The 72,089-nt window shown below is 43.3% G+C and overlaps 1 protein-coding gene across 1 annotated transcript; it reads left to right on the plus strand.

Moving 5' to 3' along the window:
• The first annotated feature begins 8,862 nt into the window (after window positions 1-8,862).
• Window positions 8,863-53,283, plus strand: LOC143964143 (aminopeptidase N-like). The gene is made up of 20 exons (XM_077473838.1): window positions 8,863-9,654; window positions 10,492-10,634; window positions 11,666-11,790; window positions 13,244-13,373; window positions 15,273-15,427; window positions 15,813-15,926; window positions 19,330-19,473; window positions 22,185-22,250; window positions 23,656-23,721; window positions 26,264-26,439; window positions 29,107-29,183; window positions 34,687-34,820; window positions 40,080-40,135; window positions 41,507-41,654; window positions 43,130-43,221; window positions 44,595-44,702; window positions 46,407-46,574; window positions 49,053-49,190; window positions 50,645-50,726; window positions 52,987-53,283. Exons 1-20 carry the CDS (start codon window positions 9,017-9,019, stop codon window positions 53,140-53,142), a joined length of 2,916 nt encoding a protein of 971 aa, XP_077329964.1. The 5' UTR covers window positions 8,863-9,016; the 3' UTR covers window positions 53,143-53,283.
• Window positions 53,284-72,089: the final 18,806 nt, after the last annotated feature.

Here is a 72,089-nt window from a genome sequence, read left to right on the forward strand (position 1 = left end):
TCATAAGCAGTTCATTCTCGGGTCTGGGTGTCTCAGGCTTCAGGCTCAATTCAATCTTTCAGGGGATGTTCAGTTGGGTTCAGGGGAGTTTCTATAGGGGGTTCCTTCTCATCACCAAGTCAGGAGTCGGTGTGTTCTTTTGTCACAGCGGATACTTTCCGGTTACTTGCTGGATACTTACTGTTGCTGTCTGGGAGCACGCCATTGTCCGTGATGGTTCATTACCTTCCCTTCTTCACCTAAATTTGTGTCTTTTTGCCCTCTTTTCAGGCATACTAACCAGCTAGGCCAAGGCACGCCTCAGGCCTTGGTTCTTAGGAGTATCGCATTTCCCGCTTGAAGACTCTGACTACAAGTTGAAAGGCTGTATTTGTAGGAGGAGCCTGAGAGGACTATTTAAACCTCCTCCTTTGTCAGGGCCTGTGTTGTCAGGATTTCTGGGTGCCCACCCACCCGCTCCCCCAGTTTTTTCATACATTCTCATAGTATTTTGTTTTTATTCTTACATTCAGTGTATGCCCTCTTTTCAGGCATACTGACCAGCTAGGCCAAGGCACACCTCAGGCCTTGGTTCTTAGGAGTATCACATTTCCCGCTTGAAGACTCTGACTACAAATATTGTAAAGCTCTGCGTAAACTGTTGGCGCTATATAAATCCTGTATAATAATATAATAATAATAAATTGTACATATAGTCACATCAGTCCCCTTAGGTTACAAATCGAAGGCCCCTATCTTACACGCACGAATACATATACTAGATTTATTTGAGAAAGGAACCAATGATCCTATGTGCATGTATTTGAAATGCAGGAAGAAACCCAGACGAGCCACAGAAAGAAAAACGCTGAAATGCTGAGCCCTGAAGAAGTCAGGGAGAAGATGTTGGCACCAGTAAGAGAGCTTGTGGACATTGCATCGCTGGAGAAGAATTGAGTTTTGCTTGGTCTTGTTCTGCTTTAAATTGTTATCTGTATATCTTTTTTATTCTATTATAAATAATGGTTGGAACTTAGTAAGGGACAGTTTATAAATGAGACATCTTACCTCTTGGCCTGTGAACATATCACAACAATACTAAATAGTACATACTGTTACATGCCAGGCATCTCTTCATCCATGGAGACACAGGTGGGAAAATCAACTAAAGCCTGATTTCAGGACTGTTTGCCTAGACTCTTTATAAACTCAAAGCCAGTTTCTTTTTTTATGTTCTTGGCAAGTTGGTAAAGCACTGATGGATGAAGATGTAAGGATTTAGGGCAATACACTATAAACCAGATTGAATTACATGAACGTTTATCCCTGTTACTCTACCCTTCAGGAGTTAAGACTGTAATATCTTAATTCATCCAGAATTTCAACAGGATAAATTGTATTAGTTACACAGATACTTAACAGGTATATGTTCATCTATGATGCCATGTGAATATTGTATAGCAAAACTTGGTGATGGGTTATCTATGAATTGGAGCAAATAAACATTTTTAAGGGCTTTATTAACTGTAGATGATCTCTTGAGAAGCCACTGGTGCAACGGGTCCTCAGAGGTTAGTCTTGATGGTTTTAAGACCCTGAGAGCTGGGCAGCATTAGTAGCAGCACTTCACACTGAGATATCGGGACACAGCACAGGACTAAAACTTCAAGGGACAAGGGTATTTAAACCGGGATAGTTGGCAAGTATGAGGTAGCTGCTTTGGGCCCCACAAAAATGACAGGGTATGTCTTCTCTGATCCTCCCCTTCTTCCACAGTCCCGATCCATCTTGTGATAGTACAGAGCCTTGGAGGATTAATAAGATCAGGCTGGTCAGTGAGCAGCGAACCAACAGAGACAGGCTGGCCATCAGGTAGAGAACCATCAGAGGCAGGCTGGTCATCGGGCAGCACACAATCAGAGGCAGGCTGGGCTGTCAGGCTGGACATCAGCCACATGATCATCAGGCAGTAGACCATCCTGCTGGACATCGGGCACAGGACCATCAGGCTGGACATCTGGCACAGGACCATCAAGCTGGACATCTGACACAGGACCATCAGGCTGGACATCTGGCACAGGACCATCAGGCTGGGCGTCAGGAACAGGACCATCAATACAAAGAACCATTAGGCTGGGCATTGGGCACAGGACCACCAAGTTGGATGTCAGGCACAAAGCCATCAGGCTGGGCATTGGGCACAGGGCCAGACTGGGCAATGGTCAGAGGGTCAGCAAGGTAAGGTTGATTAGCAGGCAGAGGATCTATGGAGCCAAACTGGACCCACTTGGCCAAACAAGGAAGTCTATCCAAAGGGGGGGTGGAACTTCTTAGAGAGGTTTGAGCAGATGTAATTGCAGCAGGGTGAGGCCAGATTACTGAAAGTCCTGAATATGAAAAAGCAGGAGGCTCAGTTGGCATGTGCTGGACCAGAATAACTGGCCTGGAGGAAGACTGGATAATGTCAGCAAATGTAGAGTCAGACTGGACTGAATTGGCAGGTATAGAGTCAGACTGGACCGCATAGACAGGTGCAGAGGCAGACTGGACCACATCAGCAGGCATGAAGGTAGGAGTGGGCAATGGCAAAAACTTCTGTTTCTTTTTAGGTTTAGCTGCTGATGTTCTGCATGTGATTGTAGGGCTGTGAGTAGGGGGCACAGTGGATGGAAGAGTAGAGCTGAAGGAAGATGAAAAAGAGGGAGCAATTGCTAAAGAGGATTTCTGAGGGGTTGCCAGGGGAAACCAAGAAGCAGAGGGAATCTTCAGTGAGTTAAAGGCAGGAAAAGTGCTTCTAGTGGAAACAGGATACTGACATATAGTTGGAAGGTGGGTATACTGGGCATCAACTAGGGTTGCTATGGGTGACAGAGAGGGAGAAACTTGAGAAAGTTGGTGTCCAGCAGCAGGAATTGGTTGGTGCAAGCTGACTGAGGCAATATACCTGACCAGGCTTGTAGTAATGGTTGAACAAAACTCAGTTTACACTTGAATCTTTATTACCTGTCCCATCAAAGATCAGGGATTAATTGTTTATCAGTCTTTTGGAATTTCTAGTGCCCCCATTGCGTGTGTTGACTGTATGTCAATTTTTAATATATTTCTATATTATGGGAAATATGGTTGTCTATTTTCTCTCTAGATTTTTTATGCTTTTTTCTATCTTTCCTTGTTACATTGTAAGTATATGCATATGTAAAACGCTTTAAATGCTTTAGCTGTGCCACCTAGTGGTTATTTTGAGCTACATTCAAATTCCTTTTAAGCGAATCCAGGTCTTATGCCCTGTACACATGGTCGGACATTCCGACAACAAAATCCGTTGGATTTTTTCTGACGGATTTTGGCCCAAGCTTGTCTTGCATACAAACGGTCACACAAAGTTGTCGGAAAATCCGATCGTTCAGAACGCGGTGACAACATGTACGACGGAACTATAAAGAGGCCAGTAGCCAATAACTTTTGTCTTGTAATTTATTCTGAGCATGCGTGGCACTTTGTCTGTCGGAATTGTCTACACACGATTGGATTTTAAATGATCGAATTTTGTTTTTGGAAAATTTTAGATCCTGCTCCAAACTTTGTGTGTCGGAAATTCAGACGAAAAAAGTCAGATGGAGCCCACACAAGATCCGATCACACATTTTCCACCGGAAAATCCGACCATGTGTACAGGGCCTTATTATTAAATGTTAATGTAAAGCTGAACTGCAGGGAGAGTAAAAAGCCTCCCTTGAAGTGGGACTACCCCCCAAGCTGCAAACTGCAAGGGCTAAAGCTGCAGTTTAGGTATGGATATGTTTGCATCATCACATTGGTCAAACTTAGGCCAAAATAAATATGTGCCATACCTGTGGGGTCCCTGTGGATGCTGAAAATCACTGTAGTATGCACCAATTCTATCATGAGCACCGTTAGGTTCCAAGTCAAGTGCCAAGTGCCAAGGAGGCCGCTGGCTTGGTATTTAGAGAACACTTGCCATTTTCTCAGTGAATGCAAAGTGTCATCTAATCAGAGAATGCTTTGCATTCATTAAGTAAATGTAAAGTGTTCTCTAAATGGTGCAGCTTGGCACGAGACTCAGGGGACAGCAGAAATCACTATAGTAATGATGTCTTCTACGGAGATTTCCAGCTTCCACGGTATGGTACATAAATAATTACACAGGTCCAAGCTGGACCAGCATAACTATATAAAATTATCCATACCTGGTATTTAGCTTTAAATGCTCATTTACATCTAGAGGGCTGGAAAAAACAGTTTTGCTTACCCGATCCTCTGCTTCTGCGGGCTTCTGCAGCTGCAAAACAGATTCCCACAGGTGCTTCCCCCTATACTTTGGTGGTTGGATGTCCCTGACATCATAAAGATCAATGCAGGGAGCAGAGCCCTGCACCGGGCATGGAGATGCCAAGGAACAGTCTACTGCCAGAACATAGGGGAGCGTCATCTGTCAGGGGAGAAGTGCATCTGGTATGTAAAATTGCTTTTCCCATTCCCTTGACCTATACAAGCATTTAACCCTAGAAAATTGGGGCAGCCCCCCTGTGAGGAAGGACTTCTACTTTTCCTGGAGTTGGGTTTAATGTGTAGTAACTTATAACAGCAAATTAGAATTCATCCACTCTGGTCTGGCTTCAGAAATAGAATTTCTAGTTGATTGGTAAGGGCTTTATTTATTTAGGGATTAACACCTAGGATCTCCGACTTGAATGTTGCCACAGTATTTATGTTTTTACTTGTTAAGGCCCATTTCACACTGGGCAGACTCCATCAAGCAGATCCGCCTGCTCAGAGGAGGGATCTCTCCACTGATCCCTGCTGAGCAGGCAGATGAGAGGTCCATATCTGCTCCACTATACAAAGCAGATAGGGACACAGCTTGCTGTTCTCTATGAGGCAGTCGGATAGAAATGGACCCCCTGTCTGTTTCCATCCAACTGTCATCCGATCCACCAGATGGACGGGGAACGGATCCCCATCCATCTGTTTTTGGCGGCCTAAATCGGATCGGATGCAGGCAGTTGTAAACAGACACATGTCCGTTTACATCCACCTATCATAGACAACAATGGGTGGTCAGATCGAGTCCTCCTGTCCGGTGGTCAGATCGATCTGCTGGTGTGAAAGGGGCCTAACGGTTTCTTCTGATGTCTAGAAACTACCATTGAAAACATTCTTAATTGTAAGCACTTACAGAAACATCCCCCATCATCATTGGCATTATAGACAGGGCAGGTGCTACCACTAGGAAAACTAGGCAGCTGCCTAGGGCACCCTGCTGCATAGGGCACCCCGGCCACTGGTGTTCCTACTCTCTTCAGCAAGCAACTAAGTCTCAGCATCAGCAGGCAGCCGTTCGCACATAGTGTCAGAGGTGCAGCGGCGACAGGGGACTGTGTCTGTATCCCATCTCTCGAATAAATGGAAGCAAGCAAAGATTCATTGATGGCCGCTGGTGAGGCTGCATTGATGGGTGCTGGTGAGGCTGCATTTGATGGGTGTTTCATTAAAAAAATGGGGATTACATGGGCAGGGGAAAGGGGGTGGAGTCAGGGGTGGAGTCGGGGATGTCAAAAATCCTTTCACCAACCCTGATTATAATATAACTAAAGAAAAAACTTTTTTTTTTTTTACATGGTGGTTGTGGGAGGGCAGAGGAGCAGTTTTTTATTGCTGTCTGTGTCTCTGTTGGGGCTTGTTTACCTTGCTGCTCCTCTGAAAAGCGATGCACCTCAGCATTTGATGTGTCACCCCAGTACTCCCATTTCAACACTCGAAAAGGCTGCAGCACCACGCCGCAATCTCATGTATTACAAGCAGTTGGAGGGTAATTGCACAATTGTCCTATTCACTTGAACAGGTCTTGTTTGGATAACTACAGTCTATAGTCCATAGTTTGTTTTGGGGGGGGGGGGGGGGGCTGATCAAGAGAGGGTGGCTACGTTATTACATACAGTGGGACCATGGAGAATGAACGTAGCCACCCTCTAACAGGAAGTCAGACTCTGCAAACCACTTTTTTTTTTCTTGCTACATTGATTTGGAGAGTTGGGGGAGAATGAGAACAACTGAGGGTACTTTTTGACTTAACCGAATGACGGCCACAGAGCGGACCTCAATTTCTGGGAGGCCGTCATAGGACATCCTCCCCTGTGCACGCGTCCCGTATTTTTTTTTTAACAAAAAATAAAAAACGCAGAGGTGATCAAATACCACCAAAAGAAAGCTCTATTTGTGGGAAAAAAATGATAAAAATTTAATTTGGGTACAGTGTTGTATGACCGCGCAATTGTCATTCATAATGCAACAGTGCTGAAAGCTGAAAATTGGTCTGGACAGGAGGGGGGTTTAAGGGCCCAGTAAGCAAGTGGTTAAGAACGCAGCAAAATACCCGATACCAAAACATGGGCAAGCATCAGAAAGCCCAACATTAAAAGAATGGATTGGAAGGGTAGATTTTATATATAATTTAGAAGAATTATAGCATTGGGAAGAAGATAGAAAAGGGACGATTGTAAAGGCATGGAAAAGTTGGATGGAATTGAAGAGTACAAGGAAATATTCCAGGATAGTGAAGGCGTGAGAATGAGGAGAAGAGAAGATGAAGGAAGGGAATGGAAGTAGAAAGGCAGGATACAAGTAAAGGAGAGAGGGGAAGAGAGGGGGAGGGGAACGGGAATTGGAATTTTATGAATGAGATTATTAGTAAAGTATGAATATTTTTTATAATGTTAAACGTAAGAAGAAAAAAAAACACATTCTTAAATAAAATATATTTTTTTTAAATAAGAGTTTAGTGTTGTGGTAACATATTACATGAAATAAATAAAAGACAATGAAATAGTGACAGTTGTGCTATTAAAAATACCTTGAGTATGGACTATGCCCTTAAAGTGCTAAGAGACCTATAGTGAACTGGGGTACCTTTGCTGCACCTAATTCTAAGGAAACACAGCTAGATTCTAAAGAGTCCTGTGAGAATTTTTCTCATAAATTTAAGCCAAACAGTATTCTGTCCCAATCAGTGTATATTAATTGGTTTGCATGAAAATGTTAGCATCTATAAGAATACTGAATACCTAGTAATGGTGGGGATCAGTGACTTATAGCGGGACTGTGATAGTGACACTAACTGACACTGGTTGTGAACTGACATCTCCAGCGACACTAATACAGTGATCAGTGCTAATAAAATGCACTGTCACTGTACTAATGACACTGGGCAGAAAGAGGTTAACCTCTAGGGGTTAACTGTGTAGCTAGGGAGTGTTATTGTTGTGTACTATGTAATGTTTTACTAAGCGATGTGCCGGTTTTTATACCCTGCTTAGCAGGTAGACAAAACCAGCACATCCCTGCTGTCAGGAGAGAGATCTGTGTTGTTTACATACACAGATCTCTCTCCTGTCACTCGCTCCACTGATCAATGGGCCCCGGCCATAAATCACTGGCAATGACAGCGCAGCCGGGTGCGTGCCCCCTACTCAGAAAGCAGCAGGTGGGGGGCACAGGTATACATGATTCTGCACAACCGGCCCTCACTGTAGCAGTAAAGCTACAGTGCACAGGCAGCAAGTGGATACTGGGCCCCTGCTACATATCTATAGATAAAATATATTTGACAAACAATATAAATATCGGACACCATAAAAATTTATTCAATCTGCACAGTGAAGGAACCAACATCCATATATATATATATATATGCAGCACCCTCCTAGAATACATTGCTAAAGTAAATTTTTTATTTTTTTGGCTCCCCTGTAAATGATGGAGCAGTGTGTGATTATTTTTGGCTGCTCTGGGTTTCACTGGCTCCAGGCTCAACTACTTCTCACTGCCTTCTAGTGATTTCTAGAATGTAGTGGGCTGAAAGAGGCAGACCTTGGGCCTCAATTTTTATGTGGTCTCAGCCAATCCCTGGGGGAGAGTGCCCAATAGATGGCTGAAAAGGGCCTAAATAGTTTGAGGCATGGAGCAGCAGGTTCTTGTCCAGTGGAGAAGATCCCAGTCTGAAGGACTGTTGCCAATCTGGGCAGAATAATTGAGGCTAACAGGTGTTCATTGAGGTCCCAGCTCAGTCTGAGCTGTGGAGGGGGGAGGGTGGTTCAGGGGGCCTTTGTCAGGAGTTTTCCCAGGTCTCAGCTCAGTGAGAGCTTGGGGGGGGGGCCTATTTTGTGGAAACAGATGGAGCCAAATAAAGGGGGCTTACCGAAGATCGGGCCTGGAGATTTACAGGAGAAATGTCTAGCCGATACTGGACAAGAGGTATTCAAGTATCTGGGGACACCGTGAGTAGAGGCCTGGAAATAGGATTCTAGTAACTGCTGTTTAACCCCTTGTGTGAACAGGTCAGAGTTGCTGAATTGGGACTTGCCATGCTGGGAGCCCCGGGTTTGCTTGTGTTTCTAGTGTCTGCCAAAAAGGAGATTTCCCTTAAGAGAGTAGATGGAAGAGAGTGTCCTCTGGTTACCTTTGACACTAAATTTGGAGTATCCCAAAGCTTCCCTACAATCCAACCAAGTTCAACAAGCCTTAAAAAACATAAAGGCAGACCTTCTCTGGTGATTGAGTAATGAGATTGTCCGAGTAGTCGTAGTCCCTGCTCACCTGAATGGAAAGAGGACAAGTCAGGGAGATCTGTCGGGTCTGCTATAGTTTAGCAAGCCCCTCATAGATATGTGTAGAAAAATGATATTTAATAAACTATAAAAAACACACAGTATGGAAAAATGCATAGCTTTATTTCTTAATTTCACAAAAAAAAAAAACAATAGAGTAATAAAGTGTATGTAATCTTGCCTTTTTCTCTTTTAGGTGTACTTTTCACATTAGCTTTATTTTGACGGTTTGCAATGCATACAGCAAAAGCTGAACATTAGGAACGACAATAAGGTTGCTCTGCTTTCAGCCTTTGCCCCAAGAAGTTAATGTTTCACCAAGTAACTGTACTGCAGTAAAAACTCTTGGCTTGTCAGAGTATATAAGGGATACATCTCCATCTCCTGTTCTTGTGGCATCTCCTACCGACACCATGGGAAAAGGCTTCTATATTAGTAAGCTTGTTGCCTTTGTTACCATCTTTTTTGCCATAGCTGCAGTGGCTACCATCATTGCACTGGCGGTAGTTTACTCTAATGAACTATCCAATAATAAAGTAGAAAATGGAGGACCCACAAGCGCAGGCCCCCAAGGCACCTCCTCCACTACCAGTACTGGTGCCGGTGCTGGTACCAGTACTACCACTACTCTGAAACCTACCACACCTGCATCAAATGAACCTTGGGACAAATACCGGCTTCCAACAAGTCTGATACCTGATCACTATGATGTTGACCTCAGACCTGTCCTGGAGAAGAATGCACAAGAACTCTTTGTCTTTCATGGAAAAAGTGTCGCCCACTTCAGATGTGTTGAGTCCACCAATCTTGTTATTATCCACAGCAACAAACTTAACTACAGTAGTAATCCTGTGCTCAAGGATGATGCGGGTAACGATATCACCATAACTAAACATGAGATAGTGGTGAGGACCAATTACCTGGTGTTGCATCTTGCTGCGAATCTGCAAATTGGCAAAACATATCAGCTTCACACAGAGTTTATTGGAGAACTGGCAGATGATCTGGCAGGATTTTACCGCAGTGAATATGTGGAAGATGGTGTAACCAAGTAAGTAGTTATATAAAATATTATATGATTGCTGTGGAATAAGAACAAAGCTTTCTAAACGGCATAATTTTATGAGCATAGCTTTAAATATAACTATCAATCTGCATAATGTTATCTTTGGTAATGCTGTAAGTTCGATGATTAGTTTTCCTACTATTCTCACAACTATTACTGCTACCCAATAATATATATATAGCTAAGTCTAGGCTAAACATAGATTTGGTTTTAGTGAAATAAGTTATGTTGCAGAATCATTCTTGAATCCCTGTTCACACTATCATGTTGTGGAAATGCAAGCATTCCCTTGCGCATTACTAAAGTGTGAGGCGCTGCACCCTGCTTGTGATGGTGCGATGTGGTGTAGTTCATTCTGAAAGGTCCTCCAAAAGCACCATGCCAGCAGAGGTGTGGTGCACTAACATGCATGGGTAATAAAAAAAGTGTAGGTTTTGATTTCTGGACTGATGAGGTCCCTACCAGCCCATTCATTTTGAATGGGCTGCCTAACACAGAGCATATTAATGTGTACAAAAACATGCTTTACCGTGCTGCACCTCAAAAGTAAGGTGTAACCAAGTAAAGGTACAGGTGTGCAATCTGCATGTCATAACCTGCAACATAGTCCCACTCAATTTTTAGGAATTTCTGATCATTAACATAGAATATTTCAGACTGACTGGGTGCCAGAAACTCTCAGATACTTATGTTTCTAACACAGAAACTGGTTGAGCACTAATCATTTTGTGTGACTGTAAAGATATATACTGAATATAAGTGAAATTGAGAACTAGCAGTACAGTAGATGGTTTGCCAGCTAATGTCTTTTTTTGTTACCAGATTCATCGCCACCACCCAAATGCAAGCTCCTGACGCAAGGAAGGCATTCCCATGCTTTGATGAGCCAGCAATGAAAGCAACTTTCAGCATCACCCTCAGATACAAGCCCAGCTATGTGGCACTCTCCAATATGAATAACATTAGTAAGTCACAGAGTATTTTACCATTCTATGCACTAGCATACAGATATGCAATAGACAAAAAACAGTAGGTCCACTAAGCTTCATACAAAGGAGGGAGTGTGTGGTGTAGAGTATTATGACACACATGCTATACTCGCTGTTTAAAGTTGTCAAGTGAATTTTAGCTCACTCTATCCATTTGTTCAAGAATGTCTATAGCAGCCATTCTCAACCTTCTTTTTAACATGCAGTAACCCTTGAAAAAACTTTTCGGTCTCAGGGAACCCCTGCTAACAACTATCTTCAGCTCATGGTACATGAATTAATTGCATTGCAAAAGTGTAAAGAATTCCCCCTTCCAGATAGCTAAAAGATCATCGATGACAGTGGTTACGTATCCGAGGTACAGAAATTGTTCTTTGCTGAAAGAAACCTCTAACAACCTCCAGAGGAGCCACAGGGTTTTAATGGAACCCTGGCCGATAAAATCTGGTCTATAGAAATCTATGGATCCAGTACAGGCAGAAGAAGCTACAGGAACCCATGGTATAGACATAATTGGTGCGTAACTTTAAATCAGTAGATAGGTAGGCAGAAGGTAAATCTACATTCTCCTTTAGCTAAGTGCAAATTCCTTTGCAAAGTCAACAGTCTATTTGCTTTAGTATATTGACCCCCAACGAGTTCAGAGATTAGTAGAGATTTTATATCATTTTGGTTTAGTGTACCCAAAGATGCAACATTTAAGCAGATACTGTGTACTTCCATTAACTATGTGGGAACAATAACAGGGAGCAGCTTAAGGCTGACTATGCAACATCCACAGGTAATGCAGGTAATACTACAATGACTTGTGATAGCCATAGTAGGTGGAGTAGTACTTGGGAACACTGGTCCTAAAGAAGGTGCTCAACATTAGTCCAAGAATAATATTGTGATTTATTCTTTTATATAATTCTTCTAGTAGATTGAAACGTACATGTATATCATGATTTCTTCCAATGTCTTAGGGTTAGAGTTGCCTGTTTTCTAATGCAATTATTATCTTCTAGGTACAACCACTGAATCATGGAATAATACACAATGGTCGGTCACAGTATTTGATAAAACTCCAAAGATGTCCACATACCTGGTGGCCTTCATAGTCTCAGAATTCAAGTCGGTTGGTAATGATAAGGTGAGTGCTCTTCAATTTTGGCACCTATGAGTAACAAGTTTCAAACTGGACAATCTGTAGTCTGGGAACTACATGAAATCCTCAATGCAAATTATAAAACCATTTATACATGAAGATCGTTTTAGAGCAGATCAAGGATGTTAATGAAATTGAAATTTCCACTGCTGTCCTGTCATCCTGAAAATGCTAGTTATCTAGCTGTCTTATGGAATCAAAGTTTTCAGTATTTTCAGAAGGAAACAAACTTAAGTCAATGGCTTTCTTGATCTGTTTGCATACTGTGGGTCAGTTTCTTAAAAAAAAATACTGACATTAAACTCATCTGTTACAAGGTGACAGTGATAGAGAGGGGGGAGAGAGAGAGGAGGGAGAGAGAGAGAAGGGGGGAGAGAGAGAGGGGGAGAGTTAGAAGGGGGAGAGTTAGAGGGGGGAGAAAGAGAGGGGGGAGAGAGAGAGGGGGGAGAGAGAGGGGGGAGAGAGAGGGGAGCGAGAGAGAGAGAGAGGGAGAGAGAGAGAGGGAGAGGGAGAGGGAGAGAGAGAGAGAGAGAGGGAGGGGGGAGAGAGGGAGGAGGGAGAGAGAGAGGGGGGAGAGAGAGGGGGGAAGAGAGAGGAGGGGGGAGAGAGAGGGGGGAAGAGAGAGGAGGGGGGAGAGAGGGGGGAGAGAGAGGGGAGAGTTAGAAGGGGGAGAGTTAGAGGGGGGAGAAAGAGAAAAAGTTAGAGAAAGACAGAGAGAGGGAGAGAGAGAGAAGGAATGAGAAAGAGAGTGAGCAAGAGTGAGAGAGAGCTAGAGAGAGAGAGTTAGAGGGGGGAATAGAGAAAGACAGAGAGAGGGAGTGAGAGAGAGAGTGAGCGAAAGCTGGAGAAAGATCGAGAGAGAGAGTGAGCGAGAGACAGAGTGTGAGCGAAAAAGAGAGAGTGAGTGAGAGGGAGAGAGAGAGAGAATGAGAGAGAGTGAGAGAGAGAGAGCGCGAGAGAGAAAGAGAGAGCGAGAGCAAGAGAGAGAGAGAGTGAGAGAGAGATAAAGTGAGCGAGAGAGAGAGAGAGTGAGCAAGAGAGAGAGAGAGTGAGCGAGAGAGAGTGAGAGTGAGCGAAAGAGATAGAGAGAGAGGGTTAGAGGAGGAGGTAGAGAGAGAGTTTGAGAAAGACAGAGAGAGGGAGTTAGAGAGAGAGCGGGACCCTTTCCTCACTCAGTCAGCTGTGTATATCAAACTGCAGGCTATTGCAGATTAGTATTAAAATTCCTGTTACCTGAGTAATAAAAAGTTGAAGCAATATTTGATTAGTAATTTTTAGTACTGGACATACAAAATAAAGAAAACATACCACAATACTGTAGATTCCCTTTACATTAATTTTCATGACAGCTCACTTGCAATATCATATGCAATGACATATGAAAAATTACCAATCTTCTGTGGTTGTCCATGATATTTACATTTAACATTGTTTTTAGGTAAAAATTTGGGGACGTCCAAAGGCCATTGTAGATGAGAAGCAAGCAGAATATGCACTGAATGTCACAGAGCCAATTTTGGAATTTTTTGAAAAATATTATAATGTTTCCTACCCTCTGCCAAAATCAGGTGAGTGGTTAATGACCTACCTGTGTACTTTGTTCTGTTATAGATTGAAGCAATCTACCCGTCTTTCTATCTATGTATCTATCCTGCTCAGCTGAACACAAAATATAACACATGCACTTCATAATAAAATGATGATCATTATTTCAATGTACACGCAGTATTCTTGTTGTGCTGTCTGCTTCGTAGGCTTCTGTCCACCTTGATAGCTTGAAACTGACAGGGCCCTTGATGACAGCTTTTAAAGGAAAACGTACATGGATATATTTGCAAGCTTGCTTCTTTTACCTGGATATATATATAAAAAAAATATCATATTCTTTGAATATGCATTAAATTAGTATACAATTATTTTTAATTTTGATAGAGTAAGGAAGGGTTATACCCCTGTCAGTTTTTTTTGCCATCTGGGTCAAATATAGAAGATTTTCATGCCTGAAAGTAACAACGAATAGTGAGAGCAAAATCCTGTAATGCCGCATACACACGATCTGAATTCTTGTTCGAAAAAGCTCTGATGGTTTTCCCGATGGAATTCCGACTGGATTTCGCTCAAGCTGTCTTGCATACAAATGGTCACACCAAATTCAGACCGTCAAAAACGCTGTGGCATACAAACCGTACGACGGGACTAGAAAAAGGAAGTTCAATAGTCAGTAGCCAATAGCTTCCATCTCGTAGTTGAATCTGTGCATGCGTGAGTTTTTGCGTGTCGGAATTGCATACACATGATCGGAATTTCCAATAGAAAGCTTTTCCATCAGGAAAATTGAGAACATGCTATCAATTTTTTGCTGGCGGAAATTCGGACAGCTAAATTTAGATGGAGCATACACACGGTAGCATTTTCCGATGAAAAGCTCTCATCGGTCTTTTGCTGGCCGAAATTCCAATCGTGTGTAAGCAGCATAAGGGTTCTTTCACATGGGCAGACTTGGGTCCGCCTGTCAGTTTTTTAGGTTGATCTGATTGGACCTTCCAGTCTCCTATATGGAGCAGCGGGTGCTAACGGACATTTATCTGTTGACACCCACCAACATCAGATACGATCCTATCCACTAAAAGCAGATAGATAGGTATCTGTTCTCCATCCTTCTGGCAAATAGCAGTCAGTAAACAGACAGGCAGTCCATTTACATCCGACCTTCCATAGAAGAGAGTAGGCTGTGTCTGTGTCCACTCTGCATAAGAGGAGTAGACATGGACCAGCCATCTGCCTGCTCAGAGGGGATCAGTGGATAGATTCCCTGCTGAGCAGGTGGATTCCAACGGTACCTGCCCTGTGTCTAGGGGGCCTAAAGTGAGAGAATCCCTGATTGTCACCAGGGTCACCAGATATTGTGTCCCCGCTGGAAAAATGTTGGCTTTATTACTATTCTGGGGACAACCCAAAATTTGGGATCGTCTTTAGTTATACATTAAAGCAGAACTATACTCACTTTAGCTCCTGCGATTTGATGTCCTGGAGATCCCTGCCGGCCGCTGACATTTTCAAGTGGCCAGCTTCCGGGTATTGAGCACTGGCCATTTTCATTGGCCGTACTTTCATATGACTTCACTTCTGCACATGCACAGGAGTTCAGTCCGCGTTGGCATTGCTGAATCTCTACAGTGAGCTGTGCATGTTCAACTCACTGTACAGGGGTGAACAGGCAGGTAGGTAAGTTTAATGCAGAAGAAACAAAGCATGTCTCTTCTGCATTAAAAATTCTGCCTGTTCGCTCATTTCTATAATTGACATAAAGTTCCACTTTAATTAATGAAAGATTAATTAACCACATGATCACAGCTTTATTACAATATTGTCTCACTCTGCAATAGTAAACTGTCCAAATACATCTAGAGTGCAACAAAATATTTTTTAGTCCATTTTTACTTTTTTTTTTTTCATCTATCCTGCAGACCAGGTCGCTTTGCCTGACTTCAGTGCTGGAGCCATGGAGAACTGGGGGCTGGTGACATACAGAGAAAATGCTCTTCTCTGGGATCAAAGACAATCTTCCATCAGCAACAAGGAGAGAGTTGTCACAATTATTGCTCATGAACTTGCTCATCAGGTGCTTCCTTTATATATTTCTTAATAACAAGCATTTAATATGCAACAACAGCTATTTGCTATCAATTAGAATTAAATATATAAACAAATTAAATACAAATTTGGTCTTAACTGAGGAATTTTCATAGCTTCTAGCAGCAGACCCATTCCAAATATAGCCATATTCGGTGTCTGGGTTCTTGAATTTGGAATGGCTTACATAAAAATTACCTCAATTAAACCTTGAAAATAATTTGTTGACTTTCCATTTTGCTTTAGGAACAGAGATGTTTGGTGTTTCTGTTTGTCCCATGTGGGAAAAGTACTTCTGTATTCTAAGGTTGTAATGGCAAGAAAAATAAAATTTGTTATTACCTGCTAATGTTGGTAATTTGCTTCCATTTTAGTGGTTTGGAAACCTTGTAACAATTCGATGGTGGAATGATCTTTGGCTAAATGAAGGATTTGCATCTTACGTGGAATATCTGGGAGCAGATTATGCAGAGCCCACCTGGAATATAGTATGTAGAACATTTTTGCCTTTTTTTCTCATTGTGTTGAAATAAATGATGATTTAATCCCCATACACACTATCAGATTTTCTGCAGATTTTTTCCTTCAGATTTACCAAAACCATATAATATGAGGTCAAAACTTAGGAGTTTCAATTTGTATGCAATCAGGCAGGCCCTTGCACTACATGGTTTTTGTAAATCTGAAGACAAAAATCAGCAGAAAATCTAAATGTTTGGGGCTTTAGTGGCAGAGATGAAAAGAGAGGCCAATTTTGCTAGAAACTAGTCATGGGCCAAATCCTTCTTTTCTATCTCCTCATTGCAGAAATAAAATATGGTATTATTTTTATCATTGCTTTTTTCTCACACTGATCAGATCATTTGTTCTTTTTAACTGCTCCTAGAAAAGGGACTATGCTCTAATAAAATAATAACTTTGTTCATTGATTTGTAGCACTGTTCCCATAGGGCTTGCTGAGTGTTGACTTCTTAGGCCTCCATCTGGTTACCTGCAGCTGGTTGCTAAGGGTTACCACTTGGTTGCTAGAGGTTTCCACTTATCCCACCCTTACTCCCGTTTGCTCGTTACTCAATGACCAGTCCAGAGTATTTGTGTTTTTTGTAATTTTGAAACTTGGATGGGAGAAGGGAATAGTGGGATATTCCAACTTGAACTATTCACAGTGGATAAGGACAACTCTCACCTGGCATCACTGGATTTATTAGCAGAAGCAGTCACTCTGCTTAACCATTCTGCCACAGGTATGGAGGAATTAAGTCTTCTTGCTCTCACTAGCAGCAGACTTGATGCACCACATTATCTTCAGGACACTCTCTAGCTCCCCTTTACTGACACCCGTCCACTGACTCTTCTAGCTGAGGGGGGCGGTCCTCACTTGACAGGCCCCAAAGACACAGATCTGTACTCACAGTAGGCAGAATCAGAGCCTTCCTGGTGTCTCCCTTCCAGTCAGCTCTGCAGGACCTCTGGGTTCATCTTTTCTCTGACTCTCCTGGCTCCTTGAGCCAACCACCCAAGGCCGCATGACTACCTCCGTGGAGGAGAGGGCAGCCGCCCCCTCCCTCATGGACTCTACTCCCTGACACATGTGCCCTGGGCTATTATACAGTATCCCAGCATGCAATGCAGCTCTTTTCCTCTGGCCAATTACCAGGACTGTAACAAAGCATGTGCACTCACTTGTCAGGTCCCCTCCCACTGTCCAATATGTCTCCCTATTGGACCATTGGGGGACAGTGAGAACAAGTGAGTGAGAGCTGCACCTGAGCACAATAAGCAGACCTAACCAATAGATCCTGCTCCCTGGTAGGCAGAGAGCCATCACAATAAACTCTGACGTTCTTTTTTACGGAGTTCTGACGGAGTTCCACTGAATCTGACTTGCCTACACACGATCACACCAAAATCCGATAGTTTAGAACGCAATGACGTATGATGGGACTAGAAAAAGGAACTTCAATAGCCAGTAGCCAATAGCTTCCCTTGCGTTGTTTTTGGTCCGTTGGAACAGCATACAGACAAACGGTTTTCCCGTTAGGAATTGATTCCGTTGGAAAGATTTAAAACATGTTCAATTTCTAGTTCCGTCAGAATTTTCGAAAGAAAAAGTCTGATGAAGCCCACACACGATCGGAATATCCAATAAAATGATTCTGTCTGACCTTGTTTTACCTGGACATCTTCCTGGTAAGCACAAAAAACAAAAAAAAACGATACTTTCTTCTAGCACCTACCTAGGAGGGTGCTACAGATTTAATTTAAGATCTAGCTTACATAATATATTACAGTATAATAAGATGGAAAGGTAAAATTAGAGCTAATCTACACACAAAGTCCGCAGCAAGCAGACTCATTCCAAAACATGGCTGGCTGTTATATGTAAAACATTAATTTCTTATAGCCTGTAATTGTGAAGAGTAAGGATGAGCTCCGGCGTGTTCGCACAGCCCATGTGCAGAGCCCACCAGGAAGTCGGCACGGTGCTGCGCTAATCACAGGCAGTGAGACATTGTCCCTATGCGTGGCTGCAGAGATAGGGAAATGTCTCTGTGATTAGCGCAGCGCAGTGCCGACTTCCTGGCGGGCTCTGCACGTGGGCTGTGGTGAACACGCCGGAGCTTATCCTTAGTGAAGAGTAATAAAAGAGCCACTCTTCTGATCTGGCTTATAACCATGACTTGTTGTAGCTGACCCTCTTTGGGCGATCTAAGAATGAAAATACTGTATACAGTACATATTAAGATATACCGTAAGTATTTCAGCATACTATATTAGTATTCAGCGAGCAGTTAGCTTGCTGCATTGTGAACATTTTCACAATGCAAAATTTGCTGAGAGCTGTGCATTTTACTAATGAAAATGATTATTTGTGGGTATTGTGACTCGAAAAAGACTTAAGAAATAATTCTGAAAATTGGAGTAAATTGGAGTTGATGTTTAGTCAAATGCAGGAAAGGCCTTCTAAAAAAAGGGCTCACCTGGTAAATCCATTATCTATTCTAACTGGATGAGATGGGAATTATATCTCAGCTAATAACTTTCCATGACTATGGTGAAGCAGATGCAAACTGCATATTACCTAAAATACCATACCCCTGCATACCATCTTAAATAAGCAGACGACACCCATTTTGGCGTAAATTGGCCGCAACGGCCATTTTATTAACATAATAACATAATTTTTATTTAAAACAATACTTTCCCAGATACACCTTAACTATGTTGAGGATCATCGAAGGCACTGAGCAAATTTTCTATGTATCAGCGTGTCCACACCAGATCCCCAGTCGCAGCTCGCCGACTCGAGGACAATACCACTGTGCACCTTCCAACGTTGATACCCATCTCTCCGATGCCAATTAAAACTTGGTTAACTGGCATCAACCGAGGATCCCATACCATGATGGTTACCCACATATGCCGTCTTGTTTTTACTTTTTAATGCCTCCAAAGACCCCCCACCGCTACAACTTATCCCCAAACATATCATATAATAAACATTATAACACAAATAATAGGGCTGGAGGGTGGGAGTTACCTTTTATCTGGTGATCAGAGACTGGACACCGGCCCCTGGCCCCTCCTTCCCCAGGAATGAACTACTAGGATCACCCCTAGCACGTCCATTTCACTCTTTACCTTTTAACCCTATCAATGCTGGTTTTCCCTGCCTAGTCATGTCAGCCCTGCACCTAGCCTGCATCTTACTCCAGGCTTTTCTTTCCAGAAATATAGACGTAGTTTGATTGACTGATTGATGCAATAATTACAATATTCATGTTTCAATAGAATACGTCTTTTGTTTTTTTTTATAATTGGTATACATTTATTTTACATGCATTTATGTCATAACTTTGCTTTATCTGTGTTCTCATCCATCTTTTACAGACAGACCTGTTAGTACTGTACGATACACACAGAGTGATGGCAGTTGATGCCTTGGCCTCGTCCCATCCTCTTACATCACCTGAAGAGGAAGTGCAAACCCCATCAGACATAAGCGGACTATTTGATTCCATTGCTTACAGCAAGGTGAGTGTTGTAGCCTCTGCCACTCCACAATGCCTTATGCGGTACAACAGGTTTACCCTGTTTCCCCGAAAATAAGGCCTAGTGTGATTGTCGATTATGGCTGCAATATAAGCCCTACCCCCCAAATAAGCCCTAGTTAAACTCCTTGTAGGTCTTATTTTCAGGGTAAGGCTTATTTTTGGGGAAACAGGGTAGGGCTTATTTGGGGGGTAGGACTTATATTGCAGCCATCACCGACAATCACGCTAGGTCTTATTTTTGTGGAAACAGGGTAGTACACTCTAATGACTTGCAAAAAATATTAAGGCACATATTAAGCATTAGCTATTTTAATCCTTCCATTGGGGTAACAGCATGAGTACAGATGTGCTTGTGTGATCGTCAAAAATACAGGTTAAAGGAGAAGTACAGCCAAAGCTTGTTTGACTATACTTCTCTTATGGATCACAGGATTGCAATTCGTTCTGCACTCCTGTGACCGGTTTTCAGCTGACAGTGGCCTAAAGGCTGCTGTTGGCTGACGTCACAGAGCAGGTCCAATCTGAAAAGATCCCGACCATATGGCTGGGATCCACCCAGAAGCCTGGATCAACACCTGGCTCAGACTCTCAGTGATCTGATGAGAGCCTGAGCCCAGCCTTACCTGCCCTCTGCACAGCCCAGCGCTACAGTGAGCACTGGAGGGGAGAGCAGAAACTGACATTCCCGGCTTTCTGCTCAGACCAGAGGGGGAGAACTGAGCGATCGCAGTGTTTGATCTCTCAGTTTTCACAGCAGAGGCAGCAGGGGATTGATGCTGCATCACCTAGGTGAGTATAATGTTTTTGTTGTTTTTTTTTCACAAAGCCCATACTTTTAAAATGAAACATTAGTCAGAAAATTAAGTCTTGTGAAATCACTTCATTCTGGCCCCTTTTTGCAGGTATAGTGATATAAGACATTAAAAAAAGAAGTGCCTATAATGTTTAAATGTATGATGTATAAGGACGCAGAGTCATGGTGACATCAGAGCCTGTAGTTATTGTTACCAAGATCAGGACAGAATTTTAGTGGTTGATATAATAAGAATGGACTTCTCATTTAGAACCAATGCTTCAGTTTTCTGTGGTTGTTGGAAAACCAGGTCACATTCTAGCTTTTTTATTTATTAGAAACTCCAGTAAAAATATTTCTTCATCCAAATTCCCTGATTCACCCGGATGTCAAGGCAACAAAAAAGCATTCCTCTCCTCCTATGGATTTCCCTTAATGCAGAATAAAAAAGAAAGATGGATGTTCCTCCCCCCCCCTTGATAATATCCTTGTGAGAAGGGATGGAGAAAAAAAACGACTTTACAGTAGTGTCACTACTGTAATCCCCAATAGAAAGTGATTAGACCCACCATTGTCCGCATAACATAGAAATATTTGTTTTGGATGGAGTTGGGCTTTAACCCCTTTGTGATGGCCATAAGCATAAATACGGTCTTACGGAAGCGGCTCTTTATCTGTGTTTGTGCTGAGAGCATGCTGCATAGAGCACTGCCAGCACAGGGACCGAGCTCTCACTGAGAGCCCCAGGTCCCCCATTAATGATATTTATCAGTTCCCGATCACACTAATTGTTGTGGAAGCCTCTGATTTGCTATCACAGTGATCAGTCACTATACAGTCCACCCCTGTTGATTTCTCCTCTTGAATGGAGAAAGGGGCATGTTTTATTGTTTTTCTCCTTACTAAAGGAGAAAAACAATGGCTAGATCTGGGTTTGATCTAGGTGAGTGTCAGGATTAAAGTTAGGGGCAAAGTCAGGGTCAAAGGTCAGTGTCAGGGTCAGCATGTTTAGGTAGGATTAAAAAATATTTTTAAATTTAGTGTCAGTATCAGTGTGATTAGGAAGAATAATAAAAGCAAGATGCACACTATTGTTTCTGGGCCAACACAACAAATAACATACAGGAAAACCTTGGATTGCGAGCATAATTCGTTCCTGGAAACATGCTTGTAATACAAAGCACTTGTATATCAAAGTAAATTTCCCCATAAGAAATAATGGAAACTCAAATGATTTGTTCCGCAACCATTTATTCATAGGTTCTTCAGTTTGTAGTCCATATAAAAAGATTATAGCAATGTAATAGTTTGTGTAACTATAAAATGTCCATCCACAATCGGCAGCTTCACAAGGGGATTAGAAGCAAAATCCATCAGGCGCTACAGAGTATAAAATAGAAGAGAGGCGCCTCTAAAACTTTTTTGCGGAAGGGAGTTTAACAAGACACGTGGCCAAAAAAATCAGGAGATATACATTACCATTTATCACCAAATCAGAGCCCAATTTATCCTGAAAAAACAAGGTGTAACCATCTAGATACAATAAGGAGTTGCGATGATGTGTACAGTTTTACTAACAAATGTTAAAGTTGCAAAACTGTGTTCAGACTTTAAGATTTGTTTAGGCCTATGCGAATTGGATGCGGGTCTCCGAGGCGGCTGTGGAGCGCACTGCACAGAAATGCTGTGTGTCTTTGCCTCCGTTTCTGCCATGATTCATCCCTGAAACGGAGATCAGGGACAGACGGCGTTGCTTACCCTGCATCATGAAGGGGTTAATATAATAACCACATGATACACATAATAAAAATAGGGGCAGCAGCAATAATAACAATTAAAATATAATGTTGCATGTTTTCTAATTAACACTCATACATCTTATATTCTGTGTTGTGCAGGGTGCAGCAGTTATTAGAATGTTGTCCTCATTTCTCACTGAAGAGCTTTTTGTTGAAGGGCTGCAAGTAAGTATCTCCTATCTATGATAAATATGTTAAAACATTCATAATCTGTGCTTTTCTAAGGGCTCATGCACACTGCAGCTCAAAGAAGCTCAAGGAAACGGCTTTTGAGTCTTTTAAAGCTCTCATTTTATTCTGTTTGTAAACTCTCCTCCATGTTAGCCAATGGGGGTTATTTACGAAAGGCAAATCCACTTTGCACTGCAAGTGCACTTGGAAGTGCAGTCGCTCTAAATCTAAGGGGTAGATCTGAAATTAGTGGAAGCTCTGCTGATTTTATCATTCAATGACGTGCAAGCTAAAATGCTGTTTTTTATTTTCCTTGCATGTCCCCCTCGGATCTACAGCGACTTTATTTCTAAGCGCACTTTCAAGTGCACTTGCAGTACAAAGTGGATTTTCCTTTAGTAAATAACCCCCAATGCTTCCATGCACACTAGGGCTTTTTCAGGAGTTTACAGGCAGAAAAATCCCCCCCACTAAACTCGTGTTTTTGAGAGGAACTTTTCGAACAGAAAAGTTCCCAAAAAAAGTTACCCAAAAATGCGCAAACACACACAAAAAAGGAAAAATTAGCTGAGGGGAGGGTTTGTAAAAAAAAAAAAAAGTTTAACCTCCCTAGCGGTATGATAAAATCCGACGGATTTTGTGGTCAGGATGTCCGACCGTGTGCACAAGGGCTAATGGTTGCTGGCCATGTAATGATCTGATCATACAATTCTTCCTAGAATCGGACAATGTGATCAGATCTATGAATTATCAAAACACGGGTTGATTTACTAAAGGCAAATCCACTTTGCACGTGAAAGTGCACTTGGAAGTGCAGTCTCTGTAGATCTGAGGGGTAGATCTGAGATGAGGGGAAGCTCTGCTGATTTTATCATCCAATCATGTGCAAGCTAAAATGCTGGTTTTTATTTTCCTTTTCCTTTTTATTTTATTTTCCTTTTCCTTTTCAATCTACACATTTCTTGGACTGGAAAGATGTTTGGAGGATAACTACATTTCTAAAGGGCCATAGAAAACTTTGGCTATGAGAAAAAGCTGAACTAATTTGTCTAACCTTTGTAAAAAGATATTTAAAGCATATCTAAACTGAATAACAAACGTCTCCCAGAGAATTGGTTCTAGCATATTCAGCTTCAAAAATTGGTTGTTTGCATTTCCAAAGGCATAAAGTATGAAAAAAAACTACTAATAATATAAAGATTTGTCATCACTTTGGAGATGCAGGAATGACATTTCAAATCAATGGGTTGCCCTAATATGATGCATATCCAAGGGTGTTAATGCATGTACAGTTACCGCACGGTAGCAGACTGGTGTGAATGGGCTCTATCAATTTTCAAAGTCTTTTCATGCCATCCACCTATACCTATACTAATACTGACTTTGTTTTATTTTTTAGACCTACCTGAAAGCTTTTGCATATGACAATACGATATACACTGATCTATGGAGTCATCTACAGGAGGTAATTTAACCTTCTTTATTGTTGCGCTTATAAGAATTGAAGAACTCATTGTGAATATTCTATATGAAACACATAGGGGGGGATTTACTAACACAGCAGAGTGTAAAATCTGCTACAGCTCTGCGTGGAAACCAATCAGCTTCCAGGTTTTATTACCAAAGCTTAATTGAACAAGCTGAAGTTAGAAGCTGATTGGCTATCATACACAGGTGCACCAAATTTTGCACTCTCCAGTTTTAGTAAATAAACCCCATACACTATACACTATATTTCCAAAAGTATTGGGATGCTGCCTTTTCACTAACATGAACTTTAGTGGCATCCCAGTCTTAGTCCGTAGGGTTCAATATTGAGTTGGCCCACCCTTTGCAGCTATAACAGCTTCAACTCTTATAGGAAGGCTGTCCACAAGGTTTAGGAGTGTGTCTATGGGAATGTTTTACCATTCTTTCAGAATCACATTTGTGAGGTCAGGCACTGATGTTGGATGCGAAGATCTGGCTCACAGTTTCGGCTCTAATTCATCTCAAAGGTGTTCTATCGGGTTGAGGTCAGGATTCTGTGCAGACCAGTCAAGTTCCTCCACCCCAAACTCGCTCATCCATGACTTTATGGACCTTGCTTTGTGCACAAGTGTGCAGTCATGTTGGAACAGAAAGGGGCCACCCCCAAAGTTTTCCCACAAATTTGGCAGCATGAAATTGTCCAAAATGTCTTGGTATGCTGACATCTTAAGAGCTCCTTTCACTGGAACTAAGGGGCCATGCCCAACCCCTGAAAAACAACCCCACACATAATCCCCCCTCCACCAAACCTAGACACATCCATCCGATTGTCAGACAGAGAAATGTGATTCATCACTCCAGAGAACACGTCTCCCCTGCTCTAGAGTCCAGTGAAGGCATGCTTTACACCACTGCATTTGGTGCTTTGCATTGCACTTGGTGATGTAAGGCTTGGATGCAGCTGCTCGGCCATGGAAACCAATTCCATGAAGCTCTCTACCTGCTGTTGTGCTAATTTGAAGACCGCACAAAGTTTGAAGGACTGTAGCTATTTATGCCTTCTGCCCCACTGTGCACTTCAGCATGTGCTGACCCCGCTCTATCATTTTACGTGGCCTACCACTTCATGGCTGAATTGCTGTTGTTCCCAGTTGCTTCCACTTTGTTTTATTACCACTAACAGTTGACTGAGGAATATTTAGTAGCAAGGAAATTTCACGGATGTACGTATTACACAGATGGCAATCTATCATGGTACCACACGTGAGTGAAATAATCACTGCACTTATGTTTCATTGATAATTAAGAGTCTGTCTCCCGCATTGCCAGGTTTGAGATGTAGTTCATTCACAGATCTTTGTGAATAAATTACATGGCTGTATGGGCGAAGCCGTGCACAGTCACACAAAATTCAAAACTGACAGCTGCCGATGGGGAGAAGAACCCCTGCATGCTGTCAAAAGAGGGGTTGTTTTGTAGGTGAGGGAGGGTCGGCTTGGCCCCATGTTACATGGTATACCCTAAATATGGTTGTTTCATGTAAACATGCTTCAAAATGTGGCCTTTAATTTTCTCTGTATCAATAGGAGCTGATAGCAGAACATAATTGCACGCTTAGCATAACCATGTACTGTTTCAGGCTCTAGAACAGGGATATACAATTAGCAGACCTCCAGCTGTTGCAAAACTACAAGTCCCATCATACCTCTGCCTCTGGTGCTATGCCTCATGGGACATATAGTTTTGTAACAGCTGGAGGTCGTCTCATTGCATATCCCTGCTCTAGAACATGTACTAGGAAAGGGTGTTGTCTCCCAAAGTCTGTCTTTAAAATGCTGAACTATTTGATGCCTTGCAGTGCACACTCATAACAAGCAAAGTGACATAACATTTGCTACTTAGACCCTTTTAACACTGGGGCGCTTGGCAGTCACTTTTCAGGCACTTTGCAGGCATTTTGCAGGCGCTTCCCATTGATTTCAATGGGAAGGGACGATTTAGGAGAGGTGTATTCACCGCTCCAAAAGCGCTGCAAAGAAGCTGCTTACAGGACTTTTTTTGACGCCCTGCCAGCCCAGCGCCTCAGTGTGAAAGCACTTGGGCTTTCACATTGGGATTGCAGTTGCGGCTTCTTTCAGGCACTTTACAGGCGCTTATTTTAACGCTAAAGCGCCTGAAAAACGCCATAGTGTGAAAGGGGTCTCAGTGTGAAAGCACTGGGGCTTTCACATTGGGATTGCAGACGAGGCTTCTTTCAGGCGCTTTACAGGTGCAAAAGCGCTCAGTGTTTTTACTGGCAGTTTAGAAGCGCCTCAGTGTGAAAGTGGCCTTATTGATATAAATGGAAGGCTTGCCCATTTGTCTTTGGACCAAACCAAATATGCCTAAACCAAAACTGCAACTGGGATGAATTCCCTCTGATTGTTCCATTACCTGTCTCATTTTCCATGTTTGTTGCTTTTTCTTTTGTGTGATGGAAAGCCAACTCATTACATTGTGCAGTATCAGTAACAGAGCTTTATTTCATTTATTTTTAGGCTGTAGATAAACAAGACAAGGTAATACTTAACAATAAAGTTAGCGACATCATGGACACCTGGGTCTTGCAAATGGGTTTCCCAGTGGTAACAGTAGATACAACTCTGGGTGTTTTAAGCCAGAGGCACTTCCTTCTAGATCCAGATTCAGTCGTGACTCGCCCATCACCATTTGAGTAAGTTGGTGCATTTTTAAATAATAGACTAATGTATGAGTAATTATGTTTTAGAATAATAGATGATAGAAATGTTCAGAGGAAGAAAAAGGAGAAAAAAAAAGGAGTTTCACATGAGAATCCCCCCACACACACCAAAACCTTTTCTACCTTCTGATCTTCATCACAACATGGCAGTGGGCAGAAAGTGGAGCAGGTCTAAACAGACCTGAGGCAGACTTTTATCCCCTTCTGAATGCTGGTGCCGCCCTGAATGCCACCTGCCCTGGATTAGTATAATGTGTTTCCATGGAGCTTATGGCCAGTCTGCTTGTGATGCTGTGCAAAAATACTGGACCCAGCTCGGCACCCCTGGCAACCCTAAACAGAACATCAGGGTGCCACTGGTTGATATACACTGCTGTAGATGTATGGTCAGTGACTGGTTTATTTGGTGGTGTGTTCCTTCACAGTGATCTTTACAATTATGTTCATGGCATTTTTGCTAGTGTATGTGCAGGATAGAACTAGCTCACTAAATGGCTGATATTTTAGGCTTTCTAATCCCAAAAACAAATTTTACTTTATATAAGGGACCTTTATATTTCAACCACTATTCTTTTAATCTCGTTTTGTTTTTGTATCATCATATAAATTCCCTGAGTACATTATGCTAAATCAAGCTTATCTTGAAAACTACAACCTCTGCATATGCAATGCTGATATATTATATTATTATTAATATATATTATCTTTTTTTCTGTATGTGCTAAAATTTATTAAAATAAAGAATTGAAAAAATAGATATTCTTTATTCTGGTGTCAGTGTCTCTACTATATCCACAGGGATATATGAAGTATATGATGACCATCTGAAAATTTGACTCATAGCCTGTTATGACCATAAGGGTGGCTGGTCTTATAGCCACTAGGGTCCCACATAGCAGGAAAACTCAATTGATATTTAAAGGAAATCTATGGTTGCATCATACACTTTTTTGAAAATAAAATCAGCATTGTAATAGCAATGATAATTCAATATAAGCTTACATGAAAATGCTCCTTTCCTGTTGTGAGTCCTGCCTGTCTGCTGGCCATCTCTTTCCACAACTTCCTGGATTCCCTGCATGCTTGTTTTCCTTCAATTTATAAATACTACATGTCCCATGGTACCTTGCTGCTTACAGTAATTCCTGTACTGATTCCACATCATGAAACTTCTCATATTAGCACCTATGTAGTCCAGGGGGCAGGCTCTATGTGGCAAAGCAGCGCAAAGCAGCGTCTACCCACAGGGCACAATGAATACGTGTCATAGAAAGGTAACGTGTGTGATCTTCACAAAGTAAGTGTACAAACTTCAAGATTATTCAGAATAATAGAGGTAGGCTAGAAATAATTAAAAATCAGTGTGCAAATGAATTGATGATTGTAAATTGTAACCAGTATTAGGTGATTGCTTTAAAAGGGATTACCAAACAGATAATCACTGGCTAAATCTTGCCATCTCAAACTCTGCAACATTTCCAGAATTCACCCCTTCCTAACGACACCATAAAACAACTTATCCATGGCTTGGTTATATCCCACCTTGACTATGACAACTCCCTGCTCACTGGCATACCTTCACACAGGCTATCCCCCCTTAGTCTATTATGAATGATACTGCTAGACTTATACACTTTACTAATCAATCCTTGACTGCTGCCCCTCTGTTCCAATCCATTACTGGCTTCCACAGGCCCAACGTATAAAATTCAAAATACTAACCACAACGTACAAAGCCATCCTCAACATCACTCTTCCAAAGACCTCTTGTCCTCTAGCTCCCTCATCACCTCTTTCCATGCTCACCTCCAGGACTTCTCCCAAATCTCTCCCATTCTCTGAAACTCCCTACCCCTATGCCCGGTCAGCTCCAACCCTGTCCGCCTTTAGGCGGTCCTTGAAAACTCATTTATTCGGGGATGCCTATCCCACCTCCACCTAAAAACTGTGCTTGAGTTAACTCTACCAAATGATCCCCTGTAGCCATCACCTATTGTATGAGCTCCCCCTCCCTTAATGCCCTGTACACACGGTTGGAAATTCCAATGGAAAAAGTCTGATCGGATTATGAAGTTGGAAAATCCGATCGTGTGTGGGCTCTCTGACTTTTTCTGTCAGAATTTCTGACGCACAAAGTTTGAGAGCAGGATCTAAAATTTTCCGACAAAAAAAATACGATCGCACAAATTCCGATCTGGTGTACACAATTCTGACGGATAAAGTGCCACGCATGCTCAGAATAAACTAAGAGATGAAAGTTATTGGCTACTGGCCCGTTTATAGTCCCGATGTATGTGTTTGACGTTACCTGTTTCAGATTTTCCGACAACTTTGTGCGACCGTGTGTATGCAACACAAGTTTTGGACAAAATCTGTCAGAAAAAATCAGACAGATTTTGTGGTCGGAATGTCCAACCATGTGTACAGGGCATTAGATTGTAAGTTCCATGAGCAGGGCCCTCTTATTCCCTCCCTATTGAACTGTATTGTAAGTGTGCTTCCCCCATTTATATTGTAAAGGCTGCACAAACTGTTGGTGCTATATAAATCCTGTATAATAATAATATGTTTGATATTCCCATATACAAACCAGGTTGTAGTTTACTAAGGTTTAACTGAAATGTATTAAATCTATTTCAGATACATCTGGAAGGTGCCTATTTCGTATCTTAAGAATAATGGACAAACTGGAACTTTCTGGCTTAACCAGGCCCTTGGTATGTAACTAACTATCAGGTGTAATTCAGGCAAGCATTACCGACACATGCAGAAACTTCAGGTAGTTCTTACAACTGTACTTTAAGAATCTGTTCCTATGGCGGTGATAAATTCTTAAAGAATTACTGCCAGTTTTCAGTTTAGGAAACTGGCGGTATTTAACCACCTCGTTTTTAGATTTGTTGTTTGCAAGTAAAACATTTTTTTTGCTAGAAAATTACTTAGAACCCCCAAACATTATATATATATATATTCAGACACCTTAGAGAATAAAATGGTGGTCATTGCAATACTTTATGTCACACCGTATTTGCACAGTGGTCTTACAAGAGCAATTCTTTTGGAAAAAATACACTTTTGTGAGCTAAAAAATAAGACAAGACTTTTTATTTTTTATTTTTACACCGTCCTTTTAAAAAAAAAAAAAATGTTGGGTCTCTTTTATTCCTATTACAAGGAATGTAAACATCCCTTGTAGTAGAAAACAAAACATGACAGGACCTCTTTTCTGGGGTCAAAAGGACTTCAGCTCTACAATTACACTTAAATGCAATGCAATGCAATGCAAAAAAAAAAAAAATGAAATTTCATTAAAAAAATAAATAAATGAAATAATTTCCCCTTTTAAGAGCATTGGTCAAACGTCACTTCGGCCATCTAATAATAGTAATTTAATAATAATAATATGGAGTCGAGCGGCGGCCATATTTTCCTCACTCGGCATCCAGGCTCAGAGGGGGAACGACAGGAATGTCTCCGCCACTACAGGCGGCTCTGGTAAGCGGTGGAGATGACTGGAGCGCAGTGGGAGGGGGGGCCTCTCCCGCCAGGGAGGGGGGGCCTCTCTCTCCAACGATAAAAGTGTTCTTGCGGCAAATCCACCACAGAGACCACTTTTATCTTAAAGAGAAATGCATTTATTCTTGAAAATACCGGGGTTATGGCAGCTTGCTGTTGCCATAACCCCGGTATTTAATGTCAAAGTACCGACGTACGGGTACGTTAATTTGCGTAGAAGGGGTTAAGACTATTTCTGAGCTGGCGTACAGTACCAGGTCATGCCTGTGCTTGGGAAGGTGGCCATGTCATATATGTGACCACACAGTGCTGTGTCCCTGGCCCCATTCCAGCTGTTGGATGGAGATTCCCTGGCTGAAAGCTCATTATAAATGGGACTACAGGTGATGTCATCACCCAAATATGGACAATGTGCAAGGAAGTGGGGGAAATTCGAAAGCTGTTATAGGGCTGCTGTCAATTATAAGTAAAGCAGACCTGGTGGGGAATTAGTCTCTCAGTTCCCCATCAGGATCCACCCACCCCAGCGCAAAACTCATCGGCCAGGTGTCTGTCAATGTGATGGGTGCAGTGGCTGGGGAGACAGGGCTCTGCGGATGGAGAACCCAGTGTGTCTTGGGGCAGACATGGACAGATTGATGTACTTGTTTCTGACAACTTGAAGGAATTCTAAAGGGGGTCTACAACACTCTTTTTGCATTCCTCCATATTTGTCATTAACGCATATTCAAAGTACAATTACAACTGTGTCAAAAAGCACATAAACACCCAACATGTGGCCGGCCATAGATGGAGCAAATTTCTTTCCTGCAAACACGTGTCTTAGCCATTGCATTCTCCCGCTGTGGGGGCAGAGGAAGCTGCCAGGAGAGCACAGCAATAATTGCTAGTGGCTATTACAGCCACTTGAAATAATCACATGTAAAATCTGGCAGGCTGGTTGTACCCAAGTTGATTGATCGACCAACTTGGGTACATTCAGCCTGCACATATATGGTTTGAATCTCAACTGGTTCAGCAGGAGATTTGAACTGTCTATGGCAGGCTTAAGTGCAACATGTTAGAGTGAATGGGCTCCATTAAAAACAATGTATTTTCCAATGTTTACATACCTCCCAAATTTTTGAGATGGGAATGAGGGACACCTATCAGCAAAAGTATGCAGGCATAGGACACACCCCTTGCCACGCTCCCTTAACCTCCCTGGCGGTATGATTCAGTCTGGAATAAGGTGCTGAAAGCGGTACAATTATTTTGCATGGAAATTTGTCTTTTATTTTGTAGTCCTGTAATTCTTAGGAATAACGCTCTGAAATCTCTTCAAACCAGAGTCTAGCGGACATCCCGGGTATGATAAAGTTTATAATATAATAAAGAATAATAAAAATTATTTAATAATGTAATCAAATCCCAAAAAAACTGAAAAAGGGACATGTTTTGGTTGCTATGGACAATCTCCAAATTCCAGGCATAAAAAACAGTATTTATTATATAAAAGTGCATGCAGGGCATTGCACAGACCACTAGGGACAAAGGGGGTGTGTATTTTTTAATAGAGCACTGTAATCTGTAAGATTACAGTGCTGTGTGTGTTTTGTGTGTTTTTATTTTTTTGAATTTGCCGCCGTTCTCCGCTCCCGTGCGCCGTAACGTCGCAGGGAACGGAGCTCGGCGGCATTCGGCACTGTGAATCGAGCGGAGGACAGCTCGATCACACAGCGCGGCGGACATCGCTGGATCCAGGGGACAAGGTGAGTAACTCTCCCCATGTCCTCCCCTGCATCGAGCGATGCGATCCCGAGTCTGGCTCGGGGTTACCACTCCTGTAATGAAAATCCCAACCCGAGCCAGACTCGGGATTACCGCTAGGAAGGTTAAAGGAGAATTGTACAAAAAAACAAGATTGGTTAAACCCACGAGTGCTTTTTCATCACTACTATTCCTTTATATTGGCTTTTGGAATTTACAAATGCAGCAACTTAGAAATCAGATTAAAGGTTTAGCACTGGTAAACACTTTTTAATAGATAAAATGTGCATTTTATATACAACTATATAGATCAGACCAAAATGAGGGACAAATGAGGAGGAATGAGGGACAGAGGGACATTGTTCCAAATCAGGGACAGTCCCTCGAAATCAGGGACAGTTGGGAGCTATGTTTATACATTTTGCCTTTGACAGAAAATTTTGTATTGAGAAATGTACAACGTTGGTAAACCAAAGCAACTGCTGCACTATAATTGTAATTGCTGCAGCCAGGGCCGCTGATAGAAATCACGGGGCCCCGTACAGCCTACCTGACGGGGCCCCCCTTCAGCTCCACCCTGGCCGCGCCCCTAGTCCCTCCTCCAGCCCCACCCCTGGCCCCACCCATTGCCCCTCCCCAGACCATACATAGTGAAATGTAATGTTAGTTCAACATCTTTAGGCTGGGTTCACACTGCTGCGGCTACGAGAACCGGATGTGATTCGCACCGCACTGCAGTGCAAATCACATGCGATCTCTGTTCGATGCGAGTTCAGCCATACAGATAGTATACAGATAGTATGGCTGAATTTGCATCGCATCCCGGCCCAAACTCGCACGGGACCCTTTTTTTGGTCCACAGCAGAATCGGATCGCATGGGGGTTCACACCATGCGATCCGATTCCTGTCCGAGTTTGCAGGGTCCTGTGCGAGTTTGGGGCCGGGTGCGATGCAAATTCAGCCACACTATCTGTATGGCTGAACTCGCATCGCACAGAGATCGCATGTGATTTGCACTGCAGCCGCTCCAGTGTGAACCCAGCCTAAAAAAAAATGGGTATTCTTTTGTGTTTACATGTGCTAGAATTCATTAAAGTGCAATTATTAAAATTATGTTTCAAAAGTACAAAATTGCTTACGATTTTTAAAATGTAATCATTAAGTATGACACAAAAGCAGGTCAGTCCAGTTTTGTGTCATCTTTTATGCCTCAAGATCAAGAATACACGCCTGCAGCAGCTCAAACTTCCTTTGTTCCCATGACACTCCATTTGGTGCTGGAAGCAAAAGAAGAATGCCTGCTAATTCCAGATACAGGGGAGCATGTGATTCCACCCCCCTCTTATGTGCCAGCTCTGTTGCTTGCCAATTGGCCACTCAGGTACCAGCACCATCACATGAGGATGGGTACATTTCTGTGTAAGTTCTGATTAGGATTGCCGTGAAGCTTACACAGGGCTATTTCTCCTCGCTCCTGTCCCATGAACAGAATGTGGACGAGCAAGGAGAAGGTTAGCATAAACTACTTTACATGCTTTAAAGCAGGGATATGCAATCAGCAGACCTCCAGTTGTTTAAAGTGTAACTGTTGCTTTGTACTGCTTGGGCAAAAGTACAAGTTCCCTTTCAAGCTGAAGTTTTGTATACATTGTTTGGGGGGGATACAGTATCATACATATTAATAATGTGTAATGGCGTAATGTGGTGATGTACTAAATGCAAATAGACTGTGCACTTTGCAAAGTGCATTTGCATTCTGCAAGTGCAGTTGCTCCAGAGCTTAGTAAATGAGGTAAAGTTTCACTTTGCATAGAATACCTGAGAACTACAAGCTATCATCCGCTATATGTGATGGTACTTTTAGCCTACTCATTCACAGAAACTGTGAATAAATTACGTGTCCAGATCCCTGCATGGCCGTGCTGTTTTCAAATTGAGACAGTAGGTGCGGGGAGAACATTCCCCACTGTCACAGGAAAGGGATGGATCGGGTGAGAGGGGGTGGAAATATGAGTTTGATATGTAGCATTTTCAGAAAGGTGAACTTCACCTTTAAAACAAGCCCTCACCAACCAATGTAGCTGCAAGAGTGTAGAGTAATTCATTCTCAAAAATCACAACAGAAGCGTTTAAATCAGAATTCAGTGTGTTTCTAACATAAGGTGACCAGATTTTTTAAATGAAATCAGGGGACATTTTTTTTCTACTGGTAATGGCACCAATCAGCGACTCTCTGCCCATCGCTGCCGCCTCCGCGCGGCTCACAGCATGTCAAGTCTTACTCTCCAGGCCCCAGCTACTACTGGGTGGGGAGCAGAGGAAGATCAGAGGGAAGGCAAGGAGATAAGCAGGCAGGCAGTTGGCCGGAACTTGAGCCAAGGCAGAAGAACATGCCAGCAGAGCTGAATGGGCATGTGCCCGAAACTGCAGAAATATTCCCTCCGCTCTGACCAGCACATTATCATCAGAAAGGGGCACAGATAAAAGGTATACCCCCCCCCCCCCCCCCCCCCCCATAAGCTAGTAGGAGTGGTGGAGCGGAGGTGTGTAATTCTGATTTTTTTTTTTTATTATGCACACTGACTGTCTTTAAATTGCCTCAGTCCCTGCTTAAATCCAATCCGGGGACAAAGCTGGGGACAGACTTAGTCTGGTGTCCTCAATTCGGGGACTGTCCCCGGAAAGCAGGGATGTCTGTTCACCCTATTCTAACAGTCTACTGCACTTGCTCAATAGAAGGCTGTCAGGCTGCCATATCCTTGCTACCAGAAAAGAAAAAAAAAAGGGTAGAGGAGCTCTGATTGCAATGTTTTTGTTGAAGTCAGTGATCACTGGTTTCAAAGCTTGAAAAATACAATACTTAAAAATACAATAGGATCACTTAAAAGGTATAATATGATTTACTTTAAATTCCTTCATAAAAATATCTAATTTGTGTTTCTTCTACATTCTAGACCGTGATGGTGTATTTAATATAACTCAAAATGAGTGGATTCTGGTCAACATTGATGTCACTGGATACTACAGGGTTAACTATGATGACAGGAATTGGGACAACCTACTGAACCAGCTAGACACTGACCGTTTTGTAAGTAGACAGTATCCTAATGAAGTAGTACTACATCTGAATATACTTAGTAGGGTTGATTCACTAAGCCCCAGGTTAACACTAGAATGCTTTGTGGGAAAACCTACAATTCCGCTCAGGTTTCCCACACAGCATTCAAACCGCACTCCCTTTGTGATCTGCAGTGGGTGTCACTGCAATGCTAATGACACCCCAAACACAAGTCACAAACGCAGTGCTGATCACATGGCACAAAACAACAATGCAATTCGGTTGCAGTGCATTTCTAAAATTGGTGCATGCACTACTTTGGTGTGATGCGGTTTGAGCCCATTCAAAATGATGCCCAGATGCATACGCCCCGTGTGAATATGACATAATTGTCACATAGCAGGGTGGGTCAGATAGCAGGAAATGTCAGATATTGATTATATTTTTCTCTTAACCCCGTCTTTCTGCTCCTGTTTGGCATTACATGAAACCATAGATAAATGTACCCATATACAGTATGTTGTGAACTCACTGACTCCAGGCTCACCCTCCAGGGACCAGAAGGGTTTTTCCTCAGTCCAGGCTTTAGGTCCTTTCCTCCTGAATTCAGCAGTGCCTCCATCCCCTAGTCTGATGCCTCCAGACAACCCCTCACCTAGTCCAGAGCCTCCAAGCTCCCCCTCTCTTAGTCCAGGACCTTTATGTGATGAAATAAAACAATACAAATTATTATAATGACCTTTATAGAAATGAGTCTACATCCATACAATTGTTAGAGTTGAGTCACTAAAAGCAGTGTTTCTCAACCTTTTTTCAGTCAAGGCACCCTTTAAAAATGATAGACAATTTTGAGGCACCAGGGCTCGAATCCTGCAGAGAACTTGTGGGAACGACGTTTCCTGTACTTTTTCATAGCAGGAACGTCGTTCCCATTAGCAGCCATGCTCTGCTGGACTCGAGCTATGGCAAGCAGTGTGGGTATATGGGAAGGGAGGGCATCCATAAGTCCGCCCTGGGTGCCACACATTTGGGAGGGGGAGGGGTGTCATCCCAGCGTGCCTGTCCTCCTCTCCCTCCTTGGTCCTCCTCCTCCAGTGGCCCCTGTAACAAGGTCCCGCCTCCTAGAGTCCAGGTGGAATGTGATAGGAGGAACAATGCCAGTGTCACCGGCGTGTATTATAGGAGGCAGACCTTGTTACAGGGGCCGCCGGAGGAGAAGGAAGAGGACCGAGGGAGGGGAGGACGGGCGCACTGATCAGGCTGCACTGATGGAGGCACTGATCAGGCTGCACTGATGGGGATACTGAGCTGCACTGATGGGGTACTGATCAGGCTACACTAATGGGGGCACTGAGCTGCACTGATGGGGCACTGATCAGACTGCACTGATGGGGCACTGATCAGACTGCACTGATGGGGACACTGATCAGGCTGCACCGATGGGGTCAATGATCAGGCTGCACTGATGGGAGCACTGATCAGGATGCACTGATAGGGACACTGATCTACACTGATGGGGGCACTGATCAGGATGCACTGATAGGGGCACTGAGCTGCACTGATGGGGGCACTGATGGGGACACGGATCAGGCTGCACTGATGGGGGCACTGATCAGGCTGCACTGATGGGGACACTGATCAGGCTGCACTGATGGGGCATTGATCAGGCTGCACTGATAGGCATTGGGCAGGCTGCACTGATGGGGCATTGATCAGGCTGCACTGATGGGAGCACTGATCAGGCTGCACTGATGGGGCATTGACCAGGCTGCACTAATGGGGCACTGATCAGGCTGCACTGATGGGGCATTGATCAGGCTGCACTGATGGGCATTGATTAGGCTGCACTGATGGGGCATTGATCAGACTGCACTGATGGGGACACTGATCAGGCTGCAGGGATGGGGACACTGATCAGGCTGCACTGATGAAGACACTGATCCACAAGTCCAAGTAGGACACCCAATGTTAGAGGTGATTTATTCCTCCAAAGCAAATATACTTTTGCAAACTGGTACGGACTAGTATTCCAATGTTTCTCTTCTCCCTCAGTTTTTCTCCATCACTCAGCTAATGTGACCCCCAACTCTGATGGAGAGGGGCAGGGGAGTATCAAACAAGGATGCTATGCAGGGGACTGACATCCTCCTCACCAGGGCCAGATTAAGAGCATCATGGGCCTGGTGCTAAGGATTTTGGTGGGCATTTTTATGAAAATAAATAAAATGAAAATGCAAACAATTTTTTGTTAAATAAAATTAAAGAGAGGGGGGGGGGGGGTGTGATACCGAGATAGGGGGCTGATGGATGGGAAGAGAGAGATAAAGGAGGTGAGAGAGAGGGGACAAGAGAGAGGGGGAAAGAAAAGGGGGAATAGAGAGAGGGTGGTGGGAAAGAGGGGGTTGAAGGGGGCAAGAGAGAGAATGGGGGATGAAGGTGGAGAGAGAGAACAGGGTGAAAGAGAGGGGGTAAGTGGGTAAAAGAGAGAAAGAGGGGGGTGAGAGTGAGGGGGAGAGTCTGTGGGGGGGAGGGGAAGCACAGCATAGTACATTACACGGGGGGGGGGGGGGGTAGCCCAGTACATTACATGGTTGGCACAACATATTACATGGTGGATACATGGATACAGTACATTTAATGGTGGGCAAAGCATAGCAAATTACATAGTGGGCACAGCACATTACATGGTTGGCACAGCACATGACATGGTTGGTACTGCACAACACAGAACATTCCATGGTGGACACAACACAGCACATGCACAAGGTGAGCATAGGACCTTATATGGTGGGCACAGCACATGACATGGCGGGCACAGCTGAGCACATTACATAGTGAGCCCTGCACAGCACATTATATGGTGGGCACAGCATATTATATGTTGGGTACTGCACATGGCATAGTGGGCACTGCACAGCACAAAACAAGGTGGGCACTGAATGACACCACATGACATGGTGGGCACTGCACGACACAGCACAGCACATTAAATGGTGGACACCGCACATGACATGGTGAGCCTTGCACATCACATTCCATTGGGCACATTGGTGCACGACACAGCACAGGCAATTACATTGTGAGAACAGCACATAAAATAGTGGACACCGCAGATGATATGGTGAGCCCCCACATTCCATTGTGGGTACTGCACGACACATGCCATGGTGGACAATGTACAGCACATTACATGGTGGGTACAGCACATTACATGGTAGGCATTGCAATGGCACAGCACATGACATAGTGGGCACAACACATCACATGACATGGGCACTGCACAGCAATTTACATGGTGGGCACTGTATGACACATCACATTACATGGTGGGCACTGCCTGGCACAACACATTACATGGTGGGCACTGCATAGCATAGCACATTTCATGGTGGGCAATGCAACTGCACATTACATGTTAGGAACGGCATATTAAATGGTGGGCACTGCTGAACAGCACAGCACATTTCACAGTGGGCACAACACATTACATGCTGAGCACAGCACATGGCATGGTGGGAACTGCACATGACATGGTGGGCACTGCATGGAACAGCACATTACATGTTGGGCACTGCACATTACATGGTGGGATCACTGCATGGCACAGCACATGACATGGTGGGCATTGCACATGACATGGTGGGCACTGGGAGGTACATAACATAACATGGTGGGCACTGCACATTACATGGTCGGCACTGCACATTACATGGTCGGCACTGCACATTACATGGTGGGAACAGCACATTACATGCTGGGAACAGCACATTACATGGTGGGAACAGCACATGACATTGTGGGCACTGCACATTACATAGTGGGTACTGCAAAGCACAGCATGACATAGTGGGCACTGCACATCACATGAAGAGCAATGCAATGTACAGCACATGACATGGTGGGCACTGCACGTTACATAGTGAACCCTTGCAATGTACAGCAAATGACATACTGGACACAGCACATTACATGGGGGCACTGCAATGCACATGACATGACATGGTGGGCACTGCAGGACATAGTGGGCACTGCACATTACATAGTGGGCACTGCATTGCACATGACATGGTGGGCACTGGGCACGAGAGCACATGACATGGTGGGCACAAGAGCACATTACATGGGTTCACTGGGCACAAGAGCACATTACATGGTGGGCACTGGGCACAAGAGCACATTACATGGGGGACACTGGGCACAAGAGCACATTACATGGTGGGCACTGGGCACAAGGGAGCACATGACATGGTGGGCACTGGGCACAAGAGCACATGACATGGGGGGCACTGGGCACAAGAGAGCACATTACATGTGGGGCACTGGGTACAAGAGAGCACATTCCATGGGGGGCACTGTGCACAAGAGAGCACATTGCATGGGGGGCACTGTGCACAAGAGAGCACATTGCATGGGGGGCACTGTGCACAAGAAAGCACATTGCATGGGGGGCACTGTGCACAAGAGAGCACATTGCATGGGGGGCACTGTGCACAAGAGAGCACATTGCATGGGGGCACTGAGCACAAGAGAGCACATTACATGGGGGGCACTGGGCACAAAAGCACATTACATGGGGGGCACTGGGCACATTACATGGGGGGCACTGGGCACAAGAGAGCACATTACATGGGGGGAAGCAGCAGTGTGTCCCCTAGCACAATAATTACACAACACCTCCCTAACAAATTTACTAACCTCATGTCAACAGAATGGGAGATGTCCTTCCTCCCGGGCTCCTGCTGCATAGGACAACATCAGCGCCCCTCCCCCAGACAGCTCCCAGACACAGAGGATCTGTGTGAGTGGAACAGATCCTATGATAGGAGTCAGACATCTGCAGAGACAAGACTTGGCTGCAGTGACTACACTTGTCTCCTCCTTCCTTCCAGAAGGCTACAGATAGTGATAAGCCACTGGCATGGGCCTATATTGAGGGAGGGGCCTGGAGCTGCAGCTCCACAAGCCCCTGTGTTAATCCGGCCCTGCTCCTCACCAATTGATGCTGCCATTGGTTGTTAGGATGCCGGCAGCTAGAATGTTGTAATGGTGCACAATGAAAACCTGTGATTTAGTGTAACTAAAAAGGTAGCCTTCATCCATACGCCGGCTTGTATACAATTTTTTTTTTAAAATTTTTATGCATTTTTCCAAGGCACCCCTTAAGAAACCTCAAGGCACCCCAGGGTGCCAGGGCATCCAGGTTGAAAAAAGGCTGCACTAAAGGAATAAAGTTTACTTAAGGAATTGTTTCTGAGCGTGTATAAAATGTTATCTAATTTTTCTTTGCAGAAAATTCCTCTTATCAACCGTGCTCAGATCATTGATGATGCCTTTAATTTAGCCAGGTCAGTCATAAAGTTTAAATATTTTTGAAATAAATATTTTCTTTGACAATCCACTGCTGTCTCATACGTCACAAAATAAGGTTCCTTTCCTAAAAACTTTCTGATTTACTATTAAAGAAGATAGGGATCGATAGATTTACAAAACATTTGAACATTTTGTAAATCTATTCACACAGAATACAGTGAATTGGAAAAATACCACATTACAACCACAAGACGGAGCTGATGATCATAGGTAATAAATACTTGTTTGCTTTGATCATCACCTCCATCTAGTGGTATAATGTGGTATTTTCTGAATTGGATGTTTCTAGGTTATTTTCTTGCAAGAAAATAACCTAGAAACATTCAAATTTGCCCCCTATCCACATAGGACAATTGTACATCCAGTTTTACAATATGAATAGGTCTGTATCTATACTGTACTGTATTGATACCCCTAAGGCACTGTGTTGAAGAAGGTGTGCAGTCATGTTGGAACAAGAAGAGGTCAACCCCAAACCGTTTCCACAAAGTTGGGAGCATAAAATTGTCCAAAATGTCTTGGTATGCTGACACCTTAAGAGTTCCCTTCACTGGAACTAAGGGGCCAAGCCCAACCCCTGAAAAACTACCCCACACCATAATCCCCCCTCTACCAAATCATTTGGACCAGTGCAAAAAGCAAGCTTCCGAGGAGTGCAGAACTATATGTATTCCTGTGATTCCCAGGAAATGTATAACCAAAAAAGCTTTGGTCATACCTCTCCTTTAACAAGGTGAGCACAATAAAATAAACATTCTCCCAGTAAACTATTTATTACAATTCTTAATCCAGCACTCTCAGTGCTGCTTCCCTCAACTTCCAGTCATCACTGAAAAGAGTTAACAGTGGACAGAGCAGTCTTGAGCCAATCTGTTAATTTGAAGAAGGGAGGAGGAGGGAGGAGCAAGGGAGGTCCTTGACATCCTAGGTCATAGGGCTGTGTGTTTCTATTGGTGCATACAGTATAAGGAGACAAAACTCTAGTCTCTGTGTGCAAAGGTGGCTCCATAGGATGCTGCAAGAGAAAGGAGCCACCCTGAAACAGGAGACCTGGGGCAGAGGTCATGGCACCAGCTGAAGCTGGAACATAAGCAAGAATTATAATATAAAGAGAATGCATACCCAGTAAGTGATTAAATCAGTTGCTAAAAGTTCTAAAACAAAACTGAGGGTTTAATATCACTTTAATTGTTGAAGGGCCTTCACTTTTACTGCCCCTGGTGGGACCCTGACACCCCAGTCTGACAGAATTGGTGTGACGCAGAATAAATGTAATGCTTTTGTTAGATTTGCCGTTTTCACAGAATGTAATGTACATAGTGTGATTGTGTTGTACTGTATTTTAGAGCTAAAGATATAGCCACGACAAGAGCCCTTGACACCACCAAATTCCTATCCAAGGAGTTCGAGTACATGCCTTGGCAGGCAGCCCTGGGAAGTCTCAGCTACTTTGTACAGATGTTTGATCGTACCGAGGTGTATGGGCCAATGAAGGTAACCAGCCAGCTACTAATATGAACACTTACTTTAGCTTGGTACACACTATTAGTTTTCTGTTTTTTTACGAAAAAAAACCTGACAGCCCTAGTTGGAGCCGCTGCACTTTGATGTTAGTACAGTGATCTCCTCTGCTGAACTATTGTGTTCCCCCACCAGAACACTCTGAATAGCGCTCTCTGCCATTGGCCTGGAGCTCCAAAACCGGGCCATACACACGGGCCAAATGTCGTCCGTTTTTTATTGAACCGGCCGATTTCGCCCAACATTCGGCCCGTGTGTACGGGGCTTTAGGAACCATCTGAACTGAACCTTTTTCTCCTTACTTCTAGCAGAAAGGTTTAGTGTACTTTTCATTTATTCCATGCAAATATATTATTTTTTTTATCTTTATAAAGAAGGATTATGACCAAATTATGGTAAAAAAAATGCTTAAAATATTTTCCATTTAAGAGAACTGAGTAGTTTTTTCTGTGAGTATCTTCAACATAGGCTATGTACATCTATTCAGCATGGAATGCATTATGGAAAAAAGACCAGGCCCAAAACCTCTACATTCTATCCTCCCAACTTGTATGCAGTTAAACCTCATAATTATCAGATTATATTATTATTATTATTATTATTTTATTATCATTCTTACTTTACAATTATTATATTATATTGTATATAATAATTTTATATTATATTATGCCTAATATATATATATATATATATATATATATATATATATATATATATATATATGTGTGTAATTTATTATTATTACTATACTACCAGCCAATAATACAGAGTATATGTGCAGCAATAATAAAGTATTAAACCAGTGCTGCGGTGCCAGTATTTTGAACAAATAGTCCTCACTACCTCACCATATGCTTATGCATCATTTAACAAATGTACTGTAATATCGATAAACAATATCAATAACAATTATAATGCAAATTTATAACACAGTCTCCTTACATATATCCTATGTGCAAAAATCATAACCCTAATATTAGCAACATGTTATGGTTTAATACTTTATACCAGCGTTTCTCAAACCTTTTACTCCAGAACAACCCTTGAAATAATGTTCAGGTCTCAAGAATCCTCTGGTAAGGTAAGGTTAGTCCATTGGTGGTCCTTTGGAAAATGCCCCTTACATTGGTGGTGCTAACTGGGAAGAATGCCCTCTTACAGAGGTGGCCAGAATGACACTCTTGCAGTCATGCCACTAGATCTACCAAATGGAGTTGGAGCTGGAAGCATGCAGGCACCATTGGATGGAAGGTCAGTTAGTTACAGTTCAAGGAACCCCTGGCCACCCCTGGAGGAACATTAGAATTCCATGGAACCCTAGTTAAGAATGTCTGCTTTATACATTTGTTAATAAAAGTGTCAACTGGCTAAAAAATAAATATAATGGATAAGGTAGCAGGGGAGCACAACATTTATTTATAAATCAATAATATAACGTTTCTTTACAGAGCTACATGGTAAAGCAAGTTGAACCATTGTTTCAGCACTTTAAGAACAAGACCAATAACTGGAGCCGAAGGCCAGATGCTCTAATGGAGCAGTAAGTACAATGGATTAGTTATCAGTGGCTAAATGGTTAGCACTTCTGCCTTGCAGAATTGGGGGTCCTCTGCTCATAATCCTCTGCATGGAGTTTGCATGCTCTCCCGGTGCTTGCATTGGTTTCCTCACACACTCCAAAGACATGCTGGTAGGGTAATTGGCTCCTGTCTAAACTGGCCCTAGTATATGTGTATATGTGGGATAGTGATCTTAGATTGTAAGCTCCTCAAGGACGGGGACTGGTGTGAATGTATGATCTATAAGTAGACCCTGTGCTCTGCCCCGGCCCCCTCCGTATCCCACGGCTGCTGCAAGGGATGCTGTCAGGATGGAGAGCAGGGAAGGTCCGGTAAATGTGTAACTTACCGATTTACTGGCCCCTACCTTGTCTGATCCGTACCTATCACTGATTCAAAGCTTCATAGCTGAATGATAGAAAACTGTGTTTACTATGTTTCAGTTTGCGAATGAATGGGAAGCTCTGTACAGAGTTATTTCTGTCCATTTATTCTGTATAGCTGAAGCTGTAAAGAAGGAGATTGAGAGCTGTGTCCTCAATCTCCTTTTGCTGTCTCAATGGTGAAACATCAGAGGTCCGTTTAGACCCCTGGTATCACACTAAAGCCTCCCAACAGGGCTACTACAAAAATAGTAAAAAAAAAAAATATAAAATAAAAACATAAAAAAATAAAAAATTAAAATGAAAAAAAACAAGGACTGACACCAGTGGTGGAACAACAAGGGTCACAAAGGTCGCAAATGCGACCAGTCCTTGACATTCTGCCACAGGGCTCAGAGGGAAGGACCCCGGCTGGGAATCAAGGGGGCCCTTTATCATTTCTTGCATCGGGGGCCCTGAAGGTTCTAGTTACATCTCTGTCCCTACATAATTGGTGCTAAAAGTGTCCCTCTGTGCCATCTGAGGAAGTTGGAAGCTATGGGAATATCACGTAGAATAATAAGCTTCTCAAGGCGAGCCACAGTGGAATTTTCACTCTGGAAAATGAAACAAGGGTATGATAGCTATGGGAAGCACATTTATTTTTCTATTTACCAATTCTAATATTGAGGCCACTGTGATCAGGCCTCATTCATATGGGGCCCCAATGCGAGGGCTGTGTTTCTGCATCCAATCAGATGTCAGATTGGGAGCAGTGACTTTGTCTGTGCAGCTACTGCATCCCGATTGCCAGCTATAGGACTGCCTCCACGGGGATGCAGGGACACCTGTGCATTTCCATGCCGCTATTCACGGCCCTCACATGGGGCATCAATACATAAGCAAAAGTTCTCAGATATGACTCATAAATGAAACATAAATGAAATAACTCTTCACAATGACTTACTATTTTTGTATATTTTCTTCCACAGATATAATGAAGTTAATGCAGTCAGCACGGCCTGCACCTATGGTTTAACAGAATGTGAAGAGCTAGCACTTGCACAATTCAATGACTGGCGTGCCAGTGGCGTAAATAAGTACGTATTACCAAATACAAAGAAATGGTGCCTTTTATAAACAGCCTATTACTCTATACCCTGCAGTTTTAAAATACATCATTCTTTTTCATTTATAATCTTGGTGAACTTAGAAGTAAATTAACAATAAAGGAGCCAGTAATTTCCACTGGCACGTGGGCAGGGCATGCATGTGGCTATGGTGCAGAGGGATTGGACAGCAGTGGATTTGCTGTCTGACTACCGAATAGTCAGTTGGCAGTCAAAAATGAACATTATAATAAATGTCCAAATGGGTGTCACAGGCAAGGCATGCCTTCAGCAATACAGAATACCACAATTCCTGTATGCAGTGTGCTGACTGCTGAAGGCTTGTGTTCACACTATTGCGAATTGGATGAGGGTTTTTCTCCGCATCCAATTCAAATGACAGGAGATGGTGGCTATCTCTCTGTGGAGCTCACACATCTCTGGAGCAGCTCCGGTGGGAATTGAACAGAAGTCCTGTGTGTCTTCTGATCCTTTTCAGATCCGAACAAAAGTTCAGACTGGAATTGGTGAACAGGGTGCACCGAACCGTGCTGCGGTGTGAACCCAGCCTAAAGGCATACACTCACCAAAAAACAGCCTATGCAGATAAGGGGTCTCTGTAGATAAAACAAACTGTGCAGCTTTGACTAAAGTTGAATAATGCCCTTTGCTATAGGTGTAGGCCATTTATGTACCCCATGAAGAAAGCCTGACTGAAAAACTCTCAGAGATCAGATCTTTCCATCCTGCCTTGTTGCTAGGCTGCTAGGATGTTGCTAAGACACTCCCAGCTATTACTGTTCACCTCCACCCTTAGCAAAAATACCAGTGCTGTGGACCTTAAGATCATTGAAGAAATGGCTTGCGTGAGGACGGTTTTGGATTTTGGTTACAGTATTTGTAGCTACTGACTTTATATATTTTGGTGGAGATTGAAACTCCTTTTTAACTGTCTCTGACAAGACAAGTTCCTCTCTCTACCTACTCCCACAGTGCCGTTGCCCCCCAAGTGGCCTCACCAGGGTACATAGATATATATTAAGTAAGTTATAGCAATCACCAGTAGCAGCCCGTAATGCAGGGTTAAGGGGCGCCACCCCCCTATCCAGGCGTCTGACCCCCTGATCTACATGCGGGCGCCAGACAAATGGATTCCAACTTTTTTTTATTTTTTTGAAGAACGTGATTAGAGCCAGAGGTTCTAATAGGCTTAAAAAATGGCTGAGCCCACTCAGTTGTGTTTCAAAAGAGAATGAATATTTGCTGTTGCCACACTGATTCTCCTCCCAGGCCAATAAGGAAGCAGGTCGTGAGAAATTACAGTAAGGCTTTGTTTACAATTATTTTTATACAATTATTTGCCCTCTGAAGAGCAACCGCATATACTGCATACAGTTGCAGGACACTCCCACTCACTTGACAGGACTCCCTGCCGAATCTGAAAGCAGTTATATAATTTGTGCCCTGCATTGCGATCATGACATATGTTAGTAAATCCTCCCTCCGTTGCCTTTGCAGCTTAAGTAGGAGCAGTTGGAGGGCAGTAAAAATGTGTCTCAACCGCATATTTTTAGGCCCCTCCAGTCCTAGTATAAATGACACCTAAAGGTATAATGCCAATGACTTTACCTGAATATTATTCTAGTAATGATGCAGTTCTGCTATAGATGAATATAATTTTGTGTGTATCCACAGTATTCATCCAAACCTGAGAACCACCATCTACTGCAATGCAATAGCAAAAGGAGGAATTGATGAGTGGAACTTTTTATGGCACCAGTTCACATTGTCAACTAATGCACAGGAATCAGACAAACTGAGAGCAGGCCTGGCCTGTAGCAAGGAAACCTGGATCCTTAACAGGTAAGAGTTCCACTGCAATATTCTGAGCAACCTTCTACTGAATGACAATGGGTTGCTATCATGCATTCCTTCATTTGTAAAATTTGAATTTTCTGCAGATTTATTTATGAAATAGTACCATATACTATGTATTTATATACTTCTCATATATCATATACTTATACTTGCCCAATCACACACTACAGGTTAGGACTGGGAACCTGTGTGGGGTCAGGTGGTGGACCTCTAACCCATTTGTGGGCAGGTGCAGTGTTATGTGGCAGAAGTAAACACACAGAGTCCGATTGCAGAGAACAGAATTTAATAACGCAGAATCCAGTAATTCACAACAAACCTGACGGGAACGCTCACAATAGCAATGTGTAGCAGAGCAGGTCTAGATGTGTTGACAGTTTCTGCCTTGAGGGGCTGAATGGGGCCTGGCTGGTCTGAGCCGAAAAATGGTGGGTCGCTATCCTTTCCCTACTCGACTAGAACCTCTCCCTGGTACTAACCACTATCCCATTCAGATGAGCCACCTGTCCCTACACTACCCACACACAAAATGCATGCCAAGCCTGGGAGCCAGGGCCTTAAATAGGCTCTGCCTGACCCAAGATGGCTGCTAGAGTTACATGGGGTGGCACCGTTCAATCAAATAGCTTCCCCAGTGACCAAGGAAACCATAGAGCAACCATTTTTCTCTTGATTTCCTCTCCCCCGCAATGCCATTACGGTTGAGTGCCACCTGCAGTGGAGAAAGTAGACTGCACTTGCCTGCACGTCCACAGCCAACAGTTTAGATACAGACATTATGACGTGAAGAGGTGCTCCAGGCTTCTTCAGACATTTTTTTAAGTCAGCAGCTACAATTACTGTAGCTGCTGACTTTTAATAGACTTTTAATAGTTTCCTACTGCGCATGCGTGAGTCACACTGCACCTTGTAAGTGGTCCCATAGTCTTCTGGGATATGTGATGTGTCCCTGAAGACTGCAGGGGAAGGAGGGGGGGGGCACTCCACTGGTGGTCCCAAGGTTTTTTCCCAAGCTAGTGTATTAGCAGCCAGGTACACAGTCCCAGTGACTCTCCAGGGTTACAAAAAAATAGTCTAGCAGTATCCTTTTTTGATGGTTTATTATAGCTTGAACTTGGGGTGGGGTGTAGGGTAACTGTGGGATACTCCGGTCATGTAGCAGCCTGAAGAAACTTAACTCTTTCTCAAAACTTCCTAGCACAGTCCTTGCAGCAGCAAATGATGGACTGAACCACACATGGACAATAAAGAATGCAAAAAATCCTTAAAGCAACATTGAACCCAAAAGCAAACATTTACTGTAGTACATTGCAGCTTACCAATCCTTAACTGTGATTGCTGCATTCATTTTATTTGTTATGTTTTGTTTCTTCTATTTTCATCTGGTGATCCAGCCAGTAAGTCTGTTGTTTTTTCAAAAGAACAAGCTCTTCTACAGATTTATGAATTACAGGGATGGAACAAACCATTTAACACTGGCACGGCGACAATTGTCGTTTTTTTTTTAAATGTAAAACCTTTATTCCAAAAGAAAAAAAAAATCAGTTTGCTGTAACTGCTTAGGTGGAATTTGGCTTTACTTTGTTAGTGTATTTAAATCTGCTACCACAGCTAACACTACCCTTCCCCCAGACTGACAGTGCTGCTGTCCAAATGTGCCCCTGTTCTCCTTCACCCAGAGTGGGGGCACTCTAATACAGGAGTTGAATCACTGGCCAGATCACCAGGTGAAAACAGTGAGGAAAAGTATAAAAAAAAAGAAAGCGAATGCAGGCACCACATGTAATGATTGGTAAGCTGCGAAATATAACATTTTTGAATCTGGGTTTAATAATACTTTAAGGCAGCCAGATATTCCCTGCATCAACAATCTACAGTATTTTTCAATACATATTAATAGCCATATAACACCCAGTTATTACTGGCCACAATCTACTGAACTGGTTAGAATTAGCTTCTGAGGAGGTCTATGCCACGTTTTCTCATACTGTGAAGAAGCTATTCCATATGCAGAAGATAAATCCCCTCTACAGATGCAAAGACTAATTTGCAATGGTCTTAAGGTCCCATTAATACCAGTGAGTATGCATTATGGTCTGTATAAGATATAAAAAAGAAAAAAAAATGTAGGGTCAATAGGTAATGCAACCATGTTACTGGGGGGGGGGGGGGCTTATAAAAACAAATAAACTGCTGTGTTAAAGCTAGTGCCACATTATATATATATATATATATATATATATATATACTGTATATATATATATATATATATATATATATACTGTATATATATATATATATATATATAAGAATCTACAATATAAAAGCAGGTAAGGCTCCGTAATGAAGTGTAATAAAATCCCTGCTATGTATACAGTAAATACATTGGACCTAGAGAGGGGTTGTTTTTTTTTTTTCGTTTCATCAAAACTGGAGATTCACATTAACTGTATTGTTTTGCAGACTGCTCCAGTATTCCCTGGATGGAACAATTCGGAAACAGGACGCTATTTCCACTGTTTCAAATGTTGCCAACAACGTAGTTGGTCAGACTCTTGCCTGGGATTTTGTCAGAGCCAACTGGAAGACATTTGTTGAATAGTAAGTCTGCAATCCGGTTTTCTTAGCACATGCCATAATCACTGAACATCATAATGCCGAGATTCTACCATTCTTGTTGGAATTGGGTCACTCTACTAAAACCGACCAAGAGCAAGAGAAGCAAAAGGAAGGAAATGTATTCCATAAAAGATACAAATGTTAATGCATAGAGCAGGGTTTCTCAACCAGGGCTCCTACAAAGGTTGCTAGAGGTTCCTTGAGCAATGAGACATTTCTGCCTTTTGGATAAGTTCCCACCGACAGCATTGATCTTTTTAGCTATCTGGAAAGGAGGGCTTATTCCCAATGACCACAAGTGAAAGGAACATTCTTTCCACTGACCATCACACTCATGTATCATGAGTTCTAGATGGATGGCTGTCATTGGAAAATGTGTCTCTGACATGAAACACTGCTCGCAATGACTGTAGCTGGCCATAGACTATTAGATATTTTAACAGATTCCTCCATCCACGCTATGGATTGTGGCTGGGGGCATCTCCTGCCACAATGCAGACAATTCTGACAGCCAGCACCAGTGGCAAACAGCCAAAGTAAGGAATGTTCAGCTGAGCGAACTTTCCAACCTTGACGCAAGGGTATGGGCAAGGTCCAGCATGACTGTGCCCGCGGGACCACAAAGTCAGATCCATAAAGACATGGTTGGTTGTGTTTGGGGTGGGGTCATTGGAAAATGTGTCTCTGACATGAAACACTGCTCAGAATGACTGTAGCTGGCCATAGACTATTAGATGTTTTAACAGATTCTTCCATCCACGCTATGCATTGTGGCTGGAGGCATCTCTTGCCACAATGCTGACAATTCTGACAGCCAGCACCAGTGGCCAAAGTAAGGAATGAAAGAGTGAACTTTCCAACCTTGACGCAGCGATATGGGGAAAGTCCAGCATGACTGTGAACCTCAACCACAAAGTCAGATCCATAAAGACATGGTTGGATGTGTTTGGGTTGGAGGAACTTAATGTTTTGGGACTGAATTGAAACACAATTTCAATCCGGATCTTCTTATTTGACATCATTATCTGACCTCACAAATGCTCTTTTGGCTGAAGGGGCCCACATTTCCATAGACATAGTCCAAAATCCTGTGGAAAGCCTCCCCAGAAGAGTGTAGGCTGTTATAGCCACATTGGGGAGTCAACTCCATATAAATGTTTGTGGTTTTGTAATGGGATGTCCAACAGCCAAATGCAGCTGTGTTGGTCAGGTGTCCACAAACTTTTCATCATATAAGGATTCCTGATAAATAGTTAGGAAGCTAAAATTTATAATACTTACAAAATGATAACTCTCTGGATCATTGCTTTTTTTACCTGCCAAGTAAAGCAGGAAAAATGATAGATTTTAAGCTATATGAGTAAACTGTTGGATACTACAGTATATAAATATGATAATAATATTAATAATAATTTGTTCTTATTTTTTCTCTCTAGCTTTGCAGGCACCATATCTTCATTTGGTAACCTGCTTACAGCAGTGACTAGAAGATTCTCCACTGATTTTGATCTGCAACAGGTGGGTATTTTTCTTCTAAAGTAGAAGTAGGTTATAAGAAGAAATTGGTGCTGCAATAGATTATGAACATTTAAAACAGGCCTTTCTAAAAAAAATCAGCACAAGGGATATTATTTACAATCAGTATAGTGTGTCCCTTTAGTTGAGAACTTTAGTCATCGGACCCCCCCCCCCAATGCTTGCTGCCATAATTTCCCAGTGAGCAAAAAATCTATGAATGGAGAATGAGTGATTGAATGAAAGGTCCCTTTCCAATCATACACACAGTACAGCTTCTATTTAGCATAAAAGTGTTGCGCTACTACATGATTAAAATGGCAGTCATAAACAATAAATACACAAACGTATGCCATTTTCTCCAAATAGGGGTTAAAAATCAAATCCCAAACAAACAAAAATGTCCAAGTGCAGATAGGAAATTGTAGAAACGGAAAATGAATCCTCTTCTTTTTTTATTTTTTTTATTTAAGGACTGCAGAACATACAAAAAAATATAAGTAATACAATAATATCCAACTTTCTCCATTACCAGTCAGGATCTATTGCTTACAATACAATTCTTCAAGAGCAATACTGTATATTTATTGAATACGTCCTAAAAGACAACGTACTACATGTGATCGTAGTGGTCTACCTTTGCCTCTCTCATTAACTACACCCGGTGAGAGGGCAAAGATCCCTGGAGGGCTGGCATTGGCAATAACTAACGTGTAGATCGTTCTCATCGGTAAGGGAACCAGGTGAATAATGTAGTGCCAAGTTCAGCAGCCCAAAGGGGTTTTTGTTTTTATATAACTAAGTGTGGAGTTTTATCAGAGTTTAGAAGTCAAAGAAGGAAAGAGAAAAAGGAGCAGAGGTAACGAGGGGGGGGGGGGGGGGGATAATAAAGGGGGGGACAGGAGAGGTGGATAGGCAGTTAAGGGAGATATAAGGAAAGGGAGGGGTATGGGGCTCCAGCGGTGCCGGTGATCCCGCACCTTGTTTTAATTTGTGAGGGAGGACTCATAAATAAGTCTTATATTCCTCAGAGAATCGGAAGAGGCTCCACCGCATCCAACAGGCATTGTGTTCCTCCTCTTTTCATGAATCCTCTTAAATGTTCATAGAAAATTATGCATATAATTAACATCCATCACCTCTTAAAGGAATGCAAACTGTGACACCAGCACCTCTTATGGAAGGAATGCATGCTTACCAGCTGTATAAGACCCTCTAATTAAAGAAAGATCAGCAGAGCATGTGACCAAACAGCCTGGCCAGGGGCAGTTCTAAGACCCCTTTCACACTGAGGCGGTATTCTGGCATTTTAGTGCTAGAAATAGCGCCTGTAAATCACCTGAAAACCTCCTCTCATTCCTTTCAGTGTGACTTTTCACACTGGGGTGTTGCGCTTGTGGGACGTTAGGAAAAGTCCTGCAAGCAGCATCTTTGGGGCAGTTAGGGAGTGCTGTATGAAGCGCTCCCAAAACACCCTGCCCATTGAAATGAATGGGCAGGGCTTCCAAAGTGTTTCGGAAGCGCCACAACACGGGCGCTCTTAACCCATTCTTTGGGGTTAAAAGCGCCCTGCTAGTGGCAGAAAAGCGCCACTTAGACAGAGTTAAAACGCCACTAAAACAAGCGCTTAATTTAGTGCTAACATAACCACAGCCCCAGTGTGAAAGAGGTCTTAAAGATCCCCTCAGAGGCAGGTTGAACAACAATGGTCACCTCAGCATCATCCCAATTGGTTCATCACCAGGATATAAAAGAAAATGCTTCAAATTGTGTAAAACCTTACAAGCAAATTTATTGAAATTACACTTACATCGATGTATCATCTATAGAGTTATAAAATAATACCCGCTGGCCAAACATATGGCCGACCACCCGCACATCCGGGAATGTGAACATGCAATGACGTCAGTACGTCGCTTCGCCTTATGCGTTTCTTCACACTTGACATTGGGTTGGACGTTGCACCTCCATGGCTGTCACATTGGGACTAGCAGCTGTATCCATATAGCCCCTGTTTACAAATAGGACATGCATGGGATTACCTACACACAGATGCATGGAATACCTATGCATCCCATGCAGACAAAGATTGCACCGGTGTATGGACAGGTACTCGCCCATGTGAATGACACCTAAAGGTCACTTTTATTAAATGAAAAATATTATCATGTACAATACATGTCATAAATACATAGATGTGTAAGAATCCATGTAGAATTTTATTATTTGCTCAGTCATGGCAATTATTTACCTTTCTCACCAGCTTGAACAGTTTAAAAAGGATAATGAAGTAACTGGATTCGGCACAGCCACACGAGCTCTGGAGCAATCAATAGAGAAGACCAAAGCAAACATCAAATGGGTAAATGAAAATAAAGCGATCGTTCAGAAATGGTTTGAAGACGCAGTAAAGCCATAAAAGTGAATACCGTCACCGCTACCTGATACTTGTGAAGATAACGTTTACCAGCCACACGTGCCTCCTATAAGGACTGTTTGCACAGTTTATAAAGCCACAATGACAATAAAGGGGTTGTACAAAGTCTTCTACAAGATATAATCTACATTGATTCTTTCTGCTAGTTCACTATTCTGTCATTGGTTTCTATGAACTTCTTTACTAAAATGACTGAGAAACCCATTTTGCCAAATCTTGCATGAACATTTGCCACAACCCTTCCATGTACATATAGTGGGGAACTTGCTTTTATTTCTCAGGGTTTAAATAGTATGCTTATCTTTTATGGAAAATGATCCTGCCTGTCATTTACATAAAGAAAAATCCTAGGTCTTAAGAATCCCAAGGTATCATTATTACTTGCCTACTTGTTCCTGCTCCCATTGCTGATGTAAAAAACTTTGCTGTGCAAACGTCTCAAGCATTTGCCCAGCTGCCACTGTTATTTCCTATGATTGTCAGCTCCATCTACTGGTAATGATGTTGTATTATCCTGATCTTGATTGAGCTATTTCAGGAAATACAGAATTATGGCCACTAGATGGAGCTGATGATCATAGGAAATAACTAGGCTCATTCCGTGGAATTATTTGTGGAGGTTGTACAAAAAACATGAGACATCCGCACATCATACGTTTTATAAATAGACCCTGGTGTCTTTTATAGTTTACAGCAGCCTTTTTTCAACCATTTTAGCACAGAGGAACCCTTGAAATAACATTCCACTCTCAGGGAACCCCTGCTAAAAAATGACTATACATACCACTCATGATACATTAGTGTAATGGTAGGTGGGAAGAATGTTCCTTACACTTGTAGACATTGGGCAGAATTATTCACCTTACAGATAGCTAAAAAGTTGAATAGTGTCAGTGGGAACTTATTTGAAATGCAGAATTTTCTCATAGCTCAAGGAACCCCTAGCAACCTCTGGAGGAACCATGGTTGAGAAACCCTGGTTTACAATATGACTTGTGAAAAGATAGGTTTCATCTGTCCAATAAACCATGCAGATTGGTGGATACTCTAATGCAGCCTTTCTTAATTAGGGTTCCTCCAGAGGTTGCAAGGAGTTCCTTGGACAATGAGCAACTTTTGCTTCTCAGATGAGCAACCACTGACACTAATGATCTTTTTAGCTATCTTGGGGGTTCTTTCCAATGACCACAAATGTAAGGAGCATTCTTCTAAATGACCATAACACTAATGTACTGTGAACTTTTGACATAGTAATCATTAGCAGGGCACTAGCCTGGAAAATTAAAAAGCTTGAGAATGGCTGCCCTAATATGTTAAAGGAAAATATATGAGAAGTTTTGATATGGCGTCAGACTTGAGATCCCAGGACCTAGAAGTGTCTGGTACCATCACCTCAGTTCTTTCTTCCTCTGCATTAATTATACTGTATGTTGGACCAGTTCATATTCCGTCTTGCTTAATAGACCCCACCAAACACATGGTTATAGTGAGAGCCTAAAAAGATGTAAATTTCTTTTAAAGAAAGCAAATATATTGTACCATTATTTATACCTTTGCAATCTGTAAATAATATGATATTGTCTTTTCATAAACCAAAGAGACACTGGGAAAAATGGTTATTTTGTTTTACATTCTAAAATGTAGAAATAAAACGTTAATAGTAAACCTTAACCTAAACCTTGCTTTCTTGTTTTTATAATGATGTGATGATGTTAATGCAATAAAAGATGACACAGAGGTTGAAAGCAGAGAATGACTTTATTGTGGTGTTTTAGCTGTCAAGGTACATTTAAAGTGGTTGTAAACCATTTACAATCACTTTTTACTACAGATAAGCCTATAATAAGGCTTACCTGTAGCTTCCCTGGATATCTCCTAAGTGCCGGTTCATGCCAGACATCGCATGTAATTCGCAGCGCACGGCTGTTCACATTACATGCGATGTCTGTGCGGGTGCGATGTCAGCCATACAGATAGTATGGCTGATATCGCACCACATTCGCTCCAAACACACACAGGACCCTTTTTTCTGTTCGGACAAGAATCAGATCGCATGTGTGTTCACACATCTGCGATCCGATTCATGTCTGAACTGTCAGCTGAAATGGGGGTGTCGTTAACATATAATGACACTCCCCATCACAACGCATATGGCAGTGTGAACTGCCGTGCGTGTCAAGTGCGATGCGGGAACCCGCAGTTGATTCGCACTGTTCTTGCATTGCACTAGTGTGAACCGGCACTAAACCGTGCCCCTGTATCTGCATGTGCCAATGTCATTGGCACATGCTCAGTGAAGCAATGGCACGTCTGTGCCGTTGCTTTAGTTAGCATGCCATTACCGGTGGCTCCCGGGTGCATGCGCAGGAGTGACGTCATCACGGCTTCAGCCAATCACAGTGCCGGAGCCCGCAATACCCACAAGTAACTCCAAGAGCAATGTCGCCATCTGGAGTGATGTATGAGGACTGCTAGCTCTAAGGTAATTCATAATGAGCTAGAATGCTATACATACTAGCTCATAATTCCTTTGTCTTGCAGGTTTTATTTATTTTTATTTTTTGTTAAAGGGTTTACAACCACTTTAAAGGCAGTTAAAAATTAAGTCTAGAAAAGGGGGGGTTCAAGGATGACCGCCAGGTAGGTATTCAAACGTATACAATTCCAAATTTTTATTATTACACAAATTAAAAGTAATACAATTAATCTAAAAGTCGAACATTAAAATATTGCACAAAGCACTTTGTCCTAATGTGTCTACGCATTTCAGCGGTTGTCCGCGTCTTCATGAACTACATCCAGGAGCATGTGTATATTGAGTACTTATCATAATCTATAATCAAAGAGGAATTTAATTTATGATAGAACAAATTAAAAAATACATAATAAATAATACACCAAGTAATCTGTACCACAGATATCTCAACATCAAAGCAGAGTATATTTTCTGTCTAAAAAAGACATAAAAACCAAGAAAAAAACAAAACACACAACATAATATGCCATAAAGAAAAAAATATATATAGAACGCTCACCACAGACCCAGGTAGACTGGTTATATCATTCCAAGCTGCAGACAGACTTCAAGGAAAACATCAAAGAGGAACCACAAGATCCAAAGAAGATCCAAGAGACACTGTAATCCAATCATGCCAAAATGACTCTACACATATCTTACCAAAGATAGGTAGGACATTGCATATGCACACATCTCCTATCTATTGTATAAATGTAGATGCTTACCTACATTACAAAACTTCAATCATCCTATGACCATCTGGGAAAGAATACCTATAGCTCAAACAAATTCCACCTATGACAGTATCAGCTACAGAGAGTAATAGCAACAATCATGATCCTTTGCCCCCCAAAATTTAACAGCAAAAAGTTAAGTAATTTATGAAGATAGTGAACTAACCATTATGCGCTTAACACTGAGAGATTATCATCACTCCTTCTTTAAACATGAGATGTGAGATCACACAAGGCTCTCAAACCAGGGCCTCCAACATAAAGACCTAAGATCCTCACAAGCCCTATAAGGAGTAGGGTTGTCCCAATACCACTTTTTTAAGACTGAGGCCGCGTACACACGGGCGGATTGTCTGCCCAACTAAGTTCGGCAGACAATCCGACAGACAGTCCGTTCAAAATTTGCATGAACGGACTTGACCACACACGATGAGCAGACAGTCCGCTGAAAGCGTGCGTGATGACGTGTACAGCACGTACGACGGGACTAGAAAAACGACGTCCTATACACTGCAATGCAACCTTCGGCCGTGTAAACCCTTTCTGAGCATGTGCCATACTTAGTCCGTCCAACTTGCCTACACACGAGCGGACTGTCCGCTGAAACCAAGTTTGGACGGACAAAACCAAGTTTGAACGGACTGTCTTACGGAAATTCCGTAAGACTTTGTTCGTCAGACTGTCCGCTGAAAAAGTCCGCTGAAGCCCACACACGAGCGGATTGGACAGACAATCCACCCGTGTGTACGCGGCCTGAGTACAAGTACCAATGCTTTTATTCAAATACTCACCGATACTGATACTTTTTTAATGTCATGTGATAGTTTTCAAAGCACAATACAATGATATGATATCTTCTTCATAATTATGAAGAACTGTAACTCAAGACATTATAAAACAATAAAAAATACAGTGATAATACCGCACTTCCCTAAAAGTGAGCAGCCAACACAACAATCAGACTAATTGTACAAAAATATGTGAGTAAGCGTGCAGCCGCTGATGATGTATGTAATTCACAAAAGCATATCAGAATGTGAGTGTGGATGTAAATTGTGCCCTAAACAATAATGTAACACTCTGAAATTCCGAGTGAATGAAAGGATATATGTAATGAAAACATATATCGAATTGCAACAATGTAGCTACTTTGGATTTAGGTGTAGCTACATTATTGCAATTCAATATATGTTTTCATTACATATATCATTTCATTCACTCTGAAATTCAGAGTGTTGCACTATTATTTAAGGCACAATTTGCATCCAGACTCACATTCTGATATGCTACTGTGAATTACATACATCATCAGTGCTGCACGTTTACTCACATTATAAAAGAATACAATGGTTTTATAGGATTAGGTGTCACTGATGAGGTGGCACTGAAGGGCACTGATGGGGTGGCAGTACTGATGAGGAGGCCCTAATATACCTCGCTGTTGGGCACTGATAGGATTAGGTGGCACTGATATGCAGCACTGATGAGCACTGATAGGTGGCACTGATTATGTAGCACTGATGAGCACTGGTAGGGGGCACTGACTGATGGCTGGCACTGATAGGCGGGTCTGACTGATGGCTGGCATTGATAAATGGCACTGACTGATGGGCACTGATAGTTGGCACTGACAGATTGCTGGCACTGATAGATGGCACTGATAGATGGCACTGATAGATGGCACTGATAGGTGGTACTGACAGGTTGCTGGCACTGATGGCTGGCATCAATATATGGGCACTGATAGGTGGCACTGACTGATGGCTGGCACTGATAGGCAGCACTTATGGTCACTGATAGGTGGCACTTATGGGCAGGCACTGAAAGCAGCAATAAATGACATGAGAGGAAAGGAAATATTTATTTTGCAATGCTATGCTGCAATGACCATCTTGGTACACCTTGCACTCAGCCGCAGTAAGCAGCAGCGGACATCTTGTTACACCCAGCCCGAACTATATAGGCTGGGTGTAACAAGATGTCCGCTACTGGCTTACTGCAGCCGAGTGCAGGGTGTACCAAGATGGGCTTCGGGATGTTCAACGGCTGACGGAGACACGGAATGTCACTTCTGTTACCGAATGTGATGGCTGAGGTCACTATCCTGATGGAAAATGCAGCTGTGCCCTGCACCCCTGCCAGCTTACATAGTTCCACTGCTGTTGAGGACTCGCTCTCCACTCCGACTTCTCTGCCCGCTGAATTGCGGTTGCACGCATCAACGCCGCCTCTCCCAGGTAAATCACCCTGCTGCCAGACTCCCCATGATCAGTTAAGACAATGAACAAGTCATTTGCACAATTTTGTTTCGTTTATTGCAGGATACAATTTGGGTTCAACAAGGGTATGATATGAGATGCCCATAGCATTTGGTATATTGCATGACAATACTGAATAGCTTTGGCTTGTAAATTGTTGTACATCTAGTATTTTCAGCAAATTTTTGAAACACTACTTTTTCACTCCAATTTTGACAAGGAAGAATCACTCTGAATAATTCCACCTTGCAGACCATAATGATGTTGCCTCAGCGAATCAAAGAACCAGAGGCCTATACAGCCTCTCCCCCATGGATCAATGAATCAGGCAGCCATACAGTCTTTTGGAAGAGTATTACCAATGTGCTAACCAGACCAGAGATAACTCTGTATCTCCCCCGATGGCCTGACGCATGGTAATAGGCGGACAACTGTTCCCAGCCAGTGCTTTACTGTCAATGCTGCCACAGCATTCTGCACTACTCTTGATAATTAATTTTTTGTAGTTCCTGACCATTAGCTACTTGATAGTTATGTGTACCCGCTCTGGTCTACTCTCCTTCTGCTTTACTGCTACTTCTTCTGCATTGATCTTGTCCAGCATTCAAGTTCTGTGTTCCCCGGTCACAGCAGCTTGATAAATTTTCAAAGACAAAAGTAGCACCGACCCCCAAAGGAGCTGCTGAATTTTTGAATCTTGAGCTTACTGTTACCTCACCTGCTTGCTTCTCTGTCTCAGGGGTCTCAGGGGTCCTGTTGGAAAGTAGCTCAAAGAATGTTAGATCCGACAGTTAGTCTTCTTTTCAAAGATTTATTTGGGATTAACACAAAGTTTTTCAATAGAGGGTCAAAGGGTTAAGGGGAGTTCAGACACCTAATAATTGCGGGTTCGAGATATTGTTCAGATCCAGAGGACAAACAGCTCCACAGACTGGATCCAGCAACCACCAGATAGGCCCCTCTCATCGACCTAGCAGCAGGTGGGATGCTCAAGCAAAGTCTCTGCCACAGACTTGTCAATTGAACCAAAACATTCTTGAGAGATTTAAAGAACTGCCATACAGTACAAGTATCCTTTCAGCCGACCCGGCGATACAGTATGGTTGCTGATCCGGGTTGCGGCCCCCAACTGGGTTTCCAGGCTCCTCCAGAGATACCAGCCGTGTGCTCGGTCCTCTACTCGAAAAGTTCTCCCCTTGGATCCTCCAGTTGCTTGGCCTCTCCCCACAGGCGAGACAGCACAGGACCACCCCTGGATCAGTAGGCCTCAAGACTTTTAGGACCACCCTCTCTGTTGCAAAGCAGGAGGCGCAGGATCATGCGACACACACCCCAGGCCAGGAGGGCCATGAGGTCGGGATAACCAATCCCGGGAAGAAAAACTCCACAAAATGGCGTCGGTACTTAAATACCCTCTCCCGGAATGCACAGCGGGGAAAGCACTCCCACTGGGCCATTTCCGGGCCAAAGGTGGTATTCAATACATCCAGCTTCCTGCATTTCTACACTTACCAGCGGTGACAGCGACACCTGCGGTCAAGTGGAAATTAGTGCAACCCAGCTGAACTGGTACAGAAACCAGAACTTTTTAGAATAATTAGCCTGAGCCCAACTGCAGCTTCAGACAACTTAATTTGAAAAAACAATAGTGTCTGCTCATTAGGAGCAGGGCGCTACACAAAGATCTTTATCTAGACTCCCTCTCAGCGGTTCCTCCATCCCTCCTCCACAGTTGGTGCATCCCCGATGGGGATGCCCAGAACAGCACCTCAATGCTCCATGCTGTCTTTTCTGCCACTTCAGACTCCCCCCCGGCAGCATGTGACCCCCACTTATATGGGAGGCCTTCCCGTTGCCAATAGCGAAACATAATTGGTCAGAGATCCTCACATGAGCTGCCTGCCACTCAGACTTCAGGTCCAACCCCTATTCCAGAGCCATCTTTCTGAAAGCAGGGGAGGCATCTCTGAACCAGAGCACAGGTGACCACACCCACCACACTCCCAGTCCCAAAAACTGACCACACTCCCAGTCCAAAAGTCAAAACAACCAGGCCTGGTATGCAGCATAAGCCTGCCTAAATGTACCTGCACATATCCTGAACTGGGAAAATCCTAGTCTAGCACCTACCCTTAGGTAGAGGGTGCTACACAACTATAAGACATCCCTGTATATTTAGAGGATATATGTATTTCCAATCTTGCCCTTGGAGCTATATGATGCCTTGGGGTACTTTTTTGCATTAGTAAAGGTCCCTGACAGCTATGGTGGTCCTCCACCTCATTTGGGTGACAATAGCTGGTTACTTTACGACTTAAAACAGAAAGGCTCCAAAATACAGATTTTTATTTGCCTCTTCTCTTTAATTAGAGGTTTGAAAGTGGGAGCACCAACTGTTCAAATGATACCAGTCTTCCTAGTGATATCTTAATGGTTCTCAGAGCAAGCCAGAGCTGGTAGAATTACCTATGATGCAGCCTGAACTGTTTATGGATAGAAGGCCAGGGGTCATCCTTAAGATTACCATATGCATGTTTTGATGTCAACTGCTGGCTGATGGCTGACCTGGGATCTTTTCAGAAATGCCCAAGAGACTGTGGGTAATCAATAATATTACCAGTTCCCCAGGATGGCACACCACTAGTGTATTTGCACGGTGACCTGTTGAAGCTGCACAGCAGAAGACATCTGGTAGGAGGTATAGGTTTTGCTCTCGTCTCCTCCCACTGGCCACTGAAAAGATGTGTGTGACTAAAGGGATGTGTGTGACCAAAACTGCAGAGCTGGGAGTAAAGGTAAGGGAAAGTAGGAAAAGGAAAACTCAGATCCTGTTATAGTCCTATGTATTGCTACCAGTTTCGGGTGGTTGCCTATGTATTGGCATAACTGTCGGTCGTTGCCCATATATTGAAAAAATTGCCTACATGTTGCTCACATAGGGGTTGATTTCCTAAAGGCAAATACAGTGCCTTGCAAAAGTATTTACCCCCTTTGGCTTTTTACCTATTTTGTTACATTACAGCCTTTAGTTCAATGTTTTTTTAATCTGAATTATACATGATTAATCAGAACACAATTGTCTAAGTTGGTGAAGTAAAATTAGAAAAGTATATACATAAAACTATTTTTCAGAAATAAAAAACTGATAATTGGCATGTGTATAGTGCAACCAATTACCTTCAGAAGTCACATAATTAGTGAAATGATGTCCACCGGTGTGCAATCTAAGTGTCACATGATCTGTTATTACATATACACACCTTTCTGAAAGTCCCCAGAGGCTGCAACACCTAAGCAAGAGGCACCACTAACCAAACACTGCCATGAAGACCAAGGAACACTCCAAACAAGTAAGGGACAATTTTGTTGAGAAGTATAAGTCAGGGTTAGGTTATAAAAAAAATATCCAAATCTTTGATGATACCTAGGAGCACCATCAAATCTATCATAACCAAATGGAAAGAACATGGCACAACAGAAAACCTGGCAAGAGACGGGCGCACACCAAAACTCACAGACCAGAAACATTTAATCAATTTGCCACTTCCGGAAAAATGCCCACAGAATGTCTTGAAGCATTGATAGTAACTCTCCCCAAACCGGGTAAATCTCATGAGGCCCCAGAAAACTATAGACACATCTCCCTACTGAATACAGACACTAAATTATACGCAAAACTGCTTGCCCTCCGACTTTCCATAGTCATGCCACAATTGATACACATTGACCAAGTCGGTTTCATACCAAAAAGAAAAACATTGGATGGGACCCGTCGATTTATAAACCTCATTCAATGGGCAGAGCTTCACCGAATGCCTTCTCTGTCTCTCTCTTTGGATGCAGAGAAGGCATTCGATAGAGTACAATGGACATACCTGGAAGCAGTCATGCGTAAATTCGGCCTCTCAGGCACATTCCTGAACGCTATCCTTAGTCTTTACACGACCCCAAGCGCAAAAGTGTGGACCTCAGGTGTGACATCCGACCCATTCACTATTTCCAATGGCACGCGACAGGGTTGCCCGCTGTCCGCCCTGATTTTCGCTATGGTCATGGAACCCTTAGCCCAGAAAATTAGAATGGCTCCTCAAGTTAAAGGACTGGTCATAGGGTCCATCGAACACAAGATAGGTTTATACGCAGACGACGTCATAATATCCATTACAGACCCCATAAACTCCGTACCAGCAGTCCAACATATTCTTGATGAATTCAGTGCAATTTCATTATACAAAGTAAACCATAGTAAGTCATTTATGTTAGCGATCGGCCTTGATAAACAAACCATACAACACATTTTTAACACTTCCTTATTCTCTTGGTCAAAAGATTCGTCCCTTTCGTACTTGGGAATTCGGCTGACAACACCCAGTAAAAATATTCTACGCATCAACTTTGCAGACCTCGTGGAAAAGCTTAAAAAAATGTCCTCTGAACTATTGCACCCCTTCGTGTCCTTGGCCGGTAGAATTGCATTGACAAAAATGTTTCTACTCCCGCACATTTTATATTTATTTCGCACAATATCAGTACCATTCCTCTCATCACAGCTCAAGTCCCTCCAAGCCTTGCTCACTTCCTTCATATGGCAACAAAAAAGGCCCAGAATAAACAAGCAAAACCTAATGACTCCTACAAAAATGGGGGGAATGGGAACACCCAATATCAGTCTTTATTATAAAGCAGTCACGCTGGCCCAACTGAAACATTGGTGGGATTCGGAAACTCCCTACAACTGGTCCCAAATAGAAGCAACGGCATTGGACAAAGATTTAAAATTCTATCTCTGTGCTTCACTACTTGCTCCCTTGCCCAAACACTCCCAAATGGACTCAATCACGGCATCTCTAAGAGTATGGTCGGCCCTCCCACAAATCTCAAAAGGGATCCCACACGCTATACTACAACATATACCACTACAGGCTATCTCAATTGTAATTCCGGATCTCCAGTTTAGCGCATGGACAGGTGCAGGCATTCAAACTATAGGACACCTCTTTAATATGTCCAGCCTCTTGTCATTTGAACAGCTGAAATCCAAATTTGGTATCTCATCAAGAACTTTCTTCATGTACCTCAGGATCAGATCTCTTCTCAACAAAGTAACTTGGACTAAAAAGGACAAGATGTTATCACAGACATTGCAATTTTTCATTGTCAAAAACAACACCTCCAAGGCCATTTCATTCTTTTATGGCCTACTATCAAGGGAAGCGGAGAAACAAGCACAAGCTCAAATTCTACAGTGGGACAAACTCTCCCCAACTGCTTCACCAACATCACAATGGTATCAGGGACTGTCGTTGCCTGCAAAATTCTCTCGCTGCACATCGCACTGGGAGTCTCTACAAAAACTGTTCCAGCACTGGTACTTCACTCCAAGCAGACTTGCCAAAATGTATCCCTCTGAATCTAACCTTTGCTGGAGGAATTGCGGATTACCAGGAACTCTTCTTCACATTTGGTGGGAATGCCCCTCCATCACGCATTATTGGGAACATATAACAAAACTGCTCCAAGTAAGCTTCCCCGTGACAAGGAACCTATCTGCTCTTGATCTCCTCCTGGGCCTGATGGTCCCCACATGGCCCAGAAAAACCCAAACCGTAGCCACCCATATACTCATAGCCGCAAGATTGGCACTTGCCAGAAATTGGAAGAAACCATCTTCTCCTTCCATTCAGGAAGTGATCACAATTCTAAACGATAATTTTAAATTGGAATACAGCTTCGCCAAGGCCCACATGACTACAGGAAAATTTTACAAAAGCTGGGAGTCCTGGGTCAAGGATCCCAGAAGCATAGAGCTGGAATGATTTCTCGGTCACATAATACGTAGGATTCCTGCACCTCCTAATGTAATCCATTGCACCCCCCTGCATTAGCAGGATAGTATTTCAAATTACCTGCAAACAACTGTGCGGAAGCACCCAACATCGGGTTCTGAGTCTTATGTAATCAACTGTGATGTACTGTCAACCCTAAAAACTAGGGACCTATGTTTGTAACTGTTTTTTTTTTTTTATTATTATTTTTTCTCCCCTTCTTTCAGTTAAGTCCTAGGTTTTTCCTACATCGACTTATCTTGCACACCCGGGGAGGGGTTGTCTGCCGCCTCCAGACACAGTTAGTTCCCAGATGGGGTGTCTGGAGTGGCCTGACACCGTTCTCAGCCCTCCTCCCAGCATTTATACTGTGCTTCACTGTTGAAATTGTTCGCAACTGTTTGTATTCTGATAACAAGTATGTATCGGTAAACCGATTTTCAATCTACTGATGTATGACACTGTTCAATACTTATTGTTATTCTGTAAAACTACAATAAAAACCATTGAAAAAAAAAAACTCACAGACCAGGCAAGGAGGGCATTAATCAGAGAGGCAGCACAGAGACCTAAGGTAACCCTGGAGGAGCTGCAGAGTTCCACAGCGGAGACTGGAGTATCTGTACATAGGAGGACAATAAGCTGTATGCTTCATAGTTGGGCTTTATGGCAGAGTGGCCAGAAGAAAGCCATTACTTATAGCAAAAAACAAAATGGCACGTTTTGAGTTTGTGAAAAGGCATGTGGGCGACTTCCAAAATGTATGGAGGAAGGTGCTCTGGTCTGATGAGACTAAAATTTAACTTTTTGGCCATCAAAGAAAACGCTGTCTGGCGCAAACCCAACACATCACATCACCCAAAGAACACCATGTTTTTCAGCAGTCAGGACTGAGAAACTGGTCAGAGTTGAGGGAAAGATGGATGGTGTTAAATACAGGGATATTCTTGAGCAAAACCTGTACCACTCTGTGTGTGATTTGAACCTAGGACAGAGGTTCACCTTCCAGCAGGACAATGACCCCAAACACACTGCTAAAGCAACACCTGAGTGGTTTAAGGGAAAACATGTAAATGGGGGTTATTTATGAAAGGTAAATCCACTTTGCACTGCAAGTGCACTTGGAATTGCATTTGCTCTAAATCTAAGGGGTAGATCTGAAATGTGTGGAATCTCTGCTGATTTTATCATCCAATCACGTGCAAGCTAAAATGCTGTTTTTTATTTTCCTTGCATGTCCCCTAGGATCTACAGCGACTTTAGTTCCAAGTGCAAAGCGGATTTGTCTTTAGTAAATAACCCCCAATGTGTTGGAATGGCCTAGTCAAAGCCCAGACCTCAATCCAAATATGTGGTCAGACTTAAAGATTGCTGTTCACAACCACAAGCACAAACCATCCAACCAAAAGGAGCTGGAGCAGTTTTGCAAGGAGGAATGGGCAAAAAATCCCAGTGGTAAGATGTGGTAAGCTCATAGAGATTTATCCAAAGTGACTTGGAGCTGTGATAGCCACAAAAGGTGGCTCTACAAAGTGTTGACTTTGGGGGGGGGTGAATAGTTATGCACTTTGACTTTTTATGTTATGTTGTCCTATTTGTTGTTTGCTTCACAATAATATAAAAAAAAACATCTTCAAAGTTGTGGACATGTTCTGTAAATTAAATTATGCAAATCCTCAAACAATCCATGTTAATTCCAGGTTGTCAGACAACAAAACACAAAAAATACCAAGGGGAGTGAATACTTTTGCAAGGCACTGTAGACTGCGCACTTTGCAAGGGCATTTTCTCCAGAGCTTAGTAAATGAGAGGAAGCTCTGCAAACGTCCATCATTCAATCATGTGCAATCGACAATGAGGTCCCAAATTCCAATATCCTTTTTAAAGTGGGGCAGCACAGTGAATAGCTACAGAGTCATTGGTTCAAATTCTGACTATGACACTACCTGTCTGGAGTTTGCATGCTCACCCTGTGCCTCTGTGGGTTTCCCCCAGGAGCTCTGGTTTCCTCCCACACTCCAAAGACATGCTGGTAGGTTAATTGGCTCCCATCTAAACTGGCCCTAGTATGTTTATGTATGAATGTGAGGGACCTTGAGGACAGTAACTGATGTAAATGTACAATATACAGTATTTCACAAAACTGAGTACACCCTTCACATCTTTGTAAATATTTTATTATATATTTTCATGTGACAACACTGAAGAAATGACACTTTGCTAGAATGTAAAGTAGTGAGTGTACAGCTTGTATAAATGTGTACATTTGCTGTCCCCTCAAAATAACTCAACACACAGCCATTAATGTCTAAACCGCTGGCAACAAACGTGATTACACCCCTAAGTGAAAATGTCCAAATTGGGCCCAATTAGCCATTTTCCCTCCCCGGTGTCATGTGACTCGTAAGTGTTACAAGGTCTCAGGTGTGAATGGGGAGCAGGTGTGTTAAATTTTGTGTTATCGCTCTCACTCTGTCATACTGGTCACTGGAAGTTCAACATGGCATCTCATGGCAAAGAACTCTGTGAGGATCTGAAAAAAAGAATTGTTGCCCTACATAAAGATGGTCTAGGCCAGTGATGGCGAACATTGGCACCCCAGATGTTTTGGAACTACATTTCCCATGATATTCAACTACACTGCAGAGTGCATGAGCATCATGGGAAATGTAGTTCCAAAACATATGGGGTGCCAAGGTTCGCCATCACTGGTCTAGGCTATAAGAAGAGTACCACGACTCTAAAACTGAGCTGCAGCATGGTGGTCAAGGCCATACTGTGGTTTAACCTCCCTGGCGGTATGATTATTTCAGATTTTAGGTGCTGAAAACTGTACAATTTATTTGCATGGAAATTTGGCGTTTTATATTGTCCTGTAATTCTTAGGAATAACTCACTTAACTCTGTCCAAACCAGAGTCTAGCAGACATCCCGGGTATGATAAAGTTTGAGAAATTAAATCATAAATTATAATATAATAAATAACTATAAATAATTATACCAAATAATAATATAATAAAAATGATTCAATGATGTAATCAAATCAAAAACACTGAAATTTTCTCAGTTGCAGAATTTTCACTGTCATTACTTTTCAATATTTGATGACGGATCTCCCCACAAATCACTATCGCTCAATTCTGCGAGTGATTCTAATTTATTTTCACTGTTTTCTAGCTGGTCTAAAACATTTTTTTATGTAAAGGGTCAGTTTTGGTTGCTATACACAATCTCCAGTTTCCAGGCAGAAAGAACAGTTTTTATAATATAAAACTGCATGCTGAGCACTGGACAAACCACTAGGGACAAAGGGGATGTAAAATAATTACATACAGTAATGTATGTAATGTGTGTGTTTTACTTTTTGAATTTGGTGCCATTCTCCGTCCCTGTGCGTCGCAACGCTCGCAGGGAATGGTGCCCGGCGATGTGATACATCAAGTGGAGGACGAGCCGCCTGCAGTACGGGGAGACATCGCTGGATCCAGGGGACAAGGTAAGTAAGCTCATCCTGGATCCAGCGATGTGATCCCGAGTCTGGCTCGGGGTTACCGCTAATGGTACTGAATTTTCACCCCGAGCCAGACTCAGGAATACCACCAGGGGGGTTAACAGGACAGGTTCCACTGAGAACAGGCCTTGCCATGGTCGACCAAAGAAGTTGAGTGTACATGCTCAGCATCATATCCAGAGGTTGTCTTTGGAAAATAGACGTATGAGTGCTGCCAGCATTGCTGCAGAGGTTGAAGGGGTGGGGGGGGGGGGGGGTCAGCCTGTCAGTGCTCAGACCATACGCCGCACACTGCATCAGATTGGTCTGCATGGCTGTCGTACCAGAAGGAAGCCTCTTCTAAAGATGATACACAGGAAAGCCTGCAAACAGTTTGCTGAAGACAAGCAGACTAAGGACATGGATTACAGGAACCATGTCCTGTGATGTGATGAGACCAAGATAAACTTATTGGGTTCAGATGGTGTCAAGCATGTGTGGGGTGGCAACCTGGTGAGGAGTACAAAGACAAGTGTGTCTTGCCTACAGTCAAGCATGGTGGTGGGAGTGTCATGGTTTGGGGCTGCATGAGTGCTGCCGACACTGGGGAGCTACAGTTCATTGAGGGAATGATGAATGCCAACATGTACTGTGACATACTGAAGCAGAGCATGATCCCCTCCCTTTGGAGACTGGGCCGCAGGGCAGAATTCCAACATGATAACGACCTCAAACACACCTCCAAGATGACCACTGCCTTGCTAAAGAAGCTGAGGGTAAAGGTGATGGACTGGCCAAGCATGTCTCCAGACCTAAACCCTATTGAGCATCTGTGGGGCATCCTCAAATGGAATGTGAAGGAGCGCAAAGTCTCTAACATCCACCAGCTCCGTGATGTCATCATGGAGGAGTGGAAGAGGACTCCAGTGGCAACCTGTGAAACTCTGGTGACCCCCATGCCCAAGAGGGTTAAGGCAATGCTGGAAAATAATGGTGGCCACACAAAATATTGACACTTTTGGGCTCAATTTGGACATTTTCACTTAGGGTGGTACTCACTTTTGTTGCCAGTGGTTTAGACATTAATGGCTGTGTGTTGAGTAGGGATGAGCTTCGTGTTCAATGCGATGACGTAGTGCATTGTGGGCCGTGAGCGCCACGCGAATTTGGCGCGAACGGCCCATAACGTTCGGAATTCGCCGAACGGGCGAACAGCCAATGTTCGAGTCGAACGTATGTTCGACTCGAACATTGGCTGTTCGCCCGTTCGGCGAATTCCGAACGTTATGGGCCGTTCGCGCCAAATTCGCGTGGCGCTCACGGCCCACAATGCACTACGTCATCGCAGTGCATTGCTGGCTCATGATTGGCCAAGCATGCACTGTGACCCCGCATGCTTGGCCAATCACAGCGCCAGCAGCGAGGAGAGCCATGATTGGCCACAGGCAGGATGCCTGTGGCCAATCATAGCTCAGGCTGTGTAGTACACGCCCCACACTATATAAGGCCGCCAGCGCGGCGGCCTAGTGTAGTGTGTTGGCGTCTGAAGCAGTTAGTGGGTGTTCTGTGTACCTTCAACACAGTACACACCGATCGTTTTCGGCCGATTTTCGATCTTGCTGTTGTGTAGTGGTTGTTGTCTGTGTGCCCTGACCGCAGTATACACCGCTATATTCACCTCACCTATATAGCTAGTGATCTATCTTTTATAATAGAGCTTGCAGTCAGTAGTGTTAGGAGCTTGTGCGTGCTGTCTGCGTGCTCTGTACCCAGTACACACCGCTATATCCACCTACATAGCTCTTCTCTATTTGAGCCTACTTGCCATCTGCAGGAGTTATTGGAAGTTGTGTGTGCCTCCAGCACAGCACAGTATACATCTGTATATACCCCTTTATCTCTGGTGTTCTATAAAAAAGGCATCTGCAGGAGTTAGTGGGTTTTTTGTGCCTCCAGCACAATATACACCTGTATCTACCCTTTATTGCTGTTCTCTAATAGAGCCATCTGCAGGGCTTAGTGGGTGTTGTGTGACTCAATTACAGTATACCCCTTTACCTCTGGTGTTCTATAATAAAGGCATCTGCAGGAGTTAGTGGGTGTTGTGTGACTCCAGCACAATATACACCTGTATCTACCGTTTATTGCTGTTCTCTAATAGAGCCATCTGCAGGGCTTAGTGGGTGTTGTGTGACTCCATTACACTGCTGTTTTACCCAACTCCCTTCAGGCCATTACCATGTCTGGAAGGCCAGCAAGGAGAGGCAGACAGGCACGAGCCGATAAAAGAGGGCAAGCAGGCTCTGTGTCTAGAGACAACAGTGCTGGTCGTGGACGCGGTGCATTGTCATCAGCACGTGGCCATGGGACACGCTTGTCCTTCTTTTCGGAAGCTGGACATGTTGAACCGCAACATGCCAACGACTTGGTAGAGTGGATGACCAAGCCCTCTTCATCCTCCTCATCCTCTCTCACCCAGTCTCAGGGTACTAGCAAAGCAGCTGCCAACGCATTGTCTTCCCTCCTCTCAATGTCATCATCAGTGACTCCTTCCCTAGACCCACCACGTCCTCCTGAGGAGTCTCCTGAACTCTTTGAGCACAGTGTTGGGTACATGCTCCAGGAGGATGCCCAGTGTTTTGTGGGCTCTGATGATGACACTCAGCTAGAGGAAGGTAGTAGCGTGAGCGCAGAGAGAGGGGATGCTCAAGAAGGACAGCAATCTGGCAGTCATGTTCCACAAGCTGCAGCATACTGCCAGGTTTGCTACAGCGATGAAGAGGGAGGGGATGATGAGGGCACTGACTCCACGTGGGTGCCTGGAAGGAGAGAGGAGGAGGAGGAGGAGGAGGAGGCACATGTCCAACGAGGCAGGATGCCCTCCGGGGGCCAGCTTAGGGGCAGCACACCGACTGAATCACACCGCAGAGCTCCGCCTGTGCAGGGCGCTGCCTCTGCGCGTTATTCTAAAAGTTCTTTGGTGTGGGCCTTTTTTGAGACGAGTGCATCAGATCGCACCGCTGCTATTTCCAACATATGTCTCAAGCGTATCTCGCGTGGCCAAAACATCAGCCGCTTGGGTACCACATGCTTGACCAGACATATGTTGACCTGCCATGCAGCTCGTTGGCAAGCGTACCTCAAAGACCCACACCAAAGAACAAAGCGGACCTCTCCTTGCTCCTCATCAGCTGGCATCTCCAACCCCACTAGACCTTCAGTCCTCTCTGAAACCTGCTCTGAGAGGAATGAAGGTGTAGAATTAGGTGTGTCACAGCCAAGTGCTTCCGGGAACTCTGCTAGCGGTACACCCACGTCCGATTATAGCAGGCAAATGTCCCTGCCCCAGCTGCTGGACCGGCGAAAGAAGTTCACTCCCAGCCATCCACATGCCCAGCGGTTGAATGCTAGCTTGGCTAAATTGCTAGCACTTCAACTGCTGCCTTTTCAGTTGGTAGACTCGGCCCCCTTCTGTGAGTTTGTACAATGTGCGGTTCCTCAGTGGCAGGTCCCCAAACGCCACTTTTTCTCACGGAAGGTGATTCCGGCTCTCTACGGTCATGTGGAAGGCAATGTCCTTGCCTCGCTGGACAGGGCGGTCAGCGGTAAGGTGCATATTACCGCTGACTCATGGTCCAGCAGGCATGGACAGGGACGTTACCTGTCTTTCACGGCCCATTGGGTCACGCTTCTGGCAGCTGGGAAGGATGCAGGACAAGGTGCAGTAGTGTTGGAGGTTGTTCCGCCACCACGCCTCCAAAATGCTACTATTGGTTGTGACACACCTCTCTCCTCCACCCCCTCCTCTTCTTCTTCCTCCATGGCCTCTTCCAGTGCTCTGTCCTCAGAACCAGCGGTGCTCCGTAGGCGTTCCAGGGGCTACGCAAGTACGCAGGCAAAACGATGCCATGCTGTGCTTGCGCTGGTTTGTTTGGGGGACAGGAGCCACACTGGGGCGGATGTTTTGTCAGCTCTGCAGGGGCAGGCTGAGAGGTGGTTGACGCCACGCCAGCTTAAGCCAGGAATGGTGGTTTGTGACAATGGCACCAACCTCCTCTCCGCCCTCCGACAGGGACAACTGACCCATGTGCCCTGTGTAGCTCA

The sequence above is a fragment of the Lithobates pipiens genome, unplaced genomic scaffold, assembly GCF_037356315.1.
Source record: "Lithobates pipiens isolate NorthernLeopardFrog02 unplaced genomic scaffold, aLitPip1_a1.2 Scaffold_8, whole genome shotgun sequence".
Lineage (NCBI taxonomy): Eukaryota > Metazoa > Chordata > Amphibia > Anura > Ranidae > Lithobates > Lithobates pipiens.

Bases quoted from the DNA above. Each gene is read 5' to 3' on its own strand.
- LOC143964143 (XM_077473838.1), top strand. From the start codon at position 9,017: ATGGGAAAAGGCTTCTATATTAGTAAGCTTGTTGCCTTTGTTACCATC. The intron at 26,440-29,106 runs GTAAGTTGGTGC...AATCTATTTCAG, and splicing joins ACTCGCCCATCACCATTTGA to ATACATCTGGAAGGTGCCTA. The intron at 29,184-34,686 runs GTATGTAACTAA...TCTACATTCTAG, and splicing joins CTGGCTTAACCAGGCCCTTG to ACCGTGATGGTGTATTTAAT.